The 60,948-nt window shown below is 41.7% G+C and overlaps 10 protein-coding genes across 11 annotated transcripts in view; 6 read left to right on the forward strand and 4 right to left on the reverse strand.

Annotated features, from left to right (window-relative positions):
- Nucleotides 1–1,159, forward strand: part of LOC131285115 (pro-resilin-like) — a 3,142-nt gene extending 1,983 nt beyond the window's left edge. Inside the window, exons 2-3 of the mRNA XM_058313974.1 lie at nucleotides 515–934; nucleotides 1,031–1,159. Of these exons, the coding sequence (XP_058169957.1) occupies nucleotides 515–934; nucleotides 1,031–1,159 (549 nt within the window). The remainder of the gene's footprint in view (nucleotides 1–514; nucleotides 935–1,030) is intronic.
- A 9,302-nt stretch (nucleotides 1,160–10,461) lies between these two features.
- On the forward strand, nucleotides 10,462–12,299 carry LOC131288594 (uncharacterized). Its single transcript, XM_058317742.1, has 4 exons — nucleotides 10,462–11,028; nucleotides 11,109–11,307; nucleotides 11,383–11,483; nucleotides 11,937–12,299. The coding sequence occupies exons 1-4, from the start codon at nucleotides 10,462–10,464 to the stop codon at nucleotides 12,297–12,299; spliced, it is 1,230 nt and encodes a 409-aa protein (XP_058173725.1).
- Nucleotides 12,300–18,175: 5,876 nt separating this feature from the next.
- Nucleotides 18,176–19,021, forward strand: LOC131288911 (leucine-rich repeats and immunoglobulin-like domains protein sma-10). The gene is made up of 2 exons (XM_058318091.1): nucleotides 18,176–18,195; nucleotides 18,271–19,021. The coding sequence occupies exons 1-2, from the start codon at nucleotides 18,176–18,178 to the stop codon at nucleotides 19,019–19,021; spliced, it is 771 nt and encodes a 256-aa protein (XP_058174074.1).
- Nucleotides 19,022–22,102: 3,081 nt separating this feature from the next.
- LOC131288361 (trissin) lies at nucleotides 22,103–23,952 on the forward strand. The gene is made up of 2 exons (XM_058317485.1): nucleotides 22,103–22,139; nucleotides 23,407–23,952. Exons 1-2 carry the CDS (start codon nucleotides 22,103–22,105, stop codon nucleotides 23,883–23,885), a joined length of 516 nt encoding a protein of 171 aa, XP_058173468.1. The 3' UTR covers nucleotides 23,886–23,952.
- Nucleotides 23,953–26,817: 2,865 nt separating this feature from the next.
- On the reverse strand, nucleotides 26,818–31,431 carry LOC131287221 (F-box/SPRY domain-containing protein 1). 2 transcript variants are annotated; one of them, XM_058316254.1, is made up of 6 exons: nucleotides 31,362–31,431; nucleotides 28,079–28,404; nucleotides 27,815–27,981; nucleotides 27,639–27,745; nucleotides 27,483–27,573; nucleotides 26,818–27,410 (listed from the first exon to the last, which is right to left on the reverse strand). In XM_058316254.1, the coding sequence occupies exons 2-6, from the start codon at nucleotides 28,393–28,395 to the stop codon at nucleotides 27,316–27,318; spliced, it is 777 nt and encodes a 258-aa protein (XP_058172237.1). In that variant the 5' UTR covers nucleotides 28,396–28,404; nucleotides 31,362–31,431; the 3' UTR covers nucleotides 26,818–27,315. The 2 variants fall into 2 exon arrangements, with proteins under 2 accessions (XP_058172237.1, XP_058172236.1); XM_058316253.1 differs by lacking the exon at nucleotides 31,362–31,431 and having other exon boundaries at nucleotides 28,079–28,572.
- Nucleotides 31,432–31,836: 405 nt separating this feature from the next.
- Nucleotides 31,837–42,382, forward strand: LOC131285116 (transcription factor Dp). The gene is made up of 7 exons (XM_058313975.1): nucleotides 31,837–32,327; nucleotides 36,489–36,694; nucleotides 40,636–40,702; nucleotides 40,786–40,856; nucleotides 40,987–42,035; nucleotides 42,117–42,199; nucleotides 42,270–42,382. Exons 1-7 carry the CDS (start codon nucleotides 32,276–32,278, stop codon nucleotides 42,380–42,382), a joined length of 1,641 nt encoding a protein of 546 aa, XP_058169958.1. The 5' UTR covers nucleotides 31,837–32,275.
- Nucleotides 42,383–45,273: 2,891 nt separating this feature from the next.
- Nucleotides 45,274–46,053, reverse strand: LOC131289843 (COP9 signalosome complex subunit 9). Its single transcript, XM_058319178.1, has 3 exons — nucleotides 45,756–46,053; nucleotides 45,600–45,672; nucleotides 45,274–45,530 (listed from the first exon to the last, which is right to left on the reverse strand). Exons 1-3 carry the CDS (start codon nucleotides 45,822–45,824, stop codon nucleotides 45,487–45,489), a joined length of 186 nt encoding a protein of 61 aa, XP_058175161.1. The 5' UTR covers nucleotides 45,825–46,053; the 3' UTR covers nucleotides 45,274–45,486.
- Nucleotides 46,054–46,619: 566 nt separating this feature from the next.
- Nucleotides 46,620–48,296, reverse strand: LOC131289839 (histone PARylation factor 1-like). Its single transcript, XM_058319174.1, has 3 exons — nucleotides 47,431–48,296; nucleotides 46,872–47,367; nucleotides 46,620–46,783 (listed from the first exon to the last, which is right to left on the reverse strand). The coding sequence occupies exons 1-3, from the start codon at nucleotides 48,228–48,230 to the stop codon at nucleotides 46,718–46,720; spliced, it is 1,362 nt and encodes a 453-aa protein (XP_058175157.1). The 5' UTR covers nucleotides 48,231–48,296; the 3' UTR covers nucleotides 46,620–46,717.
- A 459-nt stretch (nucleotides 48,297–48,755) lies between these two features.
- LOC131289837 (ATP-dependent RNA helicase DDX42) lies at nucleotides 48,756–51,564 on the reverse strand. The gene is made up of 4 exons (XM_058319171.1): nucleotides 51,138–51,564; nucleotides 50,985–51,069; nucleotides 50,706–50,890; nucleotides 48,756–50,638 (listed from the first exon to the last, which is right to left on the reverse strand). Exons 1-4 carry the CDS (start codon nucleotides 51,425–51,427, stop codon nucleotides 48,790–48,792), a joined length of 2,409 nt encoding a protein of 802 aa, XP_058175154.1. The 5' UTR covers nucleotides 51,428–51,564; the 3' UTR covers nucleotides 48,756–48,789.
- A 2,349-nt stretch (nucleotides 51,565–53,913) lies between these two features.
- Nucleotides 53,914–60,517, forward strand: LOC131285117 (uncharacterized). Its single transcript, XM_058313977.1, has 4 exons — nucleotides 53,914–54,746; nucleotides 54,830–55,190; nucleotides 55,260–55,438; nucleotides 55,516–60,517. The coding sequence occupies exons 1-4, from the start codon at nucleotides 53,914–53,916 to the stop codon at nucleotides 60,068–60,070; spliced, it is 5,928 nt and encodes a 1,975-aa protein (XP_058169960.1). The 3' UTR covers nucleotides 60,071–60,517.
- The last annotated feature ends 431 nt before the right edge of the window (nucleotides 60,518–60,948 follow it).

Consider the following 60,948-nt stretch of genomic DNA (forward strand, 5'->3'; position numbering starts at 1 on the left):
CTCAAAAGCATGTTCGCCATCCAGTTCCTACGTTGCCGTGGTTATGGTAACGCTAACGGTTTTGGTGTGCTACTGCGAGCTCACAGTTCACCGAGCAAATTCGAATCAGGAGCTTTCGATGGTTGTTGCTCAAACCTTACGATGCAACCCTGCGACCATCGATCAACATCGCCTAATATTTGCTGTGTGTGACGTCAATAGTTCAAACATTGATCACAACAAAAACGGAAACTCATACGGCGACGGAAGGGTAACAAAAAAAAGAAGAAAAAAACAAACAAACTTTCCGAAAGCAAAACCACACAACCGTGATGTCAGTCGCCACCGGACAAGCGTACGCGTGAAGGTGACTGCCACAGTTGTAATCGTACCGATCGTACGTCTGCGTGTTTCGAAGCAGCACTGTGAAAGTTGGGCCGTGCGGTGTGAAGCAAATCTTTGTTTTCGGTTTTTCTATCATTCGATTTTCGCATCTCCGACTAAGTACTGCGTGCCGTTTCAACTGTAATTGCAGATCTTCGTCGCTGTTGCCATCATCTCGCTGGTCGCGCTGGCCACGGCCGAACCTCCGGCGCCCCGCAACGGATTCTCCGCCCCGTCGAGCAACTACCTGCCGCCGAGCCAGTCGTTCAATGGGAATAACGGTTACAACTATAACGCAAACGACAACGGTTACAACTACCCCACGGGCTCCTCCAACGGTGGAAACTATGCCGCCCCGTCGCAGCAGTACGGACCTCCCTCGGGCAACGGTGGAAACGGCGGAAACGGCGGATACAACTACGAGGACGCTAACGCTCAGCCGGCCAAGTACTCGTTCGAGTACAAGGTTGAAGATTTCGCCTCCGGAAACGACTTCGGCCACATGGAGTCTCGCGATGGAGACCGAACCGTCGGACGCTACTACGTCCTGCTTCCCGATGGTCGCAAGCAAGTGAGTCCCAGATACAAATTGCAAACTTTAAGTCATCGCTAACATTCCCTCGGAGCAACGGCTCAACTGATCGACGCTCATCTTATTGCCCCACAGGTTGTGAACTACGAGGCCGACCAGAACGGATACCGCCCGACGATCACCTACGAAGATGTCGGCACCGGCAACGGAGCCAACGGTAACGGAGGTTATGGTGGAAACGGCCAGTTCAACGGCTACCAATAAGCACCGGTATCGGATGCCCCTCGATTTCAACAGGGTAGCCCGCCCGACGGAACCACAACTCTGTGCCAACGTTGGGTAGGCGATCATAGACAAATTTATTGAATTCACTTAGCTAGCGGTCAATACTCACTATTCAACTACCGTACCTTAAGCATCCCATTACATTAAGCAGTTTCGTCTGTACCGAACGCATTTGGGCGTCAGTCATGCCCACCAACAATGGCACAAGGTTCAGCTCATGGCCAGTATAGCAATGATCCCTTCAAGAATACCCCGCCCACGCTAGAACGATCATATTCTTACGACGGAGAGTAACAGCTGCTTATTTCGATCAGACCCATGCCTCGTTTTAAAGGAAACTTCTTTGGAAAGCACACCTAGCAGTAGGAAAGCGAACGAACGGTCCAACCCTCGACTGCATTGCTTATATGCCGCGTCGGAGAGGTTATAACTAAACGCTATAAGTATTCATATGAACAAAAATTCTTTCTCACTAAAGAAAAAAAAGTGGGAAACGGAACAAAAAAAAAAGATACCGACTGCATTTTAACCCGCAATACCTGCGAAGCTATGTAAAACAAACCCTTTTTATGAGGAAAAAAGGAAAACGATGATGTAAATACTGCCATAACCATCCAGTGCGCCGATTCAGTTCAGTCAATGTTCCACCTATAGCCGCTCGAATCGCTGCAAATTGTTGCAAAGCGTGCGTTTGGAAAAACATATTTGAAAACACTTGCGCATTCCGCCACCTGAACAGCAAGGAGGGATACCACTATGGCTTAATTTTGTATGTAAAATTGTAAATGATGTTTTGTTTTGTTGTTATTCAATCAAGTTGGACGTACTGCAAGCTTCATGCTTTTGCAGATACAGTTGTAAAGTATGTAGACTAGCGAGTTGGGAGAGAACAAAACGTGTTATGAATTGTATGTTATAATAAACGTTCTGAAATAGCCCCAAACGCAAAGACTGGTTGCAAAACTTGCAGCGAGTCGATAGGGGATTATTTTAGAAGATATAAAAAATGGAATTCGTTTAATACGATTAAGATCATCCGAAAAATGCAAAAAATCGACAGACTTAACATAAAGTCAAGAAACAATGTTTCTAGCTGATGGAGTACTTATTCAACGATAATTTCAAATTGAATGCAAAAAAAAGCGACTCCACCAAACCACTATGCTGAATGTTTTAAATAAAAATGAACAATCAGTTACTTGCATTACGCCAGACAAATCATTCACCATTGCATTTGACCTTAAGAAACCGTCAATTAACCAATCCAGCTGGCTAATGGAAGTGCGTCCAAGGGGACTCAAACGAACATTGAACGTCGATGTTGTTTTTTTTCTAAAATCGCCCCCAGCGATGCTCTTCCGTTCAATCGTGCTCCCCATAGATTACAGTCACCAGTAAATCTTCTCCATCTAATGATCATTCCATCCTCAACAGTATTTTAACAATTCTACATTTGTCTCTTGTGAAGCATCCTATATTATTATATTTATTATGTCATTCCAAATATGGCAATGCACTTCGCCAAGTGCACGATTTCTAACAAAACACGATTTTGTCATAAATCATTAATGCAATTTGTAATTTATTTCTATACTCCGTCAAAGAGCAATTCGACAAAAATCGTTTGGCATTCACTTTTAAAAATGTCGCGACGATCTCCACATTGATGATAAGCAAACATTTTGAGTACTTTACTCCAACTGTTCATGCTCTTAATCCTAAAAGGTTTCTCAACTTTGCTTCAATTGGCTAATTGATGCTCGCTTCCGCAATATCGCATTACTTGGGTATACACGAAAAAAAAAAACGAAAAACTTGATCTAGTTCTTAAAAATTTAATGAACCCAACCAACGGTACCAACAAACACCAACAACTTTGCTTATGTTGTCAAGGACTGGCACAATTGTGCAGAGTTGAACCAAACCAAAGCATGGAGTTGTTACCAATTCCATCGTGCTTAAACTGTTTTACGGTTGCAACGGTCACTTGAAAAGATATTTGTGATGTATAAATTTTTGCGTAACAGCTCGTGGCGTAGAACCATCAAGCAATCTGTGTTGTTTAGGCATGATATCTAAACATAATGAAATTGTGGACGGTTTCAAACGGTTACATAAATCACATGTTGAACACACATTTTATAAAAATTTCGTAATAGATTTAACCCAAATTTGTAACCACAAAACACTGATATTCTACAATATTAGAGTTTTCTGAAAATTCACTCTGCTCACATCGAGCCATGTGAGCAGAGTTTATTTAACCCCTTAGTACCCTACATTGAGCTAAAGCTTCACCTTTATTACAACATTGGAGCTTTTTATAGCACGTCGTAGGAAAGCGCTGTACTTGATATTGACAATCAATTTGATCTTTTTATTTTTATTAATTTAAAACTAAATTATTTTAAACAAGTTCACAACGCATATATCTGTAGCACATTTATTTAATGTTAATTGCAATAAAGATTCAAGATTCTATTATCAATGTGGTATCAGGTTAAGTTTGCTTTGTCAATATAAGTAAACATCCTGAGTAAACCACGGTTTTAATAATTGATTAGATTATAAAATCCAAACCATCGCTATGAAACTAGCCAATTGGCTTTTTCTACGTGCTGTCATTTGCATTGACGTTTATTTGTTTCACTCTTTCATCACGCTGATGCGTTCTATCTCGTTCCCAGCTACACTCCTGTTAGCGCTATCGATTTTCCTTCCAGTTTGTTTGTATCCGTGGTAGTGATTTTCTTCCTGCAAGGAAGAGAAAATTGAATCGCCTAGCCGAGCCTCCTGCAACCGGTACTCGCACGTTATGCGACACTCTCTCGCAAGCGGTATTTTCCTTGCCGAGATGACATTCGAATTGGATGCAACCCGCCACAAATGGGATCCAAGCCATAATATTTCATCGCTCACACGCGGTTTTTCCGTGCTTGTGCAGATTTCCATGCTCTTGAAAATAGTTTCATCTCTTCACATTTCGCAAGCGCGCTCCGCGTTGTGGAAATGGAGTTTCTAAAATTCTCCCCCCATCGTGCTCTCCTTTTTTTCGTGCGTCTCATTCTACCGCCGTATTTGCCTCTCGTTCGTTCGCATTTTCCCAGTCTCTTGGTTTTCCTTGCAACCGTGAGCTAATCGCCGACAACATGCGATCCGACTTGACAGTGGCCTCGAGGTGCTCAGCAGTTTTTCACCAGTGCCAACACGGGAAAAAGTGCGACAACCACTGAGCGCTGCCGTTGCACCGAAATCCACCGGAAACACATTTTCTTCACGGGGTACCGTTTTTCCTGGTTATATCTCACTTGTGTCCGGGACTTCGTGTTCCAAACGCCCCAGCAGGTCGACGGAATCGATCGAAACAGCCGTGCACACATCATCGAGGAGATGTTTCGTTAGTGCGGAGCCCTTTTTTCGGTTCGACCAAGATTTTTCCCCGGGGGCCACCTTCTAGTCAGCTGCGTGGGTAACGCACGATCTAGCGGTTAACGAAAACGGCAGAAACAGGATACGTAATTGGCTAGTGTGAGACCGGTATTCGTGATGTACAGTTATTTGTGCCCCCAACCATGAGGAGATTGTTTTTTCCCGGTTTGATATCCTAATCAGTGTACAGGCGATGTGTGATGTCATGTAATAGTTACTCGAAGCACAGTTTTTCCAGTTCAATCTAATCATTATGGATAGTGTCCGTAACAATTTTTTATCTCCTTTGCGTAAAAGGACCAACACAACATAAAAAATAGCCTGGTGGAAACTCAGTTATAGCAAAATTAAAAAAATACCAATATTTTCAGTCAACCAACCTCATCGATCGACAGCTAACCCCATCCAGATTCTGTCAAACCAAAGCATTGCGCCATTAACATGAAGTAAAACCGTGCATAACATAATTTCTTTCAGTAATCTGATGGTGCTGCTGCCGTTGCAGGTGCATCAAATGCAGCCAATGCACCAAGTGCAAGTGTAGGCAAGTGTTTGAGTGAGCCAGTGAGTGTTGGCAAGCGTTTCGTGATTGTCTCAGCGCGACACGTTGGCTCGGAAGGATCGCTCTGTCCGCATATCGTCAATGTGTTCGTAAATAACACCCCTACTGGGCCGCATCGTAGTGTACGCGGGTCCCACATCAGCAACTCATTCGGCAATGCTTGATAATGTGGGTTAATGGAAAGGGCTGCAGTAATCATAATTATAGCTCCACCACCGTCGTTTCGAGCAAATCTCTGCTAACCGCTAGCAGCTGGCTGCGAGTAGCAGTCGGAAAGTTAACATAACCTCCGTGAGGTGAGGTGAAATCACGCACTGACTTATTCGACAGCGAATCAATATGCGAGGGTTCGGTAGAGAGCGGTGAAACCCGAAGCCGAGTCGGCCAGGTACGTACTACGGAAGCCAAGTGGCGGGCAATAAAAATTCTTTGCTTCAGGAGGTTGAGGTACAGTTTACTACCGCGAAACTGTTCGATCACTACATAAACTTCATGATTGTTATTTTTCTACACATTTTTAGAAGCAAACAAATAAAAAGTGTATGGCAAAAAATTCCTCATCATACAATTTCGCTACTCTCGTCCTTGGTTACTCTCAATAATGTTAGAGTTACGACGACTCTACGGCGAACATTATGACTTAGAAGTCACGGAACGGTTTGCACAAAATCCTCTCTTGCGTATCGCATTTCTCTGGTTTCCGTGTCATCTGTTTTCCGCGATATTTTCCCCGCTCCGAATCGCAACATTAAGCAGCATAAAAATACACCGACGTTGCTAGTTCAACACGCATGGCGCTGGCAGCATAGCCGTCCGTGCGATACCGACTGATGCTGAAGGGAAAACATTGATCCAAAATAAACCATTCAGTAACGCCAGCATTATCCGTATGGACGAACGCTCAGCGGTTGGTTGGCATAGAATTTAATAGGGAAAAAATAACAGGTGCTTCCACGTATGGGCTATGTACCCAAAAAAATTATAAACTGAGAAGACTTTCATCATCCCAAAAAAAAAAAGTTTGAATTTTGCAAAACGTTTGAATTTAAAAACCTCAAAGGCGTTTGCAAATGGGCTGCACTATTTATTGATGTGTATAAACAGATTTTTTCTATCCATTCCCACTGTAACCTAATGTAGGAACTTTATTTCATTTTAATTAAACTGATATAAATTTGGGTGAACCTTTTGAATTTAAAAACATGGAACCGGAAAAACAGTGAATGATACATGAAATTCAATTGAATAAGATTAACATTTAACAAACTGCTATCGAAGCGAGAACGTTACCATGCTAAGCTATAACAGCTAGATTTAAAGTATGATTTTTAGTTTTGGATAAAAAATGGTCTTCGTACTGAACATCTTGATAAGATATGAAACGCAATATGCTCTAGTGAGAAAAGTATGTTTTTGGAAGACGTTCCATGCAATACTAACCAATACTCATGGGAGAAAAACCGATAGATTTTGCCTCTTGGCACAGTTTCCAACAAATTTGGAAGAATGAGAAAAGGGCAATCAGAGCTACGTCAGCTGCTGCAGTGCTCAGACGCAGCGAAATATGCAAATTATCTTTAGTTGAAAAACACGATCGTCGATTCGGTTACAACTTTTTAAAATTATTTTCGTGAATCACCAGGCGTCCCCATATAACAGTCCCCACGTAATAAATTGTTAAATCGTATAAACATAGAATACATCAATACTTTAAAAAGAGAATTATTTTCAATTGAATCATAGAAAGTAAAGGTCCCATTACAAACAGTTTTGATGGAATGGTAAATGAACACACATTTACTTGCTGTCTTAACGTACGGCATTCGATTTTTTGTCAGCCTAAATTACAACCAAAACGAAAAATGCATTTATGAGGCTTCGTTTCATCTAAACTGTCCTACTTTATCCAAAACATTAAGAAATCACATACTGCCGTGTATTGTTTTTATGTACAAAACTTCATGTTTTCTGTCTATTCCATCGTCACAATAAAACTAAAAACACGTTAAATATGTTATGTGAGCTTAATTACGATATATCTACATCCATTCTTTGGAATGCAATCCTTAACCCCACTGTCAATGCTTGATTAATGGGTCACTAATCCATTCATCACGTCCAGGAGGACGGCCGGCTGTCATGGTTTTTATGCTGGTACAGTATGGCGTGATCGGATGTTTCACTAACCAAAACGATGCCAAATACAGTCGAGCATAAAAGTCGTTCATGCAGTGTTCTATACAATTACACTAACAAACGACTTCGGAGAAAATGGAACGGCAAGCAAATGACGGTGCATGGACAACAAATGTCCTGACGTTTGTGTCTCCAGCACATACACACACCCTGTGCACCCTTGTTTCCCTTTTTCGACATAAACAGCTAGTCACAACGGACGAAGCTCATATATTCGGCCAACTATCGATTCAATCTGGTTCGTTTCACTTGGCATACAAATGAACAAATGTTAGTCTAAGTATAGCTGTGTACTTTCTCACTGCTTTCTTCCATCAGACGGGCGCTCCTCAACTGGTGACATTTTGTTTCACCCGTAATTGAGGAAAAATGTCGTACGAAATACATTCGTGAGTAGCGCATTGGAAAATTTCAAGCATCTGGTTATGACATTAACCGGTGTGTTCAGAACCGTAAAAGAAATGTTATTAGGTCTAACTGAAGTCAGCTGAGTGTGTTTTAATATCGATTTCACGATTAAGAGCAGATAGCATGTTCATCTCTTACTATTTGATTAGTTTTCATGAAACTGAACTTACTACAAAGATAATTTAAAATGTGAACATTGAAGTCGTATGTCCGATGATACTTAAACGCTAATTTATTGTTGTTTTTGTATTGTTTAAATCTTTACAATACATTAAAATTGTCTGAAATCTTTCAACTGAATTCCTTTTTGACCGTGCTTTAAACATGTTTCATCCAGCTCTGCTTTTTTGGGCATGTCAAAACTCGAAACCAATGCTATAAAGAAGACTTGGGTAAGGAATGAAAAGTTGAATACAAGTATGTTGCTGGTTTTCCTTTGAATGATTTATTACGAACCATTAACGGTTAGAAAATCGGTTCATGAGCGTCATGGCTCACCACCTCGACGGTGTGTGTTCGAATCACAAACGAGACCGGACCCTGTACGGTGAGGACTTGACTATTCACGTACACAAAGGGAAAAAGTCTAGAAAGCCCTTAACGGGCCGGCATGACCAACAATGGTCATTACGCCAAGAAGAAGAAGAAGAAGAAGAAGTAACATCAATCACATATTAATCCTATTATTACCACCCAATACCAAACAAATATATTTTGATAATCTTTAGTACTTTTTATCCCCGTACCGAAAGCGGAAAGAAACAAAAATATACAAAACTAACAATCGAAAACTCGCATAAAATCAATAGTTTTTTTGTAGATCGTAAAACCAATTATCGTCGGCATACTAAACCTAAACTTGATACCGGTACTTGAAAAAACGTTGCCCTTTCCTAAGTTTCATGTTCAAGTGTAGCTTTATTGAAACAAGTGTTTTGTGGTGCCATGCTTTAACAATGGTGCAGGGGAATTCCCTACCTCGCCGGGCCGCTAGCCCAAAGTAAACAACGTCACGAGCTGTAATGGCTGAGGGGTGAAGAATATTTCACGAAACTAGGGCATTCTAGGGCACTTTCTACCCATACTTCCGCCGGTAGGGGTGTTGCGTAGTATCGCCCGGATGGTGAATTTCTCAGCCTTATGAAACATGACGATGTCGGACATTCGGGTGGAAGCAGCTAGTTAACTATTAGTAACAACTAACTGTTGGTAGGCGACGCTTGCCGCGTATACAAACATTCCGTTTTTGGCGTGTCATGTCAATTGATTGAGGTTTACAGCGACACTTTACATCGTTTTAACTCTAAATAAAAACACGTTTAAATTAATTGTGGAAGGAATTATACGCAACATCCTTTAAGATTACATCCTTGTGAGTCCCCTTTTGTAGTGAAATTGGTAAATCATTTTTGATGCAAGTGCCATCCGTAACCTACAACGGTGTTAACTGCTCAGTTTATCAGCGACCGTTGAAGTAGCAAGATCGTGCCACAAAGTGAAGAGAATAATCACACTGCGTGTGCGGCAATCGGAACGCGTCCCGACTCTTACAAACCGCGTGATTGGCGGGCAATCAAGGGGGCCGGTCGGAAGCGGGTCATCTGGACGAAAGCATAACACTTGCCAAATCACGGTCACTGCTACCATTACTGATAGGTAGTACACAGCAACACTTTCGAACATGAAACACGAGGCTCGTTAGCTCGATCGCAGACCTTGCCCAGTTATACACAAATGATGATTGTGAAATAACGCCCGTCGGTCAGCTCTTATTGCTGGCGTGCTCGTACAGTGCTAGTTTGTTCATTTGATAGTGCACCGTGGGTTGCTGATAGATTCTTAGACAGCAAACATCTCAGAGAACGTTGATGCGGTGATAGCAGAATAGTGAAGACGAACGAGAACAGTGAAACAATTGATCGAAGCGTAGAGGTTATGACTAAAGGTAATAATAGTGAAATTAGTACGGTTTGAGTCAAAATTTACCCATTACTCACTTTATTAGAACAGTACGAATTTCCTATAAATTACGTGATTTATCATGGCAAAAAATAACGAAATGGTGTACAAACAATGAAAACAGAAATATGATGCATAGTTTGAAATTTGTTAAAATTTGTTTTGCATCAAATGTATAACTACTTACAAAAAAAAACAAAACGTAAGATTGCTAATGCTCTGTGTTTTTCAAAAATAATATATTGCTTTTCGCTAGCATATTACATTGCTGGCATTCAATGAATGGTCAAGTTCAATCTACAAAAAATGCTGATAGCCGCTGTATAAGTTATACCAGATTGGCATCAGGTCAGAGGGTGATAGCAAATCTCACAGACCACACCAATATTCGGCCACACAGCACACTGATCGAGTTTGGTGCTCCCCGCGGCCGAACCAATCGATTCTAATCTAATTTGTACCGTACCCGTTCCGCAATGAAGGTTTCTAGGGACATGTAATTCAATTGTGCGATGTCCAATGCCCAACTCTATGCTACCCAATGTCTAACCATTCCCACTGGGACGTTCTATTTTCAGCCAAACAGTTCCAACGCCAAGCTCGGTCTGTGCAGTTCAACCGCAGGAAGTAAGCTATCGCCTTCGAAGTGCAGCTAGGCGACCCGCTCAAAGCCTGGTGACCTGGTAGTTGGTGTTTAAGCTTGCTTGCCGAACTTGCACTCGACACGATGCAATTTGGCTGGGCGTACGATGGCGTCAACGGTTCCGTACCACGCAATACCGGACCAGAATGCGCGGAGTACCTCACGCCGAGCCGGAAGCTGATCGAAACAGTCATCACGATACCGCTCTGCCTGCTGGCGATCAAATGGTCGGTCAGCCGGCTCAAACCGATCACCAACCGCCAGCTGGACCGGCTGGTCGGTGGAGTGCTCGGTGCCAACAAGCCGCTCAGCGGCAGCAATCACAATCTGCATCACCTCCACTATCAGCGCCACGCCGATCCGGAGCCCCGAGATCTGCTGATGCCACACCACCGGGAGCGATCGTTCTCCTCGGCATCCATAGCTAGCGGCATTGCGGACGAGTTCTGCTGCCAACGCTGTAACCAGCCGAGCTCGCTGTCCGGACGAGGCGGATGGATGTATCCGGGCGACTCGCTCGTGCCCAGCTGGGGCAAACAGTTTTTACTGGTCACCATGACACTCACGTTGGGTGTAGAGATAGGCTTTAAATTCGCAACTAGGACTGTTATCTACATTTTAAATCCTTGCCATATAACCACCCTGATGCAGGTAACTTCCAATCCTTCAAATTCAACAACCCCGATGAGACATTTATAAAAACATAAACGCTCTCTTCTATCTCTTCGCAGATCTATCTGTTGGCCTGCAACAAACCGACAAAGACCAGTACGGTGCTCTTTCGGATCCAGATGAACTATCTGAATGGACCACTGTTAGCATTTATGTTTCCGGAAACCGACAGTAGACAGTTGCCACTTGAAGCATCCATCTACTGGATCCAGCACGCTCTCATGTGCATTATACCAATCTATCTACTAAAGACAGGAGGTAACGACACTTAGAGCGAATCCGTGGATTTTTCTTATACCTACTGATAATTATTCTTATCGTACGTTATTGTAGGAGTTTACAACATGGAAGCTTTAAACGATTTCACATGGAATGTGATCGGTTACGCAATTTTAATCATCTATCACTTCGGGGTTCTACAACCCGTAGCTACCGTAAGTCACTTTTTGTTTTGATTATTTATTTTTATTTATCAACTTAGTCATTGAGGATCGCGTAGATACTTGTAAACGCGTGTTCGACAAGCCTTCCGGGATAAAAAATTATGAAAAGTACCCAATCGACATTGTTCGACGAACTGCGTTCAGTACTAGTATCCAATAGCAAATTTCGATTATCAAATCAAACTTTTCAATATGATTTTTCGAATCATAATTAAGAACAATTGTGGTGATACGCAAAACGAATGCAAAATGCGTAAACACTGTTCAAATTATATTGTTCAAACTGTAGGCAAAACAGTTACTATATCATTTAGCTTGCAATTTAATTTAAAAATATTATTTAGGTATCAAAACAAAATAGAAAATCTTTTTTGTATTTTATAAGTGGGATTTCTCATTTCTCAATTTTTCAAAATATCTAACAATGTTCTTCTTATCCCGCAGCCCTTTCAAGTAAATCTTAATCACATGCTATGCCCTGCATTGAAGGACCCCTTTGAAGGGCCCAACTATCGCATCTGTGCAGTATTCCACGAGGCCATCCTCTGCACGCTTCTATGCAAACTGGTGACATTCCTGTTCAGCCCACTACCCCCCTCGGTAGTCAGCAATCCTCCGTTCATCAAAAATGGAACGCCCGGCGATGCAACTCCCAACATTCCCGCTTCTAGTATGGCCTCGTCTACCTCGCTGCCGCCACATCTCATCTCGTCATCCCGTCCATCGTCGCGCTCATCGTCGCCGGCCAAGTCGGTCTCGATGCTGCAGGAAAACAACATCATCATCAAGACGAGCAAGATCGATTAGTGGTGCACCATACTGATCCAGTTTGCTTGCTTGAAACGCCGGCAAATTATATCGAAGGTCAGCTGAAATTCAAAGAGTTAGTCGCGAAGCGCTAGTGGTTGTAGATATAAGTTGAACAGGTATCAATAGTGACTCTACCTTAAAGCTCCTCGGTTGTAGGATAGCAGCGGCAATTCCAAATCCAACTGCATTGATCTCTTGGTAGATGGAAAGAGTGACATTGATCCACTCAGTGCGCGCATTATCATAACGACAGATAAGCAACATTTATAGGCAATAGTTATTTACTGTAATTTCTCGGCCCTTCAGCTAAAGCGGGTGTTAGGCTCACAATATCGTGCCGTAAGATTAGATGGTGCTATGATTACGAGCACGAATGTTTTATGCTCTTAAAAATGAATTCTTCTGGTTCACTGTGAGAACTAGAATACAAAGAGATTGAAGACAGTACCTTTAATCTAAACTAAAGGTTTGCATTTGTTTGCGGCTTGTGTAACTGACGGGTTGTCTGAAACCTCCTCATTCCTGGAAAATTTTGAGGATAATTCAACTCATATGCCCTACGGTAATTTTTTATTTTTATTCGTTAACTATTTCGAATAAAAGTCACCTAACCGAAAAATAGCCTCTCAACTCTGTTCGTCTATTAAACGATTCTAGAATTCATGATCTGAACCTTTTCCAGGCATCATAAAACAAAAATACGGTAGCTTCATAGAAGTGCCCAAGATCAAGAATGATTGAATAAGTTGGAAATGGAAATATTTACAAATTTTTAAAGAATTAAAAATTCTGTATGTTTAAGCCGGCTCTTATTGTCGCCTAGTTTATCAAGAAATTCGTAAAGATAGTCGCAGTTTTAAAAATTCATTAAAAATGGTTTAAAATGCTCAGCAGCCACTGATCTGCTTCTTTACGTGTTTGCGTTTCAATCTTCGGGGACTACCAAAAGTCATACCTAAGAGTAGAGCATTAGCGTAAAGATCATAATTATACCACTTAAATAGACCAACTATTGGTTAGAATAGACAAAATCTCTCTTCGAATTAATTCCAGCAAAGCAAAGCGAACGCAAAAATAATAAAACGAATGAGTTGTATCTCATTAATTGCCTTTCAAAATCCAATAATCTTGCAGTTGTTTATCAGTAAGTAACGCATGAATATAGAAACTAACCCAAGAAACCTGTTTTCCCCGTTTAAACGAGACGTGGCAGCGCAATGATATTTGTTTGCCAACTTTTTTTATATTGTTAGACCGTTGATGCGATTTCAAAACCTTAAAAGGGAAAGGTCGGATATCAACATCAAAAATTTCGAAGAATGCATTTAGGCATTGGTTATGCGTGTTTTTGTCTCTATGTTCTTTGACTAAGTTTCAAACACCCAACAAACAACCGGCCTCTGGTGGGTCTACAAGTTTTGTATCTTTTATGGATGTTCATACAAGCGTTTCAACATTAACATTATGGCATCCTATTACTTCGCTGTCACGTCAATGGTAAACTCGGTATTTACATTTTTAAAAGAAGCGAATTGAAAGCACTACAGACATGTGTAACATCGTGCTTAACAAGTTTCTAGTCGATGCGATTAGAAACATATCCAAACAAACAAAATGATACCAAGCTTAGCTTAGACTATCGTCTAACCCTAGTTTTAAGTAGCAACGAGCGATACTCTTCGAAACAAATCAAGTAGGATTAGCAACTGCCATGGCAGTAAAAGTAGAACGCTCGAAGGTAGCCCCTCATGTCGGGTGATAGTAGTGATACAGTTAGAACAATACTAGAAATGGAGAATAGGTTGTTAGTAGCCATCATTACTAATTGAACAATAACGCAAATATCGATGGTGGCAAGAAGGAGCCGCACATGCTTTACTTGCCGTTGAAAATTATGTCATTGCTTCGGAACTAGTCCTATTCGTAGGAGTAACCGCATTAAAGAGAATCATATTCAGACTGCACAAAGAAGTGCAGTTAGCTATGTTGTGATATGTATGCAATGCTGCAAATAACCACGATCTGTTTCATTCTACCTTTAAACTGCAAATCGTGTTAAACTCGAATCCAAAAATGGAAGAGCTCAAAAGGTTAATACTCTTATGCAATAAATATCCCAAAGAACCGCAGTAACTTGGAAGGACAAATAAGACATGTGGCAACCAGGTGTATAAGTTTAGGAAAAGTTAACAATTGTAAATCAACCGTCAAGTGTATTTTCAAATGATCTTGAGTTTATTAAGAGAGTTCGATAAATCAATGTTAAGTGATATAGCTATCACTGCAAGTATGAACTTACGTTGGACAAAGCCCTTTTGTGGGGAACGTTACAGCAACTCCAATGTCACTAACGAGCGCACTCTGCATTTGAATATCCTACTTTATGATATAGTTATTCGCTTTCTTAACAGTCGTGTGAATTAATCACAGATTGTTCCAACTTGAAGCATTCTGCTCTCATCAAGTGCTTACGTTGTGATCAGTTTTTAAGTAATACAGGTGATTTGAAGAGTGAGACACAGCTACTTAACCTGGGCCATAAGATTGGTGTACGAACGAACGGCACAATCGGAAACCAAACAGAAAAAATCTTTCCAGAAAAAAATCAGACAGAAATAACACTATGTTATTATGTGCACTAATGCTGAACCAGTTCTGATGATTAATTCGTGTGAAAATACTTTCATATTTTTTGCTATCTTCAAACAATTCATTCACTACTCAATTCTTTTGCATCGCTGAAAAGGAAAATCCTATCAATTCGGTGTGCCTTCAATTCAAACGTATGACGTTCTGTAAGAGCTAACAAAACTTTAGAAACCAATCCACGCTCGTGAGTATTATTGTATGATTGATACAACCGAAATACTATTGTTATAAAAAAAGGGCAATTTCAACAAAAATTTCCATTACATTCACAAAGGTGTAGTTTTACAGCTTTGGTAGTTTCTTCAAAATGCATGATGCTCGAAAAATAGTTAACGCAAAGTCCCACGAAGGACGCTAATTAACGTAAAACGTTATGAATAAAAAATTTCTCTAAGCTAAAATTGTGTGACGACGCAGCAACGGTGCCGACTTTCACATATTGATACATCCTCGAGGTCAACTGCGCAAGATAACTGGTTAAATGCGCTACAGAAACTAAGTCAATACGCAATGCAATTTAGGGGTAGATATAATATTAACACGATCATATCGCGTATTAACGATTTTCAATCAGAGTCATCGAAAGAAATAAACTAGTCGTTTTATTTTACAATGAGTTTTTGTCACCACTTGCGAAAATACAGTCAAGAAACAATAGCTTAGTGGCCCTGCTCAAAAACATAAGCTCTCACGCATTCCCTAGTTTCCTGAAATTGTACGACGCATCCAAATAACTGATCAAATTTAAATTTCTAATGAATAATTACAATTGACTCATAAGCAATGGTTCCAGTTACATGCATCTAGAACTGCGCATCGAGCATAGCGTCATCGTAGCGCACCATAAAGAAAAATAAAACAAAACTCACAGAAATATAAATCCATGCATTTCCCGAAACACAAGACAATTTATTAAAATAATTCAATAAAAAAAGTAAGCTAGACATAGGTAAACCAGAAAGGTAACCATTACTTCATACGACTTGGGTCACTAAACAGGCGCACGGCCTTATTACGGAGCCTTGCAAAATTAGTTCACAAGCAAAAAGAAACGAGCACACTCAACTAGTCTAAGCAGCTAATTTCACAATATTAAAAAATCTTCCTGTGACACGACGAAGATTAAATATACAATAAATTGAAAAGAGTTACTGAAAAAAGTGGTTGAACCATGTTGCATCTAATTTCGCAAACAAGATCTCGTTTCAGGATTCGTATCGCAAGGAGATATTCAGGTACGTATCTCTATTGTATCATTTTCTCATGCCGTTTTTGGTGTGTTTAATGCATTTCGTGTTAGAATTATTGCGCTAGTGATAATACAGTGAATGCACAACAATCGAAGGGATTGCGTATCCTAACCAAAATCATATTTTCCCCTATCCGAGAGGCAATCCTCTAGATACCACTGAATGTCAAGTAAAGGTTTATACACAGGCATGGCCGAAAACGTCGAAGATGTCGCAGAATGTATTTCAACATTCCACATCGCTTTATTAAATTTAATATTTAATTTTGAAAATTTCAAATTGAACTTGAAATTGAATTCAATTGATAAGCTTTGGTGTGGTAAGTATCTATCTTACCATTTTGTACAATTTGTGTAAAACGCCTATTTTATTAGGTATGTCGATAAATAAAAATAAATAAAATCTTTATTCATTCAAACTAATAAAAAAGCCTAATCCGACTTAATTATACAATTTTAGTAGGAAAAATCCATCATACACGTGAGGTGTACATTTAAAACAAAATATGCTTAACGCTGACAATACCACTTTAAAGGAACACGCTACACGTACATTTGAGAAGATATGAAATTAAAACAGGCAAACAATGCAGTTCTATGAACATTAATTAGCTTTGCTACTAATTATAGCTACACCACCAATCCCATCACCTATGGTAGAAAGCACTTCTTTTATCATTCTTATAGCATCGCTTAGGCGATTGCTAACTAACTAATTGTAAATTGTTGTCAACAATCTAATTTTGGCCCATTCCACAGACTTCATTTCTAACTGAAATAGATTTGTTTTCTACGTTAGCATGCTATCTAGAACTTATGTGAATGTTTACCAAGCAATGCTTTGCGGGAGAAGCTACTCGATGAGCTTTCCGGTGTGGGGTTTATTTGTGAGAAAAACAATTATTTACCACCCATTGGAAATCCGGACGGGCTCAAAATGGATGATAAATACCTTCCCGGTTGGCTTATTTCCGTTCTGAGCACAACCCGTTTAGTAAATAGCATTATTGTGTTGCTTTTTTCTGTTTTGCCAGTTTTCTTTAGTTTTACGACATGCTTATCTCAGCAGTTGAAGAACGGAAACGACATAACTGCACATAAATCGTATCAACATTCATAAACATTACTGTGACCTTAAAACAAAGAATCAACCAGCTCACCTCGCCACATAGTTTCTACCGATCGGAATCGATTGCAAGTGGAGCGACTAATTACCACTAGTCTCTAACCGAACGAAGAACACTGTCTTTATCTCCGAAGACAGTGGACTCATTTTCCATACTGGAGTAGTGCGTTCACGATGACAGAGAATTGCACCACACCTAGCGTGCGTGCGTTCGGCAATCGATATCCGGTGGAGGAAGCAAAGGAAACTTTGCTAGTTTCGCCGGTATTTCCGCACTCGATGCGCAATTGATCGCCATTAAATAGAGCAAACTCGCAAAGCGCGTACGCGAAATGGTTGAGCAACCACCAATTAACGAGCAAAAGTCTATAAACGACTGATAAATGAATGGATACGTTTGTGCTTTACACCTCAGCCTCTGCCTCAACGAGTCGAACGCCCTCGCACTCGTGTAGTAACACTTTCCTCCCTAGCCCCTGAAATGTAAGATATGCCATGCACCCTGTCGCCGCCGTCGACGCCGCCGCCACCGCCGTCAGCTGTCAATGGGAATGTGAACCGCATAGCGGGCGATCAGATACGATCGCTGTCGAGCTAGACAGCCAAGAGGAATATCATCATCTATCGGTTGCGTGTATCGGGAGCAGTCGGTCAGGTCAGTAGCAGCAGTCCCACTACGGTGGCATTTTCCGACCCCGCGCTTAAATCTTGTGACGTCGATCGGTCTGGGCTCGGCTTAGAGCAAGGGTTGGGAAGGTGGTCGTTAGCCGCAACACGATACTTATCGTCCAGAGTGCACACCGATGTTCTAGCATTAGTCAGAGAACAGTCGCACTCCAGTGCGGAAGCATGGCTAAGTATGGCGTTCTGTAAGTGCTCCTTTTGGGTCCAGTAGCGAGAGTTTTGCCTCGTTATGCTGACCGGTTCTTCACGTTCCTTTCCAGGACACTCGCTATCGTGGCTACGCTGTGTGGGCTCGTGCAGGCACGCTACAGCCATGTGGCCTGCCAGGTGGTGGAAAACAAGTGGTGCACAGTGCAGCGGCTCCGCATCACGGCCCGAACGGATGTCCGTGGGCTCGTGTTTCCGGACGATCGGTACGAGAAGATCCGCATCGGACAGTACTACGACTTTGTCAACACCGACAGTACGGTGGTGATCTTCTCGGGTGAGCTGTTCTATCGCATGCGACGTGTTCGCTACCTGCAAATGAACGGAGTACGTATGGTGGGGCTGGACATGCCCGAGACCGTGCTCGAGCTGGACGTGGCCGACAACTGGATATCGCGGGTGTACATCGACTCGGAAAAGAGCTATGCCCTGCGAAAGTTGAACATGCGCAACAACCTGCTGACTGCCATCGGAAGCTTCAAGTACCTCAATATGCTCGAGGAACTGGATCTCAGCGACAATATGCTGCACACGGTCAACTTTGACGTGTTCTCGTTCATGCCGTACATTCGGGTAATCAACCTCGCACGCAACCGGTTGATCAGTGCAACGGCAGGCAGTGGCGTTATATCGTTGGGCAACCTAGAGGAAGCGAATATGGCGGAAAATCAGCTGACCAAGCTAGACGTCGGCGTTTGGCTGTTCCCGGCGCTCCGGATGCTCAATCTCACCGGAAATCCTATCAAGCGCCTAAACCTCTCCAGCCAACAATCGTTTCCTCGCTTGAAAAGTGTTTTGCTCTAGTGCACATTTTGCGCATTTAAATAAGCTGAAAATATATTCTCTACTCCGCAACATAAGCTACACTTGTTAGTTGATGTTGATTAATAAAAACACAAACACAGTAATAAACATTTGAATCTGATCTACAAGGCAGAATCAATTATTTAAAAGATAACACTATTCGCCATCCACTTACCATCTCCATAGATTTCAGATTCGCAGATCAGCATCAAAATGGCATTGCTGCTTGAGTTGTTGGAATTTGACAAACAATCAACAAAATCTTGCTTGATAAAACAATAAAAACCCGTTTTACTCTACGACGAATACTCTTTGCTCATAAACTATGTTTTTGTTTAATAAAGTCTAGTTAAAAAACTACTCATACATTTTTGTGATCAACTTTCAGGCCGCTATACAAATTGCAATAACATATGCCGCCAGCTTTATAATCTCTAATCATATTACGTATAGTCAAGAGATTATAAACGAAACTGCTGTGCATTATTGATTCATAACCCGGAGACGTCCTAAGATGGCCTACTTCACATATCAATATAAAAAACAACAATGGCATATACCATTAACGAAACTACAGTTAACTCCCGACGAATTTGCGGATTATTTTAGATTTTATAGTACCATGGGTTTTTTTTATAACTGTCGCACACTCGCTAAGTGATTTAGAAAATAGAGATGAAAGATGAAATTTGAATTACTCAAAAATGATAAACTTGGATGGCCATTATGGTTTGAATGAATATTGCCGAATACTGAAAAAGAAAGAAAATAATGTGATGTGAAATAAGAAATGCACCCTTTAAGCGAAAAACTTTAATATCTCACAGTCTGTTCAAGTAACATCCCCGAGTTTTCAAAGATCAATTTTGTATGCTCTATTCTACTACAAAACATAATAAAACGATTTAAAACTCTCAGATTGTTCTTAAAACAAAGATTTTTTTAGCATCTACTATTTCAATAAAAAGTAGACTATGTCAAGAAGCGTTAGATCGATAGTAAACTGTGTTTTTAGCTTCAATTAAAAATGTGTTTTGTCGCAATGAATATCACATTATATATATTCCTTAATGAATACCGACAATTTATCATTATCTTAAATTAATGTATTTAGTTGGGACACTGCCGCACTGAATAAGTTTGTAAATTCTATCTACTACAACACTTAGTTGAATCGATGCCGCGACGCTTGCAGGCGGTTATTGATGCAAATGGCGGCCATATCAAATATTAAAAACACAATTTTTGCTTAATAAATACTACAATACGTATCATGGATACTTTTTTGTCATCCATTTTGGCTGTTTTTATGGTTTTCTGTTCAACAAAGTGGCCTACGTTCCACTTTGTCAATGTTTAAAGATCTCATTCCATAGAATGGAAGTTTTTCTTCAACATGCCGTCAAAATCTTCAACATGCGATCTAAAAACTATCTAATCAACACATAAGTATGTGATATGGCATACTTGTCAAGCCCTAGGTCTTAAAGATACGGAACATCTATATTATTCTCCGTTAGCGATCTTTCTATGTGCAATGATTATAACAAATCAACCATAAAAATGATGTGCTAGGATGGTTTAAAGTAATCTAAAAAACTTAATCCAATAAATAACATTTTGGAAGGCAAAAAAATTGCACATTTGTGACCTTAAAGCAACTCTTTAAAAACCTTTGCATGCAACTGTATGAAAATTTGTTGATGGAACTACGCATTATTTGGATTGACCTGTTCATATTATAAAATAAAATAATAATGTATCTCACCTCCACCGACATGAGCCCAAACTGTCCGTACGACATGATAAAATAAATATGGTTTCATTGGAAAACATATTTTGCAATGTCACTTTGATTGCTCTCGGCGAGCGATCGATTTTTTCAAAATATGGACAAGGCCTGACAAAGTCGCAAGAAATTAGCATATTTATTACTTGTTGCACTTACTTGTAGCTAACTTTTGATCGTTGGATGATGCCATAGCTGCTGCCTTTCGTTTGTTTTTTTGTCGAAAATGTGCATTTTTCTAGTACGGCCTCTGCGGTACTCACTCGACCTGTAGTCATAAGATGTGAGTTCATCGAAATAATAAGATAAATCTATTTCTTTAGAGACTGCTTCGCAATCGCACATTCTATACGTCATAACGACATGGTCACGAATCAAACTATGAATACATCTGAATGTTGCTAGGGGCCTGAAATAATGTTCAATTATTTCCGGACCTCGAATTCATAAACTTCAAGACAAATCGAATTAACAGTTTTGTGGCGAGGTATCTTCGGACGTCGGATATGACGAATCGTTTCAAAATACCATTTCAATGCGCCATCTTGTCGCCATGGTTACATCCCGAGTGTCCATTGTGGAAATAATTGAATTCAAATTTAATAATTCGATTAACTAACCTGAAGACAAGTTTGGCTGAATCTCTCCGCTTGCAGAACGCATGGAAACAGCGTAGTAAAACCCTACAAATGGAATATCAGACCGTACAAAAACCACTAACGGCTAACGGGTGATAAACTCGAACCACCCGTACGACCACTACACCAGTGAGAGCAGGAAAGATCCCACCAGGCAAAACGAGAGACTAACATCGGAGTAGATTGCGCGGGAAAATTCAAAATGCTCCACACGCATTCGGTCCTCGCATCCATGACGTCAGTTTACCTCTCCCCACGCGAGAGGACCACCTTAGTGTGATAAGGGCCAACGATGCCACAACGAAGCATCTTGCCGCAGTGGACGGCGGTAGCTGGTGGTATCGTAAGGAGACAATGTGGTGGAAAATTTGTGTATAAATACGGCCGGCTTTCCAAGGAGAAAGTGCAGTTTTCCGTTAACCTTCTCGGTACAAGCAACAGGTGCGTCAGGTTTAAGCACCAGTAGGACAGATTTTGGACTTGGAAGATGGATACACAAAAATGAAAAGTAGTTCTAAGTGAGGTGATACATCCTTGTAAACCAAAAAGCAGCACAAGACGTGAATATTTCTTAACGTAAAGATAGTCTACAGAGTGTACTGAAACGAAGCGATAGACGTTTCCCTGGTGTACCGAGTATTATACTGCAACGCAATGAATTCAGCAGCCTATGTTTCGATAATTTTTGGTTGTAAGTATTGTAAACAAATAGCTGATTAAAAGTTTCCTATTTAAATTATACTTTGATTAAAGTGATACGAAGAAAAATTTACAAAACTAGTGCTCAAGTGAAACGTCTTGTTAATCCCCTATCGAGACATGAAGGGAAAGTTGGCAGGGGGCCAGGGATAAAGAAAGTGTCATAGGAATATAGCAAAGAACAATTATCATTCTAAAATAATTTTAAAAAAAAGTATGCAAACTTAATTATTATAATTAAGTTGATTATAAATGCTATAAGAAATGTAAAAAAAGGTTTACTTTTCCATACACTAAGAAAATTTTTATTAGAACAGACATCAAACGAAAAGGGGTCCGCGACAGCCGAGCGGTAGCACCGGTTAGATAATCGGCCCATGAGCGCCGGGGCTCACCACCTCGACGGCGTGGGTTCGAATCCCAACCGAGACCGGCCCCTCCCCTGTACGAGAAGGACTGACTATCCACGTACACATAGGGTAAAAAGTCTCGTAAGCCCTTAACGGGCAGGCATGACCAAGAGGTCGTTACGCCAAGAAGAAGAACTTTTCTTAAATTGTGAGTTTGAACTTCGCTTCAACGTTTTTGACGATAACAACTAACACATGATGCCATACATTTTTTGTTGTATAACAAACAGATTTTAGTAATGAATCCGTGGTTTGTTGGCAAAATTATCATATCGCACACTCCAACTCAAATACAGTAACTACTTCATTTACCCTTGTTTTGCTCCACTAAAATAATCTTCAATTGCAACATTTCGTTTATCAAGCCATTAATGTGATTAAACATGACATTCATTTTCTTAACCTTCATGGCTAGAGCAATTTTATTCCTAGAATTCCTAGAAGGTATCGAAGAAAGAAGATGTCAGATGAATCTATTTTAATTTTATCTTTGATCTCTTCGTGTCCTGTACCACCTAATCACGCTTTGCTTCAATAACGCCTGTCATCACCACCCGTAACAATTTCGGTCAACCTGTCAAGCGGTTCAATTATAATGGTTTTCCCTACTAATTTTCCGTATCAATCCGAATCAATTAATCCGAATCAACTTCCGAATCAATTAATAATGCCATAAAATTGAATTGGGTTATCAGATGAATAGATATGTCTAATCAAATCGTTTTACGACTTTAATCCACCACTTGTCTATGATAAGCGCTAGCCATAAATCACACACGCTAGGAATCGCCACATCACTCACCGGTGCGCAAATGTCGATTTGCATTTGTTTCATTTCATCACCTACAGGTTGTGTGCTGTGGGTAGCTTGCTCCTTCCCGGTGGCCTTGTCATGCGATTCATGTGGCCGCGAGTGTGCGTCAGCATGCGGCACACGTCATTTCCGGACCTGCTGCTTTAACTATCTTCGCAAGCGCAGCTCTTCGCCACCGATTGTGGGACCCAGCGCAACCGATAGACATCTAGAATTCTGGTATGCGGCGAAGGCGGCCGCACAAAACTCCCGTGAAAACCACCTGGGCGGACGTTTGGGCCAGCTGGTGATGGCTAACGCAGATAACGACCTGGACTACGAGTACGTTCCGATCATTTCGTCAAACCATCTTCCACGCGGCGAACCACAAACACCGTCTCGAACGGGGAGCATCACCGGAGATCCGTCACCACGCTCACCCGAATCCGAGGAAGGACGTACCGTCGAAAGAAGCAGTGAAAAATCATCCGAAGAAATGGAATCTGGGCGTTTGCAGTTGCTGTATGAGTCTTAAGCTTCAACCTGAACCCCAATCGTTGTATGCCTGGTAGTTTTGTCTATCCGTTCCTGAATGAGACACTTTTGACCACAAGCTTACATTTAGTGCTGGGTAGGTGTAAGCTTCCGGTCGACGACAACCTTTTGTCCTATCCAACCTCACGCCTTTCACATATGTTCAGCACATGATTAACGATTGGGATAGCACCATACATCTACGACACGCGAAAAGAACCCACACAAGTGCACCTTCCGAACTTCATCACGCTGTTTCACCATGACGGTATAGAAGACTCAAACCGATTGAGGAAACGTGTGCTCCTATCCATCTCTGATCCGACATCAGTTAACTCACCCCTGGGTGAACCATTTTTTAAAGGCTTCATAACCCATATTAATGGGAAATTAGCCCAATTTGATTTGGTTCCAAGCGCTCTGATCATGAGGAACGGTACGGTAAGGGTTTTGATTGATTTCGGAGGGAATCCGCAAGAAACTCATGGACATTACCAGGTCGTATGAGTGTTGTTGATTAAACAAGAAGCATTAGAAGAGGATATGACGTGTTGAAATTTGTAAAACAATTGTATAATGTAGATTCTTTTATGTAATAAATGCAGCAAAGCCGAGCCAGTGATGTCAAAATAACGTAAGTAAAAGAGGAGCTAGAAATGTAATTGCGTGCTCGAATGATGACAATTTTTGAAAATTTCCGCAAGGCATACATTAAGATAAGTATCTTACTCAATCCTTACTATGACTAGCTGCTGCTATGGCTATTCAGTCGGGAACGTGGGCCAATATCCCTAAAATAATGGGTTTCTCCCCTTCATAGGTCACTAAAGATGAATAAATTGTTCATTTTCACCATATTTTCCATTCGTTTCTCGTCAACATCGATATCTTTTTTTATATTCAATAGTCGTGTTTTGATTTGGAACAAGTTTTGATTTTTGATCAAATGCTGCGATCATCAAAACAAAAATAAGTATTGAAGGTAATTTAAACTTATAGTTACTCCCAAAAGTGAACGCACAGTCGATTTGCTGGTTTAACCCCAATTACCTTGGCCAATTCTCATCGTAGCCGTAAAATTCAACAAGCATATTATAGAGGGGCGATATATTCATAGGCCAAGTTAACTTAATTTCAATCCAAATCTGACAAAATGGAGAACTTACAGGAATTTCTTGAAAAAGATTAAGTAGGCTTAGGTAATTATGAAATACAGGGTTCGGGACAACTTGCAAACTTCTTTGGGCGTTTCAATGTTGTTTCGAAATGGAGGAGTCAAGAAAGGAAACTGGCGTTGAATTGATAAAACGAATTATTTCACTGTATTGCAAAGGATATTCAATGCGAAAAGTTGGTAACATAATTGGGCGGACACATTCTACAGTCCAGCATGTCATCGACCGGGGGAGGTACGAAGGAAGAGTGCAAAATGTTCCACGAAGTTCGAGAAAAAGAATACTATCAGAAAATGACGGAAGAATAATAGTCCGAAAAGCATGGCAAGAACCAACCTCCAGTGTTCCAAAATTAGCTGAAGAGATATCGAACACTATTTCAACGTCAATTTTTGCTGAAACTGTCCGAAGAGCATTAAGAAAAAATGGTTAAAATGGGAGGATAACACGAAAAAAACCTTTCATATGTGCCGCGAACAGGGGAAAGAGATTGGAATTTGCTAAAAAATACGTTAATCAGCCCATATAATGTTGGCCGGATATATTGATCACCGACGAAACCAAACTTTTTGGTAGCAATGGGCGAAAAATTCGTAGAACGAAAAATACGGAGCTTGGCGTGAAGCATATAGAAACGTTATGTTGTGGGGCTTTATGTAATAAAACGTAGTAGGAAATATGAAGTTCATTGCCACCCGACGAGCAAGAGTGTGCTTAAATCAAAAATAGCTAGAGTTTGGGAAAATACCGAACCTGAATTCATCACAAACCTAGTTGCTTCGATGCCTTGTCGCTTGAAAGCCGTAATTGATGCCGAAGGTGGCCATACGCTATATTAAAAGTCGGTCAATATATCCTTTTAAATCATACCTCACATCGTGTAGCATGACTTTTGTGAGTTCTCAATATGGTGTTTTATCAGGTAATGGATTGAAACTAAGCCAATTTAGCCTATGAAAATCTCGTTAGAGGCTTATTTGAAAGCCTCCTGCCTGAAAATTTGATTTCAAATGTTACAAGTTCCTCTATTATATGCTTGTTGAATTTTTCGGCAACGACGAGAATTGACAAATTGGGGTTTAACGAGCAAATCGACACTGTACCTTAACTTTTGGGAGCAACTGTATATTATTAATGTGGAATATTTCCACCTTGTTCAGACACGTGTGAAACTGTTCCAACTTCCTATCTGATTGAAAACCTACTTTCATTTTAGGCACCTAAACAGACATTATGATACAGAATAAATTATTTTTTTTAGCTTTAAAAACTTGTTCGAGCAAACCAACTCGCAGCATTTCTTGTACTTATTGTTTGTGATAAAATTTACTTGCGCTATCTTTGTAAAGTTTGATTATTAACGTTGCTCCTTGACGTCGTACAGTCACCACATTTCGGATTTGTTTCAATTATAAACAAAAAGCTCTATATAAAACCAAATTAATGGTAGAGATCAGCAGAGTATCTGAATCGGTATATTCATTTTACTGTGTCACGATCATTTTCATTGGGCTAACTTCTTTGCACGCTTTTCATGAGTATACAAGCAGGAACCTGTTCATCATTGATTAAATGAAAGATAAAAATCAATAAAATACTGACAAACAAACAAAGCTGTTGCTTTGAGAGATCTGGCTCGGAAAGCGATTCGTTAGAAACAACAATGTCAATCAATGATAAAACAATAAATATTATAATACGTGGAATGAAATACATATGTGACTAGTATTCGACGAAAGCAATCCATCAATTAAATAAAATTAAAAATAAATAAATAATCGACGAATAAACTAAATGGTTTTCTTGAACGATTTGCTCGAAAAGTGATTAGGTATAATCATCTTTAGCAATAATAAAACTATAAATTATACTATAACACTACTTTGGAATGAAATAAATGACTAGAACAAAGGCGATCAGGCTTTTCCTTTGGTCGACCTGCTTATAGTCTTAAAAAATGCATTCCATCTTTAACAAATGACAAACAAAGCATTGGCTAGCAGATATAAATTAAAATTGCAATAAAAATATAGTGTTTCACGGAATCGTTCACAGGAGCACCTGATGCTCGTCCCGTCCAATTATACCATAAATTGGACCTTGTTCGAAACACTATACTGTGCCTTTATATGCTAGTGAGTTAAACGTTGGGCGGGTGTGTACTGTGAGTGTTTTGTTTCCTGCATATTTTGATTTGCACTTGCGTTTGCACATACTCCGATGAATGTTGAAAAAGCTACCGGCCGGATGGTCCATTTAGCCGTCCAATGGAGGACCGAGGTAAACCATCGAGATTTCCGTATTCCCATATACTGCTGCCACGGTTGGGTAAAACAGCTTATCGGGTAAATCTAATAACCGTCGCAAAAAGATCGTAAATTGTTATCGCTATCGACATCATCTACAATGACATTTACTTTTACCTGTAAAAGCTACTCCTAGGAATTCGTAGTTTTTCTCGAATGACAACGTATTGTCATCACAGTCTAGTACCACTCTTATTCTTTCACCCACCTGCGCTTATAAAAATTAATATATAATTATGGTCATGATGAACATAGAGGATATTGCGTTTTTACCTTATATTTTGGAGCATTGTTTAACAGGGGATAAATCCCATGTGCATCACCATTATGTAGCAAGAGATTATCGACCAGATTCCAGCCCCAACTCTGATCATCAGCTCCTGTAACAAGAAAGAAGAAATTTATATTTGAAGTAGGTACATAGCCTTTTCACCTACTTTAGAATTTACCTAAAAGCGCGTAATATCCATGGCATTGAATAGCAGCATCCTTTGTTGCGATTCCTACGACCGCCACCGTCCCTAGTGGACCCTCCCATCTTACCTCCCAAGCATGTCGACCGTGCTTAAACCCTATTTTACCTCTCGAACCATCTGTGCTTTGAGCCACAGGATTCCTGTGGAAGAGTTGAATTGGCAAAAGATACTTTTTTAAAACCATCGATGCGGTCGAATGATTTGCTACTAATAAAAGACATCCTCTGATGCACTTACCGATGTAGGGTGAAGCCATTTGGTTTAATATAAACATGACGACTGCAGTCGAACGGGTTCCACGCATGGTAGAACGCTCTCAGCTTCGCTTTGTAAGTCGGCACTACCGATAGCAAGTCGTTCTTGAACGCTTCCGCCGGAACTTTCTGTAGACACTGTGCCCGCCACACCTCGTTATTTTCATCGCATAAAAACCGATTCCAGCTTTTGCAAACTAGGGCACAATTACGTAGATCTTGCAGCTTCAGGTAGGAGAAAATTAACTCCAAAACATTGTCCGGAATGTTTGGTGCGTATTCGATCAGATCGTCATCCATCGCATACGCCTAGCAAGCCGGATTGTTAGAAAACGAGTGTACTCCAGAATGACTGCCTTATTTGCACGTTGCAAATTCTGAACAAGACTGTACGGTGCGCCCGCAAGCTACGTAAAACAAACACTTTTCTTCACCGAAACATTCGTTGAGGCAACAGAAATGCGAGTTTGGTCAACTTTTCTTTGCACTGTTTTGACAGCACACAGTAAATCAGCCTGTCTCGCTGTCATTCAGTACGTTGTAGAGATGGTTTCAGAGTAATCGGAAAAACTTAACTGAGTTCATAACAGATATTTATTTGTTCTTCATCATCCCGCACATATAATTCAGTAGAATGCGTATTGAGCCTGATTTCAAACAAATACTATTTTGCCCGTAAAAGTAAAATTGTATATTTGTCAACATTTAACTATAGTCAGCTCAAGCGAGTCAGTAATGCGTTCCACCCCTACATCAAATTTCGAAGATTAGAATTCGAAATTGATTTTTCGATTTTGCTGCATGACTATCTCGAAATTATTTGAAATTTGTAATAAAAGTATGATTGCACATTTGCTTACTATTCTAATATTCACCAGCCAATCCATACACGAATTCAACAATTGAATTCACAACAAAGAATTGGAATCTATGTTTGAGGCATACACATTCTCGTTTCATAATCCTTATAATTCCTCAAGAACGTAACGGTTATTCGCAAACAAAAGGCTCTTTAGGAATTGTACATTAATTAACTGCCCAACGAGAAATTTTGGCGTTATTTTGGGGTAAAAGAATTCTCTTCAGAACTGCCCGCTCTTCTTTTGAGAATTCTTTTACTCCTTCTTTTGCAGCAGATTTCCTATGCAATCTTGGATGTAAAACGACTTCTGAAAAGAAGGGTAAAACAATTCTTTTAATACTTGCGGGACACCGCAAAAGAGAACAGTTTTGACTGTGCGTTTATAACACCTATTTCTGACTATACGCGCAAAAAATGTATACCCATTCGTAGTACATTATATGAGCTGGGTTCAGGATATCTTTTCTTTCCCAAAATAATTATTTTCATGCAGGAAAATATTTTTGATTGTTTTATTATTTTGATACATCGATAATATTATATGCATATCGTCCGGTTCGGAAGGCAATCAGGGGAAATGTTCAGAAATCGTCCGACGCCTCCTCTGGTTCGTGCTGGCAAACAGCGACCACGGATCGTAGCAGGCTCCTTCGATGTACGATGTGCAGGACCACTCCGTCATGGCCAGTGAAAACACGTAGAATGCATTGATGATTATTTCAAGCCGCTTCTTCCTCCTTGTCGAGACCCTGAAATGAAAAAGCAAAGCCTGAAAAGCACGGACAAATCATCATCAGTAAGAACTCTCTGATGTGGGTTCTTACACACGTACTTACTGTCTGATGCGAGTTAACACGACCCCGGTTAACCACCCCGAGTCGGTCGATCCAAGCGCTGCTATCGAACACTGGCCACCGATACTATGTTACACCCGGTAACAACCGATGATCGCCGCGAAGTCCAACCGCCACCGACCAACTATTTACACTGCGTTGCAGTTTCTGTACCTGTCGATGAGGGTCATCATCCCTTCCTGTTTTCTTTCCTGCCCTTTTGCTTCCATGTTTCATGTATTGTTTAAACATTGTTTAATAAACTTCACTCCGATTCCGACACCCAAACCCGCGAAAGCGTTATTCTTAACTCGCCGCTAGTTGGCCAGACTTGCACAGTCAATAGTAAACAGTAAACAATCAAAGGTTTGACAGCCAGTAACCTCTCTCCACTGCGGTGCCACAAAAAAAAAATTATTGGTAGGTTATGAGGAGTACATGACTACCAAAAATACACTTGGCAAAGTTCTTTTAGGTAGGCATGTACAGTCAGTTTCCGACTTACGCGGATAATGGGGACCAGAGAAATCCGCGTATCTCGAATTTCCGCGTATCTCGAATATTGCTTGACACATAGTTTATACTAGGAGTTAAGAGATCGAGCTCTTGTGTACATGTATCATAGAATATTCAAAAAAATTCTTTGTCCATTAACCGTCACCCGTTCAACCGCCTACCCGGGTAGTTTTTGGAGTTTTGTTTTGTTCTAACTTTTGATTGGATTGACGTATCGGCATGAAATTTTTAGAATACCTAGAAAAATTCATTTTCGATCGTTTTGCTAAAGAAAAAAAATTTTCCAAGGAATTTAAATAATTTTTATTTGCGTTTTTCGGTTGATACCCCTCAAACGTTCAACCGGACTACCCGGGTAGTCCATACATTTTGTATGGGAGACTCCGTTTTGCTGTACTTAAGACTTAATAACTTTTTATCTAGATGTCGGATCGATTTGAAATTTTCAGTGAAGATACTTGAAGGTGTTTCCCAAAATATTGGAATTTTTTGGAACCTCAAATTAACATACTTAATGAATTTTTAAAATTATAAAAACTACACAACATTGTGGGAAACACTCTCAAGTATCTTCACTGAAAATTTCAAATCGATCCGACGTCTAGATAAAAAGTTATTAAGTCTAAAGTACAGCAAAACGGAGTCTCCCATACAAAATGTTTGGACTACCCGGGTAGTCCGGTTGAACGTCTACGTATGTAGGTTTGGTTGAACGGGTGACGGTTAATATGAATGCAATGCAAGCGTATTCAAACAACATAAATTGCAACAAACGAAATAAAAAGCGTATGTTATGCAAGTGTGTAATTTACATATTTATTCGTGTGGTTGTACATCTCAGGAATTTAAATCGATGTAATAAACCCAATCTACTGTCAAATTTTGAAAACCGCGTATCTCCGAATCCGCGTAAGTCGAGAACCGCGTAACTCGAGAACAGACTGTACACCATTGGTAGGAAAGTGCAGCGAGGTTCTCTTTTGGAATGATTTAAGTATTGTAATAGACCTACTGAATCAGCAATTGGCATGCTTTTATGAGCAAATTTTACTTACTTTGGTTTTAATGAAGGGTTTGTATTTTTTTCTCAATGAAATAAACTAGCAATATTCGCTTCGTTTATACTTCAAATATGCATTTGCTTCAATGAATTGCGGTTCGCTTTTTCAGCTGCATTGGCAGAAACCACCGTGAAGGCGAGCTCAAAGCAAACACTGAAATCGTCATTTTGCTCTTGATAACGGCATTGCAGCAAAACGGCTGCTAAACGTCAAATGGCGTCGTTTGACGTTTCGAATTAATTCGAAATCGATTTTGCTGCCATGCAGCAAAATTCGACATTGGTTTTTCAGGCTTATATGAAAATGACATTTTGAACGGTGTGTGTGTGTGCGTGTGTGTGTGAATTTGACAACAAAATCCACCCTCGGTACGTTTTCGAACATGTTCCCACCCCCTCGGCTCTATCATTTGCGTGCTGTCCGCCAAGACGGACGAAAAAGCGACGGTGAAACATCGACACTGAAACATTAAAAGACCCGCCGAACCCAGCTCGAGTCGGTGCTTCTGGCATCGTTGTGCGGACATTTTTGCATAAAAAGGTGAATCTTTGTGGTGGCCTAGTGCGTTATCGACGGTACGAATTGTCCTCTATCCAACGTCATCGTGAAGCGACAGAATTCTTCTTTCTAGTGGTGCTAAATTGATAGTAATCGTGCGTGGTACCGCGGCTCCAAACGACGTAGAATATAGACTAGCACAGCACTGAGCGAGGCTCTGTTGCGGATCGCCATTTTGAAGTGTGGTGTCGAACGCCGTCGAGGCGCATATTTGAAGGAGGAAATTTTTCGCGGACAAAACGAACTAAAAGGCTCGCTTTTGGGGCAAATTTGGTGTCTGTATCGAGTAAGTGATTGATCGAAGATATTGCGATAGACCCGGACCGTAGATTTCCGTGGCTCAGTACATTATGGCGCACCAGACCAAACCGGTTAACTTAGTGTTCCAGGATGCAAAACCAGGTAAGTTTTCACTGATGCTGTAGTTATCGTTTGCAGTGCATGCGCTGATTCTAAGCCGCCCGTATCTCTCTTGTAACACTTCATCGAATGCAAAGGATAGGCTTAAATGGGTTTTTACTCTGATTAACAATTTATTTTATTTTGACAACCTCACATATACCATCCCATTGCTAGTTTGCTAGTAGGTGGAATAAGGAAACAACCGGCGCTGTCTGACCGTTCGCTGGGTTTAGGATGTAATGGCCTTGAACTCTCCTCGTCACACTGAGGTCTTGATTATGGTTTTTGGCCCCTTCCGAGCATGTAGAGGAACCAACGCAGTCATAAACCCGTAAGAAGTGTCCATTCTAATGTATACAATTTATCTTACTCTCTTAAGAGGGCCACCCACGGACATGGTTAAGACGCATATCTAAGATGCATTGGAACGGTGCAATGTAAGAAATCTAATGTACTGATAACAAATCAGAGGCAAAGATTTGTTTTTTTTTCGATTGCCCTCGAAGCAATTCGATTGCGTTACAGTTGCGTCAATTTTGTCTGCTGATCGACAGTAAGCCCTCTTTGAGGCATTTTGAGCCATGGGTGTTACCTTCGCCACCGGTACGATGTTCTATTTTTGATAAGTATTCACCTGATGCAATTTCACTTGCCTTGTTTGATGTAACCATTCTATTGTCTGGCATATTTAATTATATTGACTGGAAGGGATTGTTCGGACAAAAAATCACTTCATTTGGCACTTTTATGTGACCTACCCCTACCTACATAATGAGTTTGAAGTTCGGAAATTATCAGTAGCTGCTTAATTACCCCCAAAAGAGCCTACAATCATCGGTTTGGGTGGTTCACTATAAACATAGTTTCTTTTGATATCAGTTCCCACTTTACCAGGCGCTCGTTGCGCCTTCCGTCCGGGGGATGTACTTTCCGTTTCGATGTTTTCTCTGCGCAGTTGTGACGCAGGAAACGTGTCGCGTAGACGATTTGTATTTTCATTCTACTTTACTGCCACCCGTCAATGGTGGAGGCAGATACACAAGCGGTAGATTCTCTCGATGTGCTGTGATTAGTGTGAAGCAAGCCTTCGTAATTTGAAGGACCTCCGACTTTACGGCCTTTTTTCGTAAGGCAGCTCTATTCGCGCTTCGATAGAATGTTTCCAAAGCCAGTCAGTGTAAATGCCAATTGTCCGTTTTATGTTCACGCGTACTGAAGGCATGGTTTTGCTGACATGGATTTGGGACTGCATGAACATGGAAGGGCCATTTTTTTATGTATTTTCCCATCGACACCGGTGCTTGTAAACTCCCAGCCCATGTGTGTATATAATTTTATTTGTTCAAGCAGTTTAGGTTTTCGATCCATTGTCGAGATGTAAGATTGCTAATGAAAAAGTAGGTCCTGCATGTGGCGGGACCATCGGACTCGTTGACCAACGGGATGGCATAGCAAAACCGAATGTCAACTTTTTTGTTTTCAGTACTGTGAGTTTGAAGCTGCATCAGGGGGATAACAAGTAGAAGAATGAAGAATTAACTAACCATGCCCCACTCAGGAGCAATTCTAAAAAAGGGATAAAAATAATGCACATTCAAACACACATACACAAGCGGCTGTAAATACATTACCTTTGATAAACTCCCGATTGAAAGGCGCACAGATTTGGTGGTAATGTAGGAGAGCGCGAAGCATACAACTGAACTCGCTTGGCACGGCAAGATGATGATGATACGCGCAAACAGGAAATTCGAGAAAAATGGTCCAGAAGAAGAGGAGCGAAGCCCGCGAGATGTCGATAGAAAACACAGCCCATGTACCGGTGTGCGCGCGGTTAAAGAAAGCATAAGAATCTTTTCGGCACGAATCAGAGCAAACATTGGCGTGGGGTATAGCGTATGTCCGGGGGAGATGTGCTGTGACTCCTTCGTAAAAAGTAAGAGAAAACGAAGCAAGCATGGAGCGAAAGCGAAAGAGAGTTTGAATGAGAATTAAGCTAACCAATGAAACCAGCGTGTCAAACATAACCACCGAACGAATACGCGGAGGAAACGGTTTGAGAGTGGACGCCACCACACCACGCCAGGGAAACTATACGGCGAAAGAAGTAACCAAACCGAAATATTTGTAAAAGGAGGGAAAAATGCAAGGAGCAGCATAGTCGTGAAAAAAATGATATGTTGCCCGTGACTGGCGAATGTGGAATAACACGTGCGGTACATGGAAAGGGGGAACTAGTGTGGAAGGGATTCCGTAAGTATTCCCCGAGACCATATCCTTAACATTATGATGCCAAAATCTGCTATCGCACAGGAGGTGTAAGGAAAATTCCATAGCATAAGGAGGCGAGGCATAAGAGAATGAAAAACCGAATTGCAGCCGATGGAAGATTTTGCAACTTGTTGGGAAAACATCACCTTCTTGGAGTTGTTTAGTGGTCCATTTTTTTCTTTCCCACGGTATTTCCTCACATGGAAATGTACACCGTGACAAGTAGCGCATATTTTCTTAAATATTAATGTTTAAACTGATAAAACTAATAAATTAAAAACTCTACTCAATTTGTTCCCCATGAAAACTACACAGTATCAGAAAAGGAAACCCGTCAGATAAACTAGTTATTTATTTGAAAGCACAAATTGAAAACAACGTAACATGCACCTTCACTCATCCCCTTAGGTAATAATAAGGGAAAATTGGTTATCAATAAAAGACACTCCTACTGTTTTGACGAATTAATTTCAATGTTTCTGCATTGAAAGATTATTTACAGGCATTTAAAAGACTAAGTTCTGTATACTAAAGCAAATTCTTTAGTGACAGGATTTCGACACGTGCATCCGTCGGTGGCACCGGAAGTTTGTAGTGGTATCACGGCTGTGGGACAATATTATACGTCTGCTGCTGCATTTCTTTGCGTAAACTACACACTGCACCGCACGATACATTGGGATTCGTTCACTTATCATGGTTGGACGATTCCGGTACCGTTGGCATCAAAAGTCTTAAGAACAGTATGTTGGTGTTACTTCTACCACTAAAAAAAGGGGATTACATATTTACGGGGAAAACTTTGTTAGTTTATAACTAGATTATCAAATATTTCCTATTTGATTTGTTTTCCACATATTCACAAAATTGTGTGACGACAAAACATATGTTATTACCATATCAATATAAAAATGTTTACCAAACTTGCTGGTTTTGTGATGCTTTAATACAACATAATACTGTTGTATTGCGGTTCCAGTGTTAATTTCTATAACAAGCAAAGCTGAAAGGTTATTTCTATTTCTTTTGGAATCATGGTTAGTCATCAACCACCTCCTCACCAAGTGGTGCGAATTAAAATATACTTCCGTATGTGATGAATAGTTGAAGAGTTTTTCCCCTTTTTGCATACTAATAACAACGATTTAATAAAAGCGAAATTTGCATATAGTATGGTGCAGTCTTGTTGAAACAACACATTGTTTACAGTAACAGTCTGAAGGAATTTTTGTTTTTGTCATAACCCAACTTTTAAAATAAAAACAAATGCAGAAGAGAACTGTAATCGAAAATTATCAGTTCTTTCAATTAAACACGTATCGTTAGTTGAGATGGTGTGATGCAAAAAATGATGCAAATGATCATCTTGCAATGAAATCCGAGAAGCGCACTTGAATTCGTCTATACTTAGTTGCTGATAGATGTTCACATACAATCGCGTATACAACAAGCTAAATTAACCTTCTTGTGGCGTGGTTTTTCGTTTGGCGCTAACATCATAATGTTGAATCACGAAAGTGCAAAGAGTTTCGAATACGTATGATGTGCGTACCCGGTGTTGCGGTTAAAACCGATTTCTATTAACCTAATTAAAGAAATGACCCACACAATCGGCCGTCGCGCTAAGCCGGGGCTGAGTTGAAGAGCGTTATGTGCATGTGTATTTTAGCTATTCCCTTTTATAACACACTCTCCGTCTCTCTATTTTACACGCGCACATGCTGCACCGTATTGTTGTTTATTGTGTAGTGTTCTACGTTTAACCTATCTTCGTCATATGAGATGATCCTTCTCGAAGCTAGATGATCGCATTATTTAAGCAGAATTATTTTTTGATTCCGAATTTAATCCTTATATTCATCAAATTTGTTCTGTTTACTTTATCGGTAGGTCAAATATTTCATGTTGTAAACACGGCCGCTGGCGCACGTACCGCCCTTCCCGCAGGTGTCACGACCATGAAGACGATCGTTAGCAAGGATCTGGCATCCTCCGGCTCGGCCAATCTCGGACAGGATTCGATGGGAGCTGTAACCAGCCACTCAGGAATCGTTGCCACCGCTGGCACTACTGCCACGGCCGTCATCAGTGGACAGGTAGGTAGCTGTTGTTTGCCAGTAGGAAGTGAATAAAAACTCGCAAACCTTCGAAAAATTTAAAATTTCGTCCACACATGGAAGGGCATGTTGTTGGAGCGGCTGTAGTGCTGCAACGCTGCATTGCACTGGACAAAAAGTAAGCACGTCACGCTTCACTACAAGACGGACAACAAGCCCATCTTGGGCACACCTTGGTGGTACCGTCTGGAACATGTTCACCGTGGTTAATTTCTGTTTACTGCGAACGCATGCATCGTCCTGTTGCGACCAAATGTGAACAAGTTGATTTCACTAAATAAAGCTGAGATTTTCCGCTTTCATCCCCGTGTTCGCATTCTACCTGTGCGTGTATGCTGCTAGCTTCTGCATATGATATTGATACTCCATTGCTACCTCATTACATACGCCATCCATTGATACCTCACTACTTGCAAACTCATGGTGAAGGTGGAATGGTGCGCTGTTGCCGGCGTTTTCCAATCAATTAATTGCTTGCGCAAAATCGGTAGTACAATGCGTCTCGTATGTCCAACAAAGCATCAAGACCTTTCAATCAAGCAGGATACAGCACAACATTTGGTTTGGATTTAAACATGAACCCAAACGATTGTGCAGATCGGCGTATGATCATTGCCTTGTAAATTTTAATATAATGTTTTATTACGAGAGATTCGTCTGTCCGTTATCCATCAGAGCCACACATCGTGAACAAACAAATCATTAATCGGTAATCCTACCGTTAAGCAAATATAGATCGAACGATCGAGTTGTTGTTTGCTATGTTTTATTAAAGTCTACCATGGAATTTAAACCACGCGTGCAAAGCTAGCTTTAACGGTACAGCTTATTTTCTTCTTAGAAGATGCCTACTCTAGGAAAAAAAACTCTATTTATGTATGGTTGGCAATCTGTCGCGGTTCGCAAATGATGCTACCGTGTATTTGTCGGCTAGGCATTGCGTCGCTTTTATTGTTACTGATGTAAATATCAATGGACGTTCAAAGGGCTCAAGCTGCTGGAGGAGCTCTAGTTCGATAAATGGTTGTATGATTGCCACATTTGACTTCTGCGTGTCACCTCACGCAAGCTTTTTTTTCGAATGTATCATTGGTAGAACCTACTCTTGGGCGGATTTCAGTTCGGATGTGTTGTGTTACTTTCTTTATTGTTCCACAATGCGGCGGGAGTTTAGAGACCGTCTCTTTCTGCCCAGTTCTGTCTGCGAGGACGGTCAACGTCTATCTGCGGTTGTTGTGTTGAGTTGGTTTTGTTATGCTCACTAGCGTAAGGTCGCTCGCCTTTTGTTGGTAGTAGTGGGACCGCGACCGTTTGGTGGTGGGCCCGTGTTACGATGAGTCAAGTGCGTGCCACCACTGTGGCAGCCAGCTAGCCTGCGCAGAGCCAACAACAACAACATGCTGCTGGTGTGTCTCTTGTTTAACCATTCGACCGTACGATGCAAACAACCCCTCGCAAGCAACTATAATGGATGGTCGGAAAATTGGACTAACACAACGGAAGCGCATTCGCGCGCCAAGCGACCTGGAGATGCATCATTCGTTTATATCTAGAATTCGCTGGGTATTGTTGGAGAATCTTCGAACTCCTATTTTCAGGCGACAAAATTCATTTATCCGTACGACAGAAGATCTTATTCAGTTAACAATTTACAAAAAACGCATTATTTTTTTAGAAAAGTATGAAATAAAACGAGACACTTTACTAGCAAAGGACGCGTTCGCGAACCGTAGGATCGTTGTTGCAAAAGATGTGGATGCACCTTATAAAACGTGCAGTACATCGTTCATTTTTGAAAGGTTCCTGGTAGGTTCCATCCGTAATCAAACTTGAGGGATAAAGAGAAATTAAGGGTGTGAGTAAAACAGTAGTTTTGCATTATGGCCGATCTATAATATACCGTCTTTTGGTCACAGTAACTCAGTAAGAGAGGCCTACTCCCACTAGGAGGTTTATTTATTTTATTTATTTGTTTTTGTCTATGGGAAACGTTGGAATTGTATACAGAAGCCCATAATTGGAATAAGAAATTGTGTATTGAGATGAGGAGTGTATATTCCCCAGGGACACCCCAAACCGGTATGCATCATGTGCATGAAGGAATCTCTTTTTTTAACAAACACCAGCAACGAAAAACAACGAAAAGAAAATGCATCGAACCAAACCGGCAGGGATCTACGCGTCCGTTTTACATTTTTGTTTTGTTATCGATCTCCCTCCCCAGCCGCCCGACCCTCATTTCATCGAACAGACTTTTCCAAACTGGCAATGCCTTTCACTCCAACATTCACAAGTCAACGTTCTAACACCCTCTTATAATTCAAACATCTTCAACATCATTCTCTCTTTTCTTGTTCTGTGCCATTTATCAACCCATCCAGCTAAGCAACTCAGCGATTAAGCTTATTTTGTCCACCGTTAGTTATTGTCTTTGAATTGCATTGCGATGAAAAGTTATATTTTGCTCCGCTCCGGCGACCGTTTGTGTGCAGCATTGGTGTGCTGTGCTAGAATCAAATTGACGAATTGAAAATCATGCAAGGCGATGTGTTTTTTTATTTGTATCAAAAATGCATCGCCTTGCATTGCATTGCAATTTGCGTAAGAACAAAACTCTTTTGTGGTATAAACTTTATGGCAAGGTTTATTGTGTTTCGATGCTCGTGTCATACAATTTCAAAAGAAAGATCAGTATAGTTCAACTTTATTTGTAAAAATGGGTTGTTAAAAATGGTGCGAATGACAGAGGACAAATCTATGCTTTTTAATCCGGTAGTACGAGCTTAAATCTTGTTTACTTTCTAGCTTAATTACTAAGCTTTCGTTGCTTGGTTCGTCCAAATTTTCTGACAGCAAGTCGGGATAATGCTTTGTTTTTCAAATAGATGCAGACAAAAATTTATATTGAAACACGTTACATCTTATTTCTAGTTCGATTATGGATACTTCTTCCATGCATCTTTTATAAATGTCAACACATGAATAACGTTGACTTAAATTTCAAATCACTGGCATAAATATGCTGGTTTGCCTTAATCTACAACACAATCCGCACTTAAAACAAGTGTTTCTAACTACATTGGTCAACTGCAAAATAAAGCGTTCTCATTCGGTTCTCTGCGTGCAGCTATTGGTGAAGTGCAATCATGGCCATGATGGCATTTCTGTAACTCTATATCAGTTCTAAATTTAACTCCCGGAAGTTTTTGGTCAGGTCAAGAAATGACCACTTCAAGTTACGTTCACATCGAGAAATTACGATCGACACAGTTTAGATCAGGTTCAAAGCATTAAGTCCTGTTTGGGATTGAAATCTCTGGGACAATGAATTACTAATAAATTTCTTCGTGATAAAAATTACAGAAGAATTACTAATCATCATGAGTTTCTGTTTTTTCCCCGATCGCGTCCAATGTCGCGCATGGTTCTGCTCCACTTGGTGCCACCACCGGTCAAGCTACGCTCCCTCTGCGTCATATGCCGGGCGGGTCGCTGGTAAGCATCTTCCTGGTATGGCATAAGTCTGGCACCCTCTTGAAATCAGTCAGGATATCCAACTCGCCATACGGTTTACCTAGCTAGCTGGTGGTTTTCTCTTCTACATATGTATCCTGTTAAAACACGACGCCGATGAATATTTTGGGGAAGATTAATTACGATGGAAAGATAATGAGTTGCGGAGATTGAAGGCAATGTTGCTGCGATGCTATTTGTCATCATTTTATTGCAGATAGGTTCTCAAAATCTATCACGCTTCAAAAACTAAATGTCAAATTAGACAACTTTTTTTTTTACTATTGTGTAAATGTAAAGAATCTCTTAATCTTCAATTCGGGAATTGTTTGATCAGAAAGATTGTTGTAACGTATGTTTTATATACATAATAACTCATATGTAACAAATGTATGATATCGTTTCAGAGTTTCACCATGCCTGTCGTACGTAAACTTTCGCCTGGACAAAAATTAATCACCGTTCCGAAGCATAGTAAGTGACATAAAAATATGACATACTTGCATTTGTTCTACAATTCATAACCGTGCGCTATTGATTCGCCTTTCTTGCACTAGAACTCATTCTCCCAACATCTGCTACCAACAAAACCGTCAATGGCAAAGCAGTGGTTATATCACCAAAGCTGGTAAGTGTGTTTATTTTGCACTACACTGGAACTCTACCAGATCGGAGAGTTGTCCTAAGCTAACTCATAGTATTTTGCGTTCTAACTTCGTCGAAACCATTAAACTGATCTGTGGTGTTTTTCGTGACAGTATAAGGTGATTTCTACGTCCTCACAACAGCCTGTTAGCAGAAATCTCACATTCGCCGCTCCCGCAAACGCTCCCATCCAGAATACGGTCACGGCCATCCCAACAAATTCCGTCACCTTGGGTTCGGTGGGTGCCACCATTGCTATACCTTCCACCTCGGCGATATCGCAGTCGTCGTTCACGTTACCGACCAGCTCAAACAATGCCGTCCGGTACAGCACCAACAATGCTAAAGCGCCTGTGGTGACCACCGTCGCCAACAACTCCGCACACGCAACGAGCAGCGATGTGGTCAGTGTTGGCAACCGGGTCATCATTGCTTCAGCCCCTGCTGGAGAGAGTGGTGGTGGCGGTGGTAGCGAAGCTTCGATCCAATCGGTATCGTCCTCATCACCGTCGTCCTCGACGACGACGACGGTAACGTCGAAGAAATTGCAGCAACCCAGCAGCCACAGCAACAATCAGCAGCACCAACATTCGTACAGCAAAAAAACATCTCCGAGCCAGATCCATACACCGGCGTCCCGAAGACGAAAGACGGACAAGGCGGGACGCGGTCTGCGCCATTTCTCGATGAAGGTGTGCGAAAAGGTGAAGGCGAAGGGCACCACCACGTACAACGAGGTGGCCAACGAGTTGGTAGCGGAAGAAACTCAAAACCATCACCCAGGAGTTGATCCGGCTACGTACGATCAGAAAAACATCCGGCGGCGGGTGTACGATGCACTTAACGTGCTAATGGCCATGAAGATCATCTCGAAGGAGAAGAAGGAAATTCGTTGGCACGGTTTGCCTTCTACTAACACCCAGCAAGAGTGCGAGGAGTTGGAAAAAGAAAACGAGAAGGCACGCCGTCAGATTGAGGTAAAGGAGCAGCAATTCAGGGATTTGGTTCAGCAGCATGTCGCACTGAAGTCACTAATCGCACGCAACAAGGCGAATGAGGAGCGCGGCCTGGTGCCGAATCCAAGTTCCGCCGTGCAGTTGCCATTTATTATTGTGAATACGGACCGGAAAACAAACATAAATTGCAGCATTTCCAACGATAAGTGAGTAGCGCCGAGTCAATGTGCGCACGCGCACCAACGTTTGCAGTAGCGTTTCAACTTTTCGATGTTAATGTTTTTCAGATCCGAATATTCGTTTAAATTTGAAGATACCTTTGAGATCCACGATGATTTGGAAATTTTAAAACGCATGGGGCTTTCGCTAGGTAAGCACAAACAAATCATTCCCCGCTTTATAGTAGATTTACTTATCTTTGTATGCGATTGAATTTCCAGGTTTAGATAGAGGGCAATGCTCGGAGACGGACATTATTAAGATCAAGTCGATGGTTCCTAAATCTGTGGAAAAGTACATCGACGGTAAGCAGTTTGAAAAGGAACGAATGTAAGGAAATGTGTTAACGCATCTTTTGGTATCTCTTTTGTTTCTACCCTCTTTTCTTTGGTATCTCTTTTCTTTGGTATCTCTTTTGTTTATTGCTCTTACTTTCGGTTAACCCATTTTGTATCTTTTATCTAATAGAGACCACTCAATTTTCACACCTATATTCCTGTCTTTCCACTTCTCTACTGGGTTCCTCTAAGGACTCATCAGCCTGGGTCTCATGTCGCAGCTTAGAATTTGTGTCATACGCAGGGTATATGATTGGCCGTGTAGTGTAGGGAGGATTGTGTCCGAGAGTTTTCAGAACAGTCTGAATTCGTGTCATCGATGGCTTAAGATTCCCTCTGGCCTATCTAGCGGTATCGTACGTATGAGTCAACTGGTTGAATAGCGAGTTCAATGCATTGTACCACATTTTGCTTTATACCGTGTAAGCAGAGGTGTACGTTAACAGCACGGCGCAGCTGCGTCGGTCCAGCATAAATATGCGAACACAAGAAGCCGTGAATCCGTCACGGTTGATATCGCACGCAAGTTGTGCAGATTTCAGGTATCCGTTTTGTTTTCCTCTGCCAGCCATCGAATCCGACTAAAATCGGCTCCGATCAGGCGGCATGTGAGCAAACTGAAGTAAGGTTCTTTTCGATTTTGTATGTTTATTTTTTTTTTGTTTACGTGTTACAAACTACGTTAAGGATTCTTTTAAATTTAAGCTGGGTGTCACCGAATTTTAGAGAATAAACACACAGAAAGCCACAAAGATGATCGTTCTTGGGTAGTGTTGTAGTGGTTTTCTGAAATCATCCCCTACGGTTGCTATGTTGTGTAACGATAAACAGCTTATCCAGAGCATGGGCACACTAATCGCAGCATGCAATTGCAAATATCCAACCAACCAATTGCTGACGACGTAATTAAAGAGAATTATTTTGCGGCAAAACTCTATCAAACACAATTTAAGAAAATACACATAATACTATCCATTAGTGGTTGTAGTAGTAAACAATGAAAAGGTTAATCGTTTTAGAAAACTATGCTTTCTTCGACAGGGAGTCTGAATATTTTGCACCCCCGCCGTTTGCAACACCCCGTTTCGTTAAATACAGTAGAAAATTTAGAAGAGAACGATTTAACTGAGCTTACGGTAAACAAACTATAAACGCTTGGTGGAGTAAAGGAACGTTTGTTCACTTTCATACTCCTATCGACAGCCGTTCTATAGAGCAAGAAAGTAATTCTTTACAAAAACCATCCATCATCATCGGTGAAGAGCATTAACAGCGAAACTGTAAGGAATAATAGGAACGTAAGACACAATTGTACATACTAAATGTTAAACAAATAAATACCGCAAAAGGTAATGAACGAGGTGAACAGCTGGATAAAAAAAATTTTGGAAACGTTATAATTTAACCGTTGAACATTGGCATCACAGTTTTGATTATGCATTCGTACAGTGCGAATTCGAAATCTAACCCAATAAGCGTATGCGCGAAGAGAGTTAAACGCTCGTTGGAAAAAAACAATGTGTGACAAAACGGTAGTGAAAATACTAGACGTTATCCATTGACTCTGGAAGACACTATTTTTACCCTGCAATATAAATTGTAAGGAAGGTACAGTTCATTGGTGTGTTTATATGCATCCAGACGCAATTATAAATTTTGTATCTAATCATGATGAAGGCAATGCCTGAACGTTGTGGTTCTGTTTAGCAAGTTTTTTTTTTTGACTAATGTTATAAACTACTTAGTTTTCTTTTATTCATCTGTACGGTTCATACATAGAAAAAAGAACTATGACTATTATCAAGGATCTTTTTTGTTGGCGTAACAACAGTCTTCGTCCAAGCCTGGCAACATAAGGCTTACTAGATATATTCCCTTTGTGTACATGGATAGTCAGTCCTCTCGTACCGAGGAGGGTTCAGTTTCGTTTGGGATTCTAACTTATACCGTCGAGAGAGTGCCTCGACGCTCGAAGGCCAATTTTCTAACCGGCGTAACTGCTCGGCTGTCGCTGGCCCCAAGGTCAATTTTCAAGGATGGATAGGATTAATTTCCGATGCAACAATATATTGCTTTCTGAACACAAATAAAGGTTATGCCAAAAAAGTGAATTACACGAACAGTAGGTGCCAGCTGTGGGGAAAAAAACTTGACACAAAATGATAGGAAATGTAAGAAAAAACATAAGAACAGAAAAAAACTATCAATTATGTATCGATAAGTTTGAAATTTTAAATTTTATGTTAATGAACTATTACGATCTGCTAATAAAGTATGGTCAAACTTAGTACAATGGAATTATTTCTTTGCATAAATCTTACAACAAATAAGCCATTGCACGACAACTAATTGCTCCTTAGTGTTCCTAGCTTCTTTAGTTATGTCCACCATTTCCAATCGAGGAGGAAATGCTCGTATGTTTATGCCGATCAAGAATGCCATCGGGGACATAAGGCCTTAGTTGCCGGTCCTTAACCCTTAGAGGTCTACATCACCAGGTTAGCTGGCGAAGGCCAAGAAAGCTGGATTCAACAACCGTACTGGTGTAAATATTCGCAGACTAAGAAGATGAAGAATGCCATCGCTGGTGAGATGTATTTTTACTCAGTCTAATGGCCACCACTTTTTGTTTGGAAAAACTTATAGTCCCAAAGGTATTGTACCGTTAAGTTTTGTGCATTTTGAAAAATGTGTCACGCTGGTTATGGACCCAGAATGGTACCCACTAGATTTATTTTGTAGCTCCTTATCAAAAAAGGAGACATTGCTAACATTTTTATCGGGTTTTCACTCGCAGTCACTCGAATCTAATCAAGTAAGCAAGCAGGGCGTGGCGATGGAAAATGAGACAGAAAAAGATTTATTATTTTACGATGAGAATTCCCATAATTCTGGTAAACACACACATGGTTGTAAATACAGGGGATTTATTCTTATGACATTGTTTTATTTGGTCTGCTGAACATCATAAAACAGGGGTCTCCAAACATTGTTTAACGCGGGCCGCATTGGGTGGAATGACCATATCGTTGGGCCACATTTTCCCAAGGAGGAGAGGCCGTAGTTTGGAGACCCTTGTCATAGAACAACCGATAAGTTCTTACATCTGTGCATCCTCATCTTCATCGAAGAGATCTTCAAAGTCTGCAACGAAAATGAATAAAAAATCATTAGTACAGGCTCTGAAGTCCGGCATTTTACTTTTCACCGTACCATTGAAGAAATCAGCATGAACATCCTTTTCGTTAGCAGCCAAATCCATCAGCAACCCAGTAGATCCTCCTGCCTATGGTAGATGTTGAACAAAGGCAAAAATACACATTACATTTACCGGGCCGTATCGTAATCTACGAAACACATAGAACGTACCTCTTCCAGATCCATGAACGGACCTGGGCCTTCCGGAAACATTTCGTCCGCGACAACGTTCGGCTTCATCTCGTTAATGATTTCAAGTGGTGCCTGCTTTTCCTCTATGATGAAAATGGGGTAATACACTGCAGGGAGAAGGTAAACAGTTGCAAGCCAAAGAATGCAGGGGAAAAAGGTTTCACGGTAAGCAAGCACTGCAGAACTCTGAAATAAATTCGGGTTTGTTGTTATTTTGTGACGTTCGAAAGCGTTCAATTGTCAAACAAACACAAAGCTACGCGCATGCATCGTGCCGCGTCTCGACTGCCGTGTGACAGCTGTTCAACGGTATTTTTGTTTTGATTGTATCTCGCTTGCGCCTGCATTCGTAAACAATGTTCCTCTTCCCGCGCAGCAGCAGAGTGCCGCCTTTTCGACGAACAAACCGACAATGTAGTCGGTTGAGTGTCAACATGACGCTTTTTATCTTGACCCATGCAGCCAACAGAAATACGCGCGCATTTGTGTCTATCCTTTGCAGCATAATAAATGTGAATTGAAGTTGGTTGTTTCAACTTTAAATGAAATTTATGAAAATTTCAATATGCCTAAATTCTTGAATTGTGCAGAATGTCAGGCACAACCATTTCTATAAAATTGTTCTATTCCGTTTCTTCGTCCTAAAACCTTCTATTCAAATAAATCTTCATGACAAATCATGAATATTCGTGTAAATAGAAGTGATGTTTTCCTCGCTTTCACATTTTTTACACCTTTAAAGCAACAATCCATTTCTCCTTCGTCAATATTTACTCATTTTTTCTCAATATTTTATACATAAGACAATACATACATCAAAACTTTCCAAAAGTGCTCTGTAAGCTCATATTTTTCCGACAGTTTTATTAACTGTTGAAATATATAGAATGCAATTAATAATGAAAATTCCGAAATAAAAAATTAATGCTACGGCACATTAATCAAGGTTGGCAGTTTTTCATCAACAAATCCAAATCGATACCCTCACAACGGTTATCCAAGTGGGACTAAAATAAACGACACAAAAAGGTGAACCAATATCATAAATCGTTGAACAGGTTTTCAATATAAACATTTAACAAGAGTATGCCTTACCTTGATAATTGCAATGTATTGTGGACGTTTGAGCATGGAATAACCGGTAAAGAATAACGGTTTCATAACTTCGTGTAGATTTTTCTCACCATAACAAAACAAATCCATTGCAAGTTCGAGAATAGTTCCAAAATCACACTCGTCCACAGCGAGGTTCGCAGCTGTGATGACGGCCTGCAAATCCCTCATAGCATCCTGGAACTTGCTTTTATCCTTATAAAAATCAATGTTGTTAAACTTTGAGAGCATTTTGCGTAGATTGGCATCGCTTTCTAGAAGGGGTCGATACCCTAGCTCTTGCTTTCTGTCGAACGGCACTACAAGTCCCGCTTTGTGGAAAGTTTTGCAGACGATCAACTTGTTGCGGGATTTTATTTTTTCTGTTGCCTTCAGCGGTATCCCTTTTGCTGTGGTCCATTCCTCCAAACTCTTTTTCATGCTGGTAATCTGCTTTTTGTTGAATGGTGTAGCGCTAACGTGTTCGTCTAAGTAATGACTGGAACAGAGATGTTTAATAAATATACTGAGTTTCTAATTGCCTGTGGAAAGCATTACTTACACGATTGCATCAAACACATTGCCACCAATCATTTTGAACTCGCAACCTTTATTTACATCGTTGAAGGCAACAAGCCCATCTGCATTGTCTGGCTCATCTCGCCAGTAACCATAGTGGACACCAGAGCCTTTCTTCACCAGCACCGTTTGGAATTCCGGAGGATCGTAGTAGAATCTCCAATGGCGCAGATAATCTCCTGGCTCATGTATCGTAACATTCTTAAACTTGCCGGCCAACACATCGAAAGGGCCAACCATTCGTAGCCCGAGGCTGTCGAAGACGCTCTCCGGTTTACAGTTCGCCTTGCCAGCTTCCTCCGTACAAAATTCCCATAAGCTATCGAAGCACGGAGCCATTGAGACCAAAAACTTATGCTTAATAAAGTTCTTCGGATCCTCACAAAGCTCCTTGTATTCGGCACGCTTCGAGTATTCAATCTGAGGATCGTACAGATCGCTCATCATTCCGACATCAACCGGAACCTCCGGTAAACGGTAACGCTGTCGCGTCATCCCGTGATACTCATGCTTAGCATCCTCTTCCTCGATATTATTATCATCCTTTTCTGGCGTAGGAGGGCGTTTGCAACGTTTCAGGTCCTCCAGCTGTTCTGCTGTAGTACAACCTTTCCATAATCTCTTGTGAGGCGAAGTGCTGCTACCTTCCTCCGATGGTTCATTGGCTTTCTCTTCTGTTTTGATATCGTTTTTTGTGGTTTCTGGGGGATGAGCGTACTTTTCCTTATGGGCTGGGTTTTTTTGATAACAGTCTGCTCCATACTTGCACTCGGGTTTATTCATTTTATAATTCAACAATCCTTTCTACAAACACTTTCCTGATTTAACTTGACGATGCTTAGCATGCGAATGCAATCCGGCAAAACAACTGACAGCTGCAAAGTCGCATAGCGTCATAGATGGCTATGGCATATTTGACATAGCGATGCGATCTAAATCAAATCAAACACGACTTATCACGAAAATAAAATATTTAAACTGTATTAAAAAGTATGAAAATATAAAAAGTTTGTATGTCAAAAGGGAACAGTGGGATGCATTACCTGAACTGAATAAAACTATAGACTTAACCTTACACGACGCACAATTGCGCTGTTATTTTTCCATGCTTAGAAAAAAATGGCTGTCATAAATGTTCTTATTGAACAACGATTAATTGTATGCAAACATCCAGTAAATGTTAGTAAAAATAGTTCTATTTCATATGCTGGCGTTTTCTCATTAGTCGCCTATCAAGTAAAACAATCCATTCATGATTTTATTATGAGGGTAGAGATTTATTTAAATCAATTTAAGTCAAGAATATTTTCATGCTCATTGTTTGCTAGATGAACGAATAAATTTAGTTCCATCTGCTTCTTTTCTTTCGTGGAGCCGAGTCATTGTTGGCTGAATCGGATGACGATTGTTCATCGGAGTTGTTACCACTAGGTGGTACCATTCCGGGCAGGGCCGGTTTAGCAAACACGCCTCCCTCCGGTACAGTGTTCTCCCACGTCCGATCGGTGGACGCTTTGAACTGTGCGTTATAGTGAGCGCGAAAAGTTTCACGCATGGCTGACAAACGATCTGTTGCTGGACCTTTGGACGAACCCGGCGCTGGTATGCCTGCGGAGTCCTCGGTCGATGATCCTGACGCCGATCCATCGGATGGGCGACTTAATGGACCTCGATGGACGGGTCGTTGACGGAAGCCCAAACCTGCGCCGCCGACATTCAAATTTTTACCCTTATTAGCTTGCTTGAAGCGACTGTTCCGGAACCAGGAGCTTTGCATAGCCAACTTCATGAGATCGTCGGGTACTTCCTGGTTAGCACCTTCCAGATTGCGAACTAAATGGCCGGAAAACTCTTTGTCCTTGTCGGTGATCAGTGTGTAGGCTGTACCTTTTTCACCGGCGCGTCCTGTACGCCCAATACGGTGTGTGTGCGTATCGATGTCTCGTGCGATGTCGTAATTCACGACGGTCCGAATATGCGGAATGTCCAACCCACGAGCAGCGACATCGGTAGCGACCATAATGTCTACATCCCTGCGTTTGAACCGTGTTATGACCGAATTACGCTCCGATTGATCCATATCACCATGGAGAAGAACGACATCGTTTTCCTTTAGGCGCAGATTGTTTGCCACCTGTTCGGCATCTGCCTTCTTCGTTACGAATATCAACACACTTCCCTCGGAAAGCAACTGCACCAGGTTTGTTAGCAGCCAGTTCCATTTACTCTGCACATTCGGCAGCAGCATAATGCGTTGCGTTACGTCAGAGTTGGCTTCTCCTAGGTCACCATGGATGATACGCACAGGGTCCGTCAGGACGTCGCGAGCAAGTTTCTCCACGCGTTTCTTGAATGTGGCACTAAACAGCAACGTTTGCCGATCCGGACGCACGTGGTTGCAGATGGAACGAACTTGCGGTTCAAAGCCCATATTGAACATCTTGTCTGCCTCATCTAGAACTAGGTAGGTGACGCGCTGTAGATTTGTAGCCTTCATCTTAACCATATCAATCATACGCCCTGGGGTGGCAACAACAATTTCGGCACCTTGTTCAAGCGCTTTGCTCTGCTCCCACTTTGACCCACCGCCATAACAACAGCAGACGCTTATATTGTACACTTTTCCGAACTTCTTCGCTTCTCCGTAGATCTGCAGTGACAATTCTCGTGTTGGTGCCAGAATCAATCCAATCGGACCATCTCCTGGTCCGAGCTCTCGCTGGTCCATGATATGCACTAGCATGGGCCATAGAAAAGCTGCCGTTTTACCGCTACCAGTCTTCGCTATGCCAATTATGTCGCGCCCACTCAGTGCCGCCGGAATGGCTTGCGCTTGGATCGGTGTAGGCTGACTGTACTCCGATTTTCTTATCGCTTTCATCAGCGATTCGTCGAAGCCAAAGTGTGCAAAACTCGTGACCGGATGCGGTGGTAAGGGTCCACTTACTTTAACTCCCAGCGTTTGGCGTAACTCTTGCACTTTGGCATGTGAAAGGTTGACGATGTCCTCATGGGGGATGTAGAAATTCTTTTCGAACCTTGCATAGTCTATTTCCGAATGGTCAATCGCTGGAAGTGGATCAATTTCTCGTCTTCTCGGTGGTGGGATAGGATTACCATCTTCATCGTACTCAAGTTCCGCATCGGAGCCTTCATCTAAAACCCCAGCATTTGGATTTTCCTTCATGTATCTGCAAGAACACATAAATCCCATTTAACCTCGGTCGATCTAACACATTTTTTGAAAATAAAACATACCGATAGTAACTTTCTTCGTCGTCTTCGTCGTCAATGTCACCTCGAGTCCCCTTTTTCGGATCGACGTTCGGCTGCGGGATCTTTTTATTCTCCAACTTCACCTGCTCCTCGATACCGGCCATAAACGCATCCAGTGGGTCTTCTTCATCGTCATCGTCGTCATCTGATGAGCCTTTCTTTTTTTCCTATATTATTGTGGCCAAACCACGGGACCAAAAACACACACATTTCTTCTGGCCGGCAACCGAGTGAAGAGGACAGAGTATGAACTAAACTTACGCTCGAATCTGCAGCTGAAGGCGAACCGGGTGCGGGAATATATTCCAGCTGTTGTCCAATTGGTTCATCTTCTTCTTCAAAGTACCTAAAAGATAGAAAATAATCGATTTTGATTTCCTAGCTCTTAGGCAAAAGATAATCTGCATTACTCACTCATCTTCCGTACGGCCACGACGCTTTCCGACTGAATATTGGGATGGATTCGAATACTGATGAATCGATTCTATAGTATGGTAACCATGCTTCGATATTCCAGGACCTTGGTTGTACGACTTTGGTGGCGGAACACCGGATGACCTCCCGCACAGCGAACTGGGAGGGGGCACAGCATTCAAAGAATAACTTCGGTTTTGATCTTTAGAATGTTGCTGCTGCTGTTGATTCGGCCGATGCGGTCCGGTGCGACGCATCTGAAAGCTGAAATTTCCACGATTCCGACTCATTATACCCAAGCAAACCAGTTACGGTCTTAAGGGCAACGCTGCAAAATAGATCTGCTACGAAATATCAACAGCGAAAGCACGCTTTTTATATCAAAATGATAAATTTTACGGTATAGATCGATAATGAATTCCCTACATTTGTTTCTATTAGTGTTGGCAGAGTTGGGTTTCGGAAGATTCGAAGACTCGATTCCTCAACGAATTCCAAAAGATTGGGATGGATTCGGATCAAATTTGATTTGTTTGGGACTCGATTTGATTTGACTCAGACTTGACCCGAGTCGATGTAGAAACAATCAGGCTCTGCACGGACTTTGGTCAAATCTTTCCTATCGAATGTTTGGTTCCTTTCACGTGATAGTCAGGCCTGTCTCGGTTTTCGCGAACAAATGGGACTTTGCGCACAAAAAGTATGTCAAATTTCCGGGTATTACGTTTAAAATACCTACTCACGACTCAGACACAGACAGACTCAGAACGAGACAGTTTTGTCATCAAATCAATGTTGTGCTTCATGATTCTTTCAATGAGATTTATTCATATGAATCTTCTGCGAATCTTGAATACGATTCATAAGATTCATGAATCTCAAAGATTCATTTCTCCATCACTACTCTGAAGAACGTTTACAGCTGTCAAACTTGATGTTGCTGAGGACTCAGTTCCAAAATTCTGCAAATCCTTGGGAATTGGAATAATTTATACCAGCGGACAGTTCGATGAATTTTCTTGTTCAATTTCTATGCTTATCCCGTATACAAACTCCGCTAACTGAGTGGTTCCATTAGACAGTACGATTGAGCGAAGTGAGCACGTAAGCGAGATGCACTGATGTAACGCTTTTCTTACGCTTAGATAGCAATATAGCAACGAACGAGCGAAGCGAGCGCGAAAACGAGATGCACTGAAAAATACCGGTTATCCCACGCGTTCAGCTTTTGCTAAGGATACTAAGGATGAAGGGGAAATTTTTGTTGCGCTCTGATCGGGTGAACGATTTGATGAGCAAATTTTTGGTAGTTGATGGTTACTTTGATTATCGATGGCTACTTTGCCGGAAAATAAAACAAAGCAAAGCGGAAATCTGCAGGCACAGTTTCATTTAAAGTTTGTAATAGGAGGGAAATGAAACGTTTTCGTGATTATGGAAACATTTTTTTCGAACATTGCATTTACTATTGGGAAAGGTGGTGCTTAAACGTGATGAACGAAATAACCAACGCAGAATAAAATTAATAATAAAACTACATCCATAAGGTTGAGCCGGGACCTGTAAACGGGCCCTGTTACCGGGTCCTGTAAACGGGCAGTGTAACCGGGCCCTGTAAACGGGCACTGTAACCAGACCCTGTAAACGGGTCCTGAAACTGGGTTCTGTAAACTTGCCCTGTAAACGGGCCGTGTTACCAGGATCTGTAAACGGGCCCTGTAAACGGGCACTGTGACCGGGCCCTGTAAATTGGCCGTGTTACCTAGCCCTGTAACCGGGTCCTGTAAACGGACACTGTAACCGGGTCCGGTAACGTGTAACCGGCCCGTGTAACCGGGCCGTTTTACCTAGTACATAACAAAACCTTTTTTTAATTTTCATTTCGTTCATGTGAAATTATGATTTTATTTTAATTAAATTCACGACTTTGGTAACCAGTGGTATAATTAAATCCAATCATCGGATCATTTGGTTCGCTGTTCGGTAGTGATGTATATTTTCACCGGGAGTTTTGCCCTGACAGCTGTTCGCGCCAAAATCCTCGGAAATTACTTGTTTTGTACTGAGTGGTAAAAAAGGGTGCTTTGGTGAAGTTGAGTTTTCTATATGTTCTGCATTGATAAAGGTGCGTTTTGGTACTGTATTTCTTTATGAATAATCGAAGCGGCAGATGCTACAAGCGAAATCGAAATCATCTGTTCCATACCTGCATTAATGTGTGTGGTTTATTCGATTATCAGTTGTGAAGGTGCAGTGCGTTGAGCGTTGGTTGCTAGCTTCGATGCTGGTGCAAAAATATTGTATTCATTGATTTTTCTATGCGATATTGATAGCTGCTCAAGTAATAACCGTGAGGCCATTGAAATAAATAGACAACATCACATAAAGTAAGTGGAGCCTGCAAGTGTGTTGAAAGTGCATTTTTGTATTCCGCCGTGTGTGGTGGAAGAGCGACCCCACGCCAAACCAGGGTAAGTACTGCCGTCTCACTCACATGTTGTCACGTCTCACTCTTGACAGTTTCAATGGGGCTTTCTTAGCAAAGCCCGATTGTTTTTCGTAATGTATTAACATTTTGACCTGTAGTTACTTGATTGGTTAGAATATGTTGAGTACAAATGGGTCGACTAATATTAGAATGAAATCGTAGTGGGACTAGTTATAGATCCTTCCGAAATTTTCCCAGTTGACCGAATACAGAAAATCATACTAAGTTGGCATTTTCTTTCGTATTCTAGATTGCTTCTAAGTGTATAAAAACACCCGATATACGAGCATGATGATTTCGTCTCCGTGTTTAAAGGATGGGCAAAAATACTACGAACGGCTCCGCACAGAACTGCAAAAGGAAAACTGGGCTGACGTTGATCGTATCTTGTGCGAGCTTGAAGCGGTGTGCCACCAAAAGCCGAATAGTGCATTGAGTACATGCGATGGCAAGTTTACTACAAACCCGGATGAGTTGAAGTTCTGGCTCATCGATGTGGCGCGTTTGATGCTGGAAGTAAAGTCCGCTAGTACCAGGCGACTAGCGCTGATGGCGCTCGAGGCTGCCGTACCACACCTCGTGAAGACGAATTATCAGGAACTTCCGCTATGGGCAGAACTACGAACCACCATAAGCCGGGACTACACTTCACTCATAGACACGGCGCGCAGTGAAAAAGATCCCAACTGGCACCGGATGTGGGCTGCGCTTGTGCGCGTCATGAACCGCGATCTATGCCAGGGATCGTCGATAATAAACATGTTCTTGTCGATCGTGGAAGCGGGTTTCCGCTCACCTGAGCTCTCTATACGCGAGCAGTCATTCGACTGTTGGCGCTTGTTGGTGGAAGTGTTCTCGAACAACAAACAAATGAACCTTCCGAAACGGATGAAGCTGATATGCATTCCGCTTAAGAGCTCCAAGTCTAAAACGGAAATAATCGCACTGAAAAAGTTTGACATCTGGTGGTACCTGTTGAATGAGCTGAGGCCCCATCTGGACGGATTGGCAGACACCATATTCGAGCCATTCATTTACTTTTGCTTTGGGCCTGTATTTAAGCCTCCGCTAAGCTACTACTTTGATGACTCGTTTCAGGAGTATGGCGCACCGGGAAAAATGTAAGTCTACTCGCATTCGATACGACTCCTCTGTTTCAGTGTATATTGCTCTGTTCAATACGGTATGCTTGTATTATTTTCAGATATCAAGCAATTAAGCAATTGTCTGCCGTTGCCTTAATCCATCTGCTTGGCCCGGCCCCAGAAGTAACGAAAACGTTGCTAATTTCTAGTGAAGCTGGAGGCGATAGAACATTGCCGTTTAATTTTCCGAACCATGAAATGGTCATCTCTCCGGTGCTTTTTTCCACCAAAGCCAAATTGCTCATCGATGCTTGCATTGAGTGCACCGTACTCTTTGCACAGATGAAACATCTCAACTACATCGAGCTCAATCGTTGCCTTTGGTGTAACTTAATGGATCGAATCAATTGTGAAAAAACGGTATCGAAAAACGAACTACTGCAGCGTATCAAAGATGTCATCAATGCTCTTTTGAGACTGGTATGTCTGGAAAACGTCTATCTATTTCATGGACATGGTTTTAACTATTTTTTTTGTTGTTGCGTACAGTGTATAAAGCAGGAAAATGAAATTCCTCTTCGTGAGCTGTTGTATGACACGCTTCTGATAATTGCAAAGAGTGAACTGCTTACGGTCAATATTGGGTACGATTCTCCAGAGCAACCGATGCTTAACTACAAAGCTTTCATGTCCGCCGTACTGAATGCGGACCTTCCGTGTCCAGCCAAGTAAGTAGAATTGAACCTAAAGCCAGGATTGAACAATGTTTGCTCATAATAATTGGTTTTACAATTTTCTGTTGCAGCAAATCGGACGAAATTGTTAAGCATGTATTTGATTTGCAAAAGTACAGGCAGCAGAAAGGGTACTGGGAAATTTTGCAGAAAACGGTTCAGTATCTTTGCGAAACCAATGAAGATAACGGTAGTATCAGTGAGTTCCGTACGATTCGCACTCAAATCTATTGCCACCTGGCCAGCCATTTGATCGTTCAAATACGAGATGATCCTGCCGGCTTCGAAGAGCATCAGTCGACCGTTATGAGCTTCTTATTGTACCCCCTGGAGTACGATCAGTTGGTGGTGATCGAGAGCGTCCGAAGTCTATGGAATGAGGTATACGAACCGATAGCTCTGCGGGAAAAGACATCTAGCGAGTTCACCAATACCTTCTGTGAAATGATTAAAGCCATGACCATTGCCAAATTTGCATTCAACCTTGGCGTGGTGGCGGATTTTTTCTGCACCGTTCTTCGCTCGCTGTCGGTAGAGTTCGATCCCAGCAAACCGCCGATGAAGGTGTTTGAGTTGTTCAAAGATCTGACGCGCAAAGCTCAAGCCTACCAGGCTAATTTGAACCGCGTGGAGAAAATGATTCGTTCCTTCCGAGAGGTCCTTTCACTCTTGAGCGTCACGAACATGCTGACGTTGATCCTGCCGATTAGGAATGCGATCAACGAAATGGTCTCAAACGAGAATAGTCTCGCAATGGAAGAGGTAAAGCTATCGCTTTTCATAGTATCAACCAAACTGGTTACAGCGGGCATGTCGGGCGAACTAAAAAATGAGCCAAAAGAAGTGCGATGGAACTGCAAAGTGCTTCTGAGCATGTTGCTCGAGTTGCCCGCGGACGTGAAGTTGGGATGGAAGCAGAACGATATGAAAAAATGCGTGTCTCTGTTGGGTGGCAAGGAAGCGAAAACACCTACTCGAAAAAAGACGGCTGATGAATTTGTGGTCATCGAGTCAAATTGGCAGTTCAAACCGGAAGTGCTGACTGAGCACCAGAGGGAAAAAATGTTGGAGAAACGCACGGATATTCCTGCGTTGTACAACGACATGAGCCAGTCCCAGGACAGCTTCGTCATTAAACCATGGACGCCCAATAAAAAACATGAACCGGTTCGAACTGCTGAACGGCTTACCACAGAAGTAGTTTCCTCGTCGGTCGATACCATCCCGATGACACAACAAGTAGCGCAGTTTAGGCCAGAGCAACAGATGACCGAAATAGTTGTCCCGGACAGTGAACCAGTCGGATCGACGTCGATGATGGAAGTTGAATCAAAAACAAATTTGGCTCGATCAGACAAAGAAAACAATGCCGGAAACGTTTTGCACGACGAACAGTCTCCGTTCACGGCGATCAAGGAAGAGGCTGGTGATTCGGAAACGGACGGATCTGAACGTAACACCGATACGCAACAAAAGCAGACGAAAAAATCGAAACGTTCTATCTTAGAGCAGCTGCGCATTGACACCGTCGAGGGCAAAACGCTGGACGTAATGAATCTGTCACGAACGCGGCGTACGGAAGCACCAGAATTGCGCTCCACTCGGCGTAAGAGTGTCCCAGAGCGAAGGGTCGAGAGTGAACGGAAATCACGCACCGCCGAGACAAAGTTGGTTGAGAAAAGTATTTCCGCTGCAAAAGACGCCAAGAAGAACCATCAACAACCAAAGGACGTGCGAAGCTCGAGAAAATTGCTCAACTTTGAAAATATTGACGCTGTCGATCAGAACGGATCGGTAGGAAATACATCTGATGATGTTATTGAATCATCCCAAACTCCCGCTCCGGCTCAATCTTTGGTTGGCAAAAAGATGCTTCTGCGTAGATCCAGATTAGATTCGGAACCGGCAGATAACTCTCGACCAAACCCGGCGGACATCGCAACGGAAGCTCCTGTTCCTATGAAAGGCAATACAGACACAGAAAATATCACCGCCCAGAGTGAACCAGTGACAACAACGGAACCAAACAATGTCACGCAAGTACAGCCCGTATGTGAGCAAATGGAAGTGGATTCTCCCTTGGAAGATAATGCGGGAATTATGGAAGCTTCGGAAAACCAACTCGGTAAAGCAGAACAGCAAACGGTTGATACTAACGCGGAAGAGGAAACGGTAGAAATTTTGGAAAACAAACAAACACGCACCGATAGTGCTAGTGTTGAAAATGTCCCGGACCAAAAGAAAGAACCGACCATAACGCCGCTTTCGCCTTGCAGACGATCCGTCCGTCGTGCGAGTACGGATGAGAAGGTCATCGATTCACCAGCGAACGTTTGCTTGGATGCACCCAAAAGTCCCAAAGATAAAAAGAACAGCGATGCAGTGGAGAAGGGAACGCCGTCCAAAATGAAAATTACCTGCCGAGACTTCCCGGTAAGGGTAGCCTTGCAGTTACTTAACTCGCCCAAAAAAAATCTAGAAGATGAGATGGGGCATACTATTGCCGAAAATTGTACGGGATTGAGTAGCCCGAAAGTGGCTCGATACAGTCCACTCGTGGTTTTGGAACCGATTAAAGATTATTCCGCCGTCGTGAAGGCTGGTGATGTCGCTGAAACTATTGCGGATAAAACTGTGGGGAACTCCGAGCAAGTCAATTCGAAAGGCACCGGAGTGGATAGCACCGTGGAGAACAATAGGGACGGTCAGACGACGGAATCAGTTGATCCGCTGTCGCCGGTAAAAAACTTGGACGAAGAGATGGAGCCGCTGAACAAATCGTTAAATCGCAGCATAGTTTCCTCGCCCGATCTTGCTGACACCGAAGAACGCAATGCCGATTTGATGAATAGTACGCTGAATATATCTCCGATTGCGGATCACAAGGAGGAATGTGTGGCGAAGGGTACTGATGATGGTAGCGTACTTGCCGGCAGTGCCGATAGACGGTTATCGAGCAGGGTGTTGGGAAAGGAACGCGAGTCGAGTGTGACCTTCACCCCGATACCGATGTCTACAATGTCCCGACGCAATAGGCCGAGCCCTTCGCCGCAGCTGTTGCTTGGTCCTGGACAAACAGGAAATGCAAGTGGAATGAAGGTTCCCCTCAGATCGCAACAGAACCAGGGATCGTCGGCATCCGTTCTAGGAACACCACGCAGTCCGAGTACGCACATGATCAACCTTGGTGGCCGTGGAGCACAGCTGATCAACTTGATTCGCCAATCACCCAATCCGAACACACCGCCACAGAACGCTTCAACACCAAAGGGAGGAGGTCAATCGGTCGCCTCCGCCAATCGTCTGATGATGCGCAAGAAAGCCATCGAGGCAAGTGCCTCGGCCTCGGCTGCCGTTGAAGGCAATGCCGCTGCTCCATCGTCTGCCTCCAAGCAGGGTGAAGAGAATTGTGACACATCGCAGTATCTTGTGTTCTCGAAAGTGTTGCCTTCACCGCAGGCATCCCCTGCAATCAGCATTCTCAAGCGCCGACACAATGTAGACGACAGTGGCGACGATATCGAATCACCGATAAACAAACGGAAGCGAGTCAGCTTTCACGACCCTCCGGTGTCGGCAACGAAGGAATATATCCGACAGGCGGAAGAGTGCCGATCGCCATCCATCAGCCGATGCTTGCAGCTTGCCACCAGCATGTCGTCGGCGGACAAAGCGAAATACATGATGCGCCGGCGAGGCAAATCGGACAGCATATCCGAGTTGAAAAGCTATACCAACAAACAAGACGATCTCCAGTCGGGCGAGACTTCAGCGACGAACGTCGTAAGTACGGACGAACGTGGTCCTTCGACCGATGCTAACGCCGAGGAAGACGATGAAGAGTTGACATCATCCCCCGAATCGTTGGACGAGAATCAATTTATGATCCACGATGCTACTGCAAACATGGACCCATTGCAAGTGACAGTGGAGTTAATGGACGTCGGTAAGAGTTCAGAAGAACACAAATCAAGCGCTTCGGCAAGCGAGGGCTGTTCTGTCCAACCGATAGCGGCGTCCCCCGAGAAATCGTCTGAAAATGAGCTATTGACCAGTGGACTGCGGTTCCCTTCGGAAGAAGCTGTCCTGGAGCATGTTCTGCGTCGTTACGCGCTAGGGGACATCGTTGAGCGATATCTTGCTGCAGGGCGAACATTGGAGCATGGCAAAACGACGATACGCGTGCTGACCAAAGAACTATCATCGGTGATGTCCAAGGACCCAAAGACTCGCCACCTGGTGCTGGACGAGTTGTCGGAGCGTCATTCGGTGGAATTTTTGGAGCATGCTATTCAAGAAAACTCCAGCACCATGGTTTGCGAACGCCTATCCCTCACCGCAATGACTGATCACATCTTCAAGCAACTGCGCAGCGGTTGTTGCGTTTCCGGTGCTGCAGCCAGCACCAGTAGCCCATCCACCCACCCGGACGAAAAAGATAACGACGGTCTACAGCTGGTTCAGCGAATCTACGAGAAGTTGCACGATCTACCAGTCGACATGGAATCAAACGGTCAGACGTTGGCAATGCTTCGTGAACGGTTTTTAAAAGAGGAATTAGCGCGCAAAACTCGTTTGGAAATGATGGCTTTGCTAGAGGACTACTTTAAAGCAAGCGATCGGTAATTTCTAAATTTTGAGTTCATTCTTAGTGCAGCGGAAATGGACAATTTTATTTATGGGACCCAATCCAATACAATCTTTTTCTTGAGTTTATGATTTAAATTTTCATCTCGCTGATTCAAAATAATTATAGTAATAACTTAACTAGTTCAGTAAGCTTCAAATCATGCCATCGAAAAAAGAAACAAATTCCGGAGGCATTATAATATTGATTATTTTGCTAACATATGGATTGACGCATAAACTACTGCTTACCTATCTCTTTTTTACCCTGCTAGTTTACCATCCGTGTTTTCCTTCTATGACAATTTTTTGTACAAATTTATGTTAAATTCCTTCGAAGTCCATCGATTGATGAGGTATATGTAGAGTTAGCGAGGCACCATTGTATTTGTAATGAAAATCATTTTGACATGAAATATAAAATAACATTCTTAACCTTACCCAATAGGGTCTCTAAATAATAATCTTTCATTGCTTTTGGCTTCAATTCGTGCGAAGGAAAGGAAAACCGTTTCGGATACAGTATTCACCAATGTGATGTGTAACATAAAACACAGGTATTTTCAATTCTAAGGTTTTCTTTATTCGAATCGGTTCTCTAAGCCGTTGCTTTTGACCAAGACCACGGTAGTTAGACCAAAGACAAACGGGTGTAAGAACGTGCGTTCCACGTGCGATCACTTGATCGTGATTTTATTCGAGCGGCATCATCACTACAGCTGAAATTCGTCTGCCTTCCATTCGACCTTTAAAACAAACAGACGTTTTTCAAAATCGAATTCTTGCTACATTTTCTGTTTCTTTTTCATTTGTTGTTATATATCTTACACAGTGGATTTGAAAATGTGTCCCTTAAAGCTAACAGGAAACCACCCCTT

Source organism: Anopheles ziemanni, chromosome 3 (assembly GCF_943734765.1).
Source record: "Anopheles ziemanni chromosome 3, idAnoZiCoDA_A2_x.2, whole genome shotgun sequence".
In the NCBI taxonomy this organism is placed as follows: Eukaryota; Metazoa; Arthropoda; class Insecta; order Diptera; family Culicidae; genus Anopheles; species Anopheles ziemanni.

Bases quoted from the DNA above. Each gene is read 5' to 3' on its own strand.
- LOC131287221 (XM_058316254.1), bottom strand. From the start codon at position 28,395: ATGGATGACGATCTGATCGAATACGCACCAAACATTCCGGACAATGTT. The intron at 27,982-28,078 runs GTAAGTGCATCA...ACTCTTCCACAG, and splicing joins AATGGCTTCACCCTACATCG to GAATCCTGTGGCTCAAAGCA. The intron at 27,746-27,814 runs GTAAATTCTAAA...TTCTTGTTACAG, and splicing joins TGGATATTACGCGCTTTTAG to GAGCTGATGATCAGAGTTGG.
- LOC131289837 (XM_058319171.1), bottom strand. From the start codon at position 51,427: ATGAGTCGGAATCGTGGAAATTTCAGCTTTCAGATGCGTCGCACCGGA. The intron at 51,070-51,137 runs GTGAGTAATGCA...TCTATCTTTTAG, and splicing joins CGTGGCCGTACGGAAGATGA to GTACTTTGAAGAAGAAGATG. The intron at 50,891-50,984 runs GTAAGTTTAGTT...ACAATAATATAG, and splicing joins CTTCAGCTGCAGATTCGAGC to GAAAAAAAGAAAGGCTCATC.
- LOC131288594 (XM_058317742.1), top strand. From the start codon at position 10,462: ATGCAATTTGGCTGGGCGTACGATGGCGTCAACGGTTCCGTACCACGC. The intron at 11,029-11,108 runs GTAACTTCCAAT...ATCTCTTCGCAG, and splicing joins ATATAACCACCCTGATGCAG to ATCTATCTGTTGGCCTGCAA. The intron at 11,484-11,936 runs GTAAGTCACTTT...CTTATCCCGCAG, and splicing joins TTCTACAACCCGTAGCTACC to CCCTTTCAAGTAAATCTTAA.
- LOC131289839 (XM_058319174.1), bottom strand. From the start codon at position 48,230: ATGAATAAACCCGAGTGCAAGTATGGAGCAGACTGTTATCAAAAAAAC. The intron at 47,368-47,430 runs GTAAGTAATGCT...TCTCTGTTCCAG, and splicing joins AATGTGTTTGATGCAATCGT to TCATTACTTAGACGAACACG. The intron at 46,784-46,871 runs GTAAGGCATACT...CGTTTATTTTAG, and splicing joins AATACATTGCAATTATCAAG to TCCCACTTGGATAACCGTTG.
- LOC131285117 (XM_058313977.1), top strand. From the start codon at position 53,914: ATGATGATTTCGTCTCCGTGTTTAAAGGATGGGCAAAAATACTACGAA. The intron at 54,747-54,829 runs GTAAGTCTACTC...TATTATTTTCAG, and splicing joins TATGGCGCACCGGGAAAAAT to ATATCAAGCAATTAAGCAAT. The intron at 55,191-55,259 runs GTATGTCTGGAA...TGTTGCGTACAG, and splicing joins TCAATGCTCTTTTGAGACTG to TGTATAAAGCAGGAAAATGA.
- LOC131285116 (XM_058313975.1), top strand. From the start codon at position 32,276: ATGGCGCACCAGACCAAACCGGTTAACTTAGTGTTCCAGGATGCAAAA. The intron at 40,703-40,785 runs GTAAGTGACATA...TTCTTGCACTAG, and splicing joins AATCACCGTTCCGAAGCATA to AACTCATTCTCCCAACATCT. The intron at 42,036-42,116 runs GTGAGTAGCGCC...AATGTTTTTCAG, and splicing joins TGCAGCATTTCCAACGATAA to ATCCGAATATTCGTTTAAAT.
- LOC131289843 (XM_058319178.1), bottom strand. From the start codon at position 45,824: ATGAAGCCGAACGTTGTCGCGGACGAAATGTTTCCGGAAGGCCCAGGT. The intron at 45,673-45,755 runs GTACGTTCTATG...CATCTACCATAG, and splicing joins CGTTCATGGATCTGGAAGAG to GCAGGAGGATCTACTGGGTT. The intron at 45,531-45,599 runs GTACGGTGAAAA...TTTTCGTTGCAG, and splicing joins TCATGCTGATTTCTTCAATG to ACTTTGAAGATCTCTTCGAT.
- LOC131288911 (XM_058318091.1), top strand. From the start codon at position 18,176: ATGGCTAAGTATGGCGTTCT. The intron at 18,196-18,270 runs GTAAGTGCTCCT...GTTCCTTTCCAG, and splicing joins ATGGCTAAGTATGGCGTTCT to GACACTCGCTATCGTGGCTA.
- LOC131288361 (XM_058317485.1), top strand. From the start codon at position 22,103: ATGAATTCAGCAGCCTATGTTTCGATAATTTTTGGTT. The intron at 22,140-23,406 runs GTAAGTATTGTA...CATCACCTACAG, and splicing joins TGTTTCGATAATTTTTGGTT to GTTGTGTGCTGTGGGTAGCT.